General features: G+C 45.7%; 3 protein-coding genes across 3 annotated transcripts; 1 reads left to right on the forward strand and 2 right to left on the reverse strand.

Annotated features, from left to right (window-relative positions):
* The first annotated feature begins 25,012 nt into the window (after positions 1–25,012).
* Positions 25,013–35,325, forward strand: LOC124670027 (cryptochrome-1-like). Its single transcript, XM_047206543.1, has 5 exons — positions 25,013–25,719; positions 31,974–32,192; positions 32,367–33,073; positions 33,177–33,988; positions 34,986–35,325. The coding sequence occupies exons 1-5, from the start codon at positions 25,368–25,370 to the stop codon at positions 35,035–35,037; spliced, it is 2,142 nt and encodes a 713-aa protein (XP_047062499.1). The 5' UTR covers positions 25,013–25,367; the 3' UTR covers positions 35,038–35,325.
* Positions 35,326–37,042: 1,717 nt separating this feature from the next.
* LOC124673614 (ubiquitin carboxyl-terminal hydrolase 4-like) lies at positions 37,043–42,736 on the reverse strand. Its single transcript, XM_047209661.1, has 7 exons — positions 42,632–42,736; positions 42,337–42,559; positions 39,659–39,775; positions 39,146–39,244; positions 38,419–38,604; positions 38,149–38,330; positions 37,043–37,865 (listed from the first exon to the last, which is right to left on the reverse strand). The coding sequence occupies exons 2-7, from the start codon at positions 42,457–42,459 to the stop codon at positions 37,466–37,468; spliced, it is 1,107 nt and encodes a 368-aa protein (XP_047065617.1). The 5' UTR covers positions 42,460–42,559; positions 42,632–42,736; the 3' UTR covers positions 37,043–37,465.
* A 16,834-nt stretch (positions 42,737–59,570) lies between these two features.
* Positions 59,571–60,689, reverse strand: LOC124678255 (senescence-specific cysteine protease SAG39-like). Its single transcript, XM_047214173.1, has 2 exons — positions 60,252–60,689; positions 59,571–60,157 (listed from the first exon to the last, which is right to left on the reverse strand). The coding sequence occupies exons 1-2, from the start codon at positions 60,682–60,684 to the stop codon at positions 59,571–59,573; spliced, it is 1,020 nt and encodes a 339-aa protein (XP_047070129.1). The 5' UTR covers positions 60,685–60,689.
* Between the last annotated feature and the right edge of the window lie 8,568 nt (positions 60,690–69,257).

Consider the following 69,257-nt stretch of genomic DNA (forward strand, 5'->3'; position numbering starts at 1 on the left):
GCGGCAAGATGTACCATTGTACCTCCACGTCGACTGGGAGAAGTTCGCACATCACCACCGCCTCCAAGCCGGCTTCGTGCTCGTGTTCTCCTACTTTGGCGACAGGGACATGAGCGTCAAGGTGTTCGACGATACGCGTAGCCGCCGCCACTACCACGGCGACAGCGCCGAGGAGGACGACGACTGAGTGTTGTTTCTTCGCAGCGAATATCGGCACGCATGTTTTCGGATGTTCTTCGTCGAAAGAACCAACAGGGACACCATCACCAGCTGGATTTTCCAGTTTGGGTGACTGGTTGTGCCCTCGAGTGTTCTTTCTTGACAGCGAACACACGAAACCTGCGATGACCAGCCTAGTTAGGTTTAGTTTTTTTGCAATATTTTTTATTTGTGTCAACCATGGTTCAAACTATGTACTACCTCCATACCGGATTAATGGACAATTGCGCATTTCGAGAAACAAGTTTAACTATAAATTTGATTATCAAAATATGAGATATATGCCACAAAAATTATACCGTTGGATTCGTATTCAAAAAATGTTTTGAATAATATAATTTTTGTGATATATATCTTATATTTTATTGATCAAATTAGTAGTCAAACTTGTTTCTTAAAGTGCGTAATTGCCCATTAATCCGGTATGGAGGTAGTATTAGTTTGTGGAAAATCATGTTCCAAATTATATCTTCATGTAACACGTTCCCAACTAAAACGTTCCCAATTATGTTAACCACCGCCGTTTTGGGAGCGCCGGTATGGGAACAGCTCTCCAAATAGAGAATACCGTGCCGGCGTCGCTCAAACGGAGGTAATGATGTCACTGCCGGCGCTTATATAGGAGCTGCCGGTGGAGATGCCCTAAGATCTTCGGGGCCGAGCCGATGCATTGCCGAAATGCCAATCCGCCATGACTACTATTCCAGAGAACCCAAATATCCACACCGGAGGCTTGCACGTCATGGGGTAGCTGTAGATTAGGGCCGCACCACCAGGTCCACGTCCAACGAGTGACGCCGCCGGCCCCCATCAAGGGCGGAGGGACAAAGCTGCGCTGGACCCCGGCCATGGCGAGATCGGCCACGGAGACGACTCTGCCGTGCGGCCGTGTCCATCGCGCGGCCGAATCCGTCGCCGTCGTCTGCGCCCGCGCGAGTCTCTGCGCGCCCACACCACTGACGTCCCACGCCAAAGCCCACGGGGAGACGACGGCGACGGCGCCCCAATTGCATCGACGCACGCCCACTCCACAACAACCATCTCATTCACAACGCGCCCCAGGAAATTAAATATGCGTCGCCACTCACGTAAGGAAATCGCGACAGACGAAATCATCCCTTCTCATCCGCATCGATCTCGGCTGGTTAGGAGATTGCTGGTTTTTCTCTTCAAATTGTTCTAGCTAAGTACTCCTAAGAAAAAAGTCTAGCACGTACTTGTAGAGCCCGGAGATATGGTAGAGCATCTCCACACACGCATCTTTTTAGCAGTTGTCACCGCTCCAAACAATGTCCGATCGACACCTTATGCCGGATCCGGTATGTGGCGTTGGCATGCACGCCACATGGAAATCGGAAAGGATGACACCACCTGACAACGACCCAACCATTCCTGCCAACCTACCTCATCTTTCCCGCACCCCCACCCGGTGAATCGCCATTGCACCTTCCCTACTTCGACAAGCCCGCTCACTACCTCACGTGCACAGGTTACCGGCACTTTGTTGCCGGCAGTTTAGAAATATGCCTCCAATGCTAGTGATTAGCGGCACTTTCTGACGAGTGCCTTAAACTATGACCTAATTAGCGGCATTTTTAGGAGGAGCCGTCAATGTTTGATTATTGCTGGCATTTTATTGAAGTGCCGGCATTGTTTTCCGAAAAGTGAAGGGCTTAATTGCAAAATAACGAGCTGACCTCCGACCTGACCCGACCCAATTCTTTCCCAGTCCTCGTGCTCCTCTCCTCCTGTCCTCCACCTACCTCTCTCTCGCGAATCGATTCCAGGATGCGCCGCCGGCGTGCGTCCGCCGCCGGCCGCCTCCACCGCCTCTAGTCACTGAGCCAGCTGCGTCTTGCGCCCTCCACCGGATCCCTACCCGCGTCCCACCGCTACGCTCCCGAGAGCGAGGCCGTGGCTAACCCTAGCAGCGGGGTTTGGCATGGTCGCCGCCGCGGTTCCCTCGCCGCCACGCCTCGTGCTTCTCCCGTACGCCATCCGCGGCATGCTTCTCACCCCCGCCCCCGTGCTCCTCGCTCCTCCGTCTTTGTGTCGTGCGGCTTGGCGCCGACCGCGTCGAGCCCTCACACGACGCCATCCACCCCATCCCGCGCGGGGTGGCCGCGCTACACCCCGCCGCGGCCGCCTCGAGGACCGCAACATCGCCATGGACCACGACATTCGGTGGCCTCCTCGTGGACAACCAGCGGTTCGCATGGAGCATCGCCGACCGGACCATGCGCATCGAGGCCGAGGCGCACACCGTCGCCGGCGAGGGTCGAGGTCCAGCAGGGTCCTCGCCGACGTGCGGGTGATGGCTGCGCGTCCTCGGCGAGCAGCTAGGGCGTACCCAGTCCGAGTTGGCCAAGGCTGGCAACATCCGTATGCAGGGAGATCGAGAAGGGCAGGTAAGTCTGTCTGTTTTATTCCTTTGAATCAAAGGGCAGGCTCCTCTCGACTACCCTTGTTCAAATTGAGACCAAAACCCTTCTACGAGTTCATGTCATGACTCAGTTTTAGCACTCCACTAGCAGTGAGTTTGTACTGATAGCAATGCATAATTTGATTGATAGCACCAAAATCAAATGGACATTGTTCAGTATACAGGATTGTTGATGGACACGAAGAGGATCTACTGCACATAGAAGGATTGATAGTTCTACGTGCAAAATGGACATTGTTCAGTATACTGAACTGTGCCAATTGTTGCTTATGTCCTTGTCTCCTGTTCTGATTGTTGTTTGTTTACACAACACTAACAAATCTTATGTGGAAGCCCAAGTAAGAATGGATGACAGGTGCTTTCTAGCATTCAGTCTTCTCAGTTTGACTATACTTATATGCAGAAATACAACTCTAAGTAGTCTTGTAGGTCAAAAACATTATCATAGGATTGATCATTTTCCATTCTGGCCTTCACTATCATCCCCACGTACCTACACTGAATCTAATGTACATACTGTAGAGAGCATGTCCACCATAGGTAAGACTAAAAGGCCTGCTAGGAGCTCGATTATTTCATGAGTGCCGGACTCTTAATATATAAAATAGAATTTTGCCTTCGGTGTGTAGGTCTTTCTTGTGCTATCTTGACTTAATTTTGAAAAAATATGCCATTTCTTGCTCAAAGTTGAAGGGATATATAAAGTTTAAATGCATTTGATCTATAATTTGCAGGCAATAAGTAATTTCTTGCTTTCTTTTTAAATGTGCATCCCTGCTGGGCCACCTGAATGACTTGGGTACTGATGCCATCATGATCCAGAGGTTTCGGGGATGGACCTTGACTGCTCCAACTTGATGTTGTTGCAAGGAAGTAGAACCATCTTCCTTAATTTGGTCCCTTCTTGGTTTCTTATTTCCTGCATATTCCATGTTGTACTGAGTACTAATTGTATATGAGTTCATTCCTCTTTTGGCGATTAGAAATGTCCAATATTGAAATATTTGAAAAATATTGCTCTTCTTGTGCTCTCCTCACACTACCCAATCACAAACTTTTCAATCGGTTCATGTGGGATTACTGCCTCTCAATATGCCCTCAAATATAATGACAGTCTACTTGATGTGTGTGTTTAGGGTTGTTAGGAGCTATTTATTATCTAGCGCAGTACCTGTACCTGATCAAGGTAGATAAAAACTATAGGTTCTGAGCTATGTTTTTGTTTGCTTCTGGTAATGGACTGTCCTTTTTTTTATTTTCAGATCTGTGCTTCTAAAATGAACTTTGGGTAACCTTTTACCGCGGTCGCTACAAGTATTGCAGTTCTTTTAGTCCCAAAGAGAAGCCAAAAATATCCATGGAACGTCTCGCCCTTAGGGTTATTGGAACAACACTGACTAAATTTGAGCACCAACACACTTTAAAATACAATGCGCACTTCCTATCTCATAGCCGTGGAATTCCCTTAGACTGTTACTCTCTAGATACCTAAAAGGAAGTTTGTATTTGAATATGATTTTCGAAAAATGAGATGCTATGAGTAAGTACTACTCCCTCCGTCCCAAAATGGAAAAGCACACTTTATTTTACATCTGGTATTAGCATTGTACTTGTGCAATATGCCAGTTTAGTCCCACTCTGTTTGAAATAAGTTGTTCAATTGTCAGGTAGTTTCTGTCGGTCTCTGAATCTGCCTAACTAGAGCAATCATGTTCTACGTACAACCAGCAGTTTTTAACATCAAAAGAGGAACAAGAGTTGATTGAATTAGTTGCATGAGATGCCGATTAAGCTGAATTAAGATTGATATACAAGTTGTTGCCTGAAACTTGAGTTTCTTTCTTCATTTCGGAGTGTGAAAACTGGGGCATTGTTTTGATGCAGGAGGAGACACCATATCCGAAGAATACAAGGACGTGGACATGGTGAGCACCATGTCAGGATCATTGTCCTCATTAGATACTGGCAGCGGACACCGATCGTGAGACGCCCACTCTATGGGCTCGAGGTTCAGGGTGCCCGAGGAGGACTCGTCTGACTCCGAGAGCGTGGCATCCAACTTTGAGTTCCACAAGGAGCGAGGGGCAACCGCTCGGTCGGCGCCCGCAGCGGCGGTTCCGCCGTTCTCGAAGCACCCGCCCTCGAAGTGGGATGATGCCCAGAAATGGATCGCCAGCCCGACGACGAACCGTCCTGGTAGGGCCAGCAATGGAGCTTTCCCGAGGAAGATGGAGAAGAGTGGTTTTGATGGTGGGAGGCTGCCGACAACAAAGGTTGTGCTTGAGGCAATGGAAGAGATAGATACTAAGAGGATAGACCCGAGCCAAGAGAAGATGGAGATAGTGTGGCAGAAAGCGGTGAACTGGGCCACACCTGATCCCTATCCAGAAGTGGAGCCTTGCGTGAAGTTCGCACGAGAATTAATACCGTGTACTAGTCATTTTTGAGGATTGGCCCATGGTCGTGGGTTATTTAACTTGAGTTATTTGGAACTTGTAGGTGAGCTAGGATTTTTGCCTTGATCCCATGATTTTTGGGTGATGGCAGCAGGTGGCTCGGCGTCGGCGACGGAGGGGATATGGCCAAGGAGCTTGGTGCCCTCGCACTGCTCCTCGCCCACGTCGCGCCCTTCTACCTCGATTATATTGGGGGCACACTCTGCCCTTGGGGCTACAGGTGCACGTCCTTCTGCTTCCTTCATTGAGCTAATTAAGGATAAACAAGAACACCAGGGCCTAGATAGATGAATTAATCCATAAATAATCCCCTATCTCTTCCTTGCCTCCCCTATCTCTTCCTTGCCTCTAATGTGCTTTAAATAAGATGACGATGTGAATGTACTACATGCTGATTACACTCCGTATTCATTTATAAGTTTGCAGAGAAGTAATCAGCTGGAATAGATATTTGGATAAAACAACTATATGTGCATCGTTTGGTAAAACGGAGAAGTGATAAATGCTCATGGAATATCTTTAGTATATTAAATACATGTAATTTGAGCATTTCTGCGGGCCGGCATATCGGCATTATCACTTGATCTGCCACATTATCCATTCATTCGAGCTGCACTTGCATACAGTTGCAGATAAGAGCCATATCACTTGTTTTGTTACATGGATGTTTTGTTCATTCACTTGCATACAGTAGTTGGATAGGTGGCTATCTTGTCAGCAGAAGCTTTGTTTTATTATTGATTAATTTATTTGGCTCCTCTTTAGTGAACTTTCTATTAACCTTGTCCATTTTTATGCCACTGAATTTACAAGTGTTTCCTACCGGTATACACAAATAGTACCAGCTTGTACTTTTATTTACTATACTCAAATGGACTAACTTGTTCAAACTTGACACAACATGTACTTGGTATATTAATTCAGTACAGTTTGAAGAGTGGAATAGACATGGATGTTATTGCAGTCCCCATCAACTGGGTACAGTAATACTGACAGTTTTGTACTAGTTCACCATTCAAATACCTCTGAATGTTCTGTTTATTTTATTGCTTGCTGTTTGCTTACGTAAAATACAGTCAGATTTCTGTCAAACAATTACTGGAGTATTGCTAATTCAAATAACTGCACCAAATTCAAATAACTTCCTGATGCCAATGGTTGCCGATCACAAGCGTGGGAGTATACATGCATTAATGTATTTTCATGTAAGCATGTCTATCTATGCAAGTGCATTCTGCCTTTAACTATGATAATGCTTTCTAAGGAAAATAAAGGAGTATGAGAGTGCTTTTCAGAAGTAGTGTAATGGGGATGCACAACTGAACCTGCACATAGCTGCTCGTCACAATAGAACCATGTCATAACAAAAACCTAGAATGTTTGAATATTCGGTATCTAAGTGTAGCCAAACATTGGTTGCGAAAACACATTATATTGGATCATGCAACATATATTTCTCAACTTTTCAAGTAATAAGTACAATACTCTGTCTTAACTCTTGATTTGCATGCCATCTGATGAACGGAACTGCGTTTTGAAACTGCAGGATGAGCAACAAGTGGATCTTGAGGCTGCAGTGGAGGCAACCGCCTAGTTCTTGAACAAGTAAATCGGGAACAAATGAGGAAAATTGAGAACCCTATTGGTCAGACAAGTAAGATTGAAGCAAGTTAGGTGAACCCTGTTAGATGAACCTTGTGTATTTTACATAATGGTTTGAAACATGTTTCAAACCATGTTGTTCATGATGTGGAGATGAACCCTGTTGGTCATGTAAGTTAGATGCCTGGATTGTGAATCCTTGAATGTTTCAGAATGTTGGTTTCAGACGTAGATTGCTTGGAAATATTGGTTTTAAATATTGTTTAACTTCTTGAGTGTGATGTATGCTTGACTGTTAGATTGCTTATAGTATCTTTGAAAATGCCTAAGAAAATAATCATCGGCACTAGAATTGAAAAAAGTAATCGGAGGCATCTCTGGAAAAGTGCTAGCGAAAAGATATCGCGGCATCTTCGAAAAAGTGCCGGCAAAAAGATTCCGCGGCATCTTCGGAAAAGTGCCGATAAAAAGATTCTGCGGCATCTTTGGAAAAGTGCCGGCAAAAAGATTCCGCGGCATATTCAAGAAGTGCCGGCAAAAGGATTCCACGGCATCTTTAAAAGTGCCTGAAATAGTTAATAGCGGCATTTTTGAAAGTGCCTGAAAACGCAACTGAAGGCGTTTTCTGAAAAGTGCCGGCAAAGACCTACCTCGACTGGAATAAATGCAGCACTTTTTTTGTGCCTTGAAAAAACTTTGCCGCACTTTTGGTACAATTACCGGCACTTTTTTGTGCCGGCAATCTGGGTACGTGACGCAGTGGCTCCGGCCACCGCTGCCTAGCAACACCACGTAGCCACCCTGCCTCACTTCTCACCCTTGTTTGGTCGCCGCTGCTTGTTGGCGTTATTTGGAAGCCGCCTCTTCTCCGGTCAATCCATTTGACGCTGCTGCCATAGGCCCTCAGGTGTTTGCTAGACTTGCTCAAGGCCATGTTCCGGTGGTAATCTATAAAATTTATGGCCACTCATACACCAAAAGGTAATATGTAACATATGGCTTCTATCCATAATGGTAGACATTTGTGAAGATAGTTTGTGACCCTTTCAGGGAGAATAAATCTTGGTTTGCTAATTGGAGGAGAGTTGTATGAAAGATATATATAGAGAAGGCATTTGGTATGCTTCAACCTTGTTTTGCTATTATGCAGTACCCTGGTCTCTCATGATCAACAAACTCGTATGTGGGAATTATAAATGCTCGTGTGATGTTGCACAACATGATCATCAAGAGTGAGCGCATTGCTCTGGTGAATGATGGACATCCATATGATTGCCATTGGGTGTTGTCAGATGTCGGCCCACGTAGTACGTCATACTAGGGGTGGCTCTCCTAGCAACGCTCGCAATATCCCCCCCCCCCCAAAAAAAAATAAATAAGAATAAACATGCAAATCGTGAAATTTCATTCAAAATTCTTGGATGTATTGCAAATTTCATTAGAATTCAAACTAAAATACTAAAAAATCAAACACTAGCTCTAGCCGTGTTGGTCGAACACGTTGTACTCGAGTTTGTGATCGCGCTTGTCGGCGTCGTAGTCGAGTTCGTTGTAGTAGTTGTTGTTGTCTCACACTAACCACGCCTCGACGATCTCACGTGTGCTCGTTGGCATGATGTTCACCAACCTGCATAGGGCAGCGTTGAGTCCCGGAATCTCCTCCGGGCCGGTGGGGCATGCAGGAGTGACAACACCCGCTACTTCTCGAGCCACGTAGGCTCCTCCTCCTTCTCCTTCTTCGTGAGAGGCGGCTCCAGGGCAGCAACGGTGGCTCCTACTTCACCTCTATCTTGACCTCGTAGAAGGAGATGTCGTGTGCCAGCGCAACTGGAGTGCGAATACAATGCCACTTGCGCTCTTCCTCGGTAGTGCACCTGTAAGGGTATATTGCCCCTATGTGTGGTTTTGGTAATCAATGACAACCCCTATGGACTAATGTTTTCATTGAGTTTATATGAAGGAATATTCCATAGGTACTACTTGCTCTCCATGTGTTGGATTCAAGTATGGATGCCATGAAGATAAATATATATACCTTGTGATTTGGCATCAAGATCATCGGTATGAAGATATATATGAGATATGATCAAGAAGAAGAAATGAAGATGGAGTTCTTATGTGGAACTCAATATTTGCCATGCTCTATCTTATGTGAGTATGAGAAGATACAAGGTTGAGTTGGGCAAGTTCAAGATGAGCATATTGAGTGGATCACATGCTTGAAGCTTGCCGTCCATTTGGTGATAGTGGACATGTGAAGATGTGCATCAATGAAGCTTTCCCATCATTGTGTATGGGGGAGCATTTGTGAGTATACACGAAGCGACAATGATCAAGTGATGGGATGCGCAAGGCAAAGGTATGACCTTGATAGGTTTTCCTTCTACCGGTCTCGAGGTGGTTGATGGGAGACCGGATTATAGGATAGATAGCCGCACTATTAAGAGGGGCTTTCGGTTGGGTAACTTGATCACATCGTCTTAGGGAGCTCAATCCTTGCATGCGTTGCATATTCTTATTGCTTCTTGGTATTTCTCGGTGTGAGGTTCTTGAGCTTGTTGCTAGCTTTACAACAAGCCCAAGTTCATCGAAAACGGAGTTCACATGCATCTTCTATTGCGTTTTCGAGGTTGGGTGATTTTACCGGTTATTCATGATATAAGGTTCTACCTTTTATATTCATGATAAAATCCCCTCCTACAGATTCTTGGTTTTTCACTTTCCATAAGATAGCATTTGTTGTTATCTTTCCAACAAAATTGGTTTCATGTCAATCGGAGTTCGGGAGCAATAGTTATTAAAGAAAAAGGAAAGATGAGAAAAGAATAAAAGAGAAAAAGAAAAAAGGGGAGGGGGCCGGCCGGCCGACCGGCCCAGCAACCGGCCCACCCGGTCCGCGACCGGATCTGGCGCTGGTGCCATCCGGCCGGGATCCAGTGGCCTCTTGGCCCATGTCCGGCCTCGGGCCCGGTCCGCGACCGGCCCGCCGCGCGCCCGCCCGCCGACCGGCCTCCTGGCCGGGCCGGGCCGTTCCGCCTCACCGCCGCGCGCTTCTGGGCCGCCGCCGTCCGCGCGGCCTGCCCTCCTGGCCGCTCGCGCGCTTCTGGGTCACCGCCGCCCACGCGGCCTGCTAGCTCGGGCGCTGCTTCACCTAGCTGGGCCGCTCGCCCCCGCGCGCCCCTTGCTCTATGCGTCGCACAGCGCGCGCTGCTGCCGCCCGGTTACTGGGCCGGCTAGACCGGGCTGCCGACCGGGCTCCCCAGTGCCTGGTCCGGTCGGCCGGCCTGGTGACCGGCTGGGCTGCTTTTTCTGCCCGTTTTTCTTCCCTCTTTCCTGTCTTTTTCCTCCCAACGGTTTTATTTGCTCCTAGCTATAAATAGACCTTTCTTCCACCTTGAGCAAATAACTTCTTCCCCATTCTCTCACCTCCATTGTTGCATTTGAAGAAGTTGCTCTCTCTCTTGATTCCCCCCATGATTCTTGCTCATATTTGAGGATTTGAGAGAGGAGATCTAGATCTACACTTCCACCAAACCAATTCTTCTCTGAGTGAGGGAATCTCTTGGGATCTAGATCTTGGAGTCTTTAGTTGACTTTCCCCCTTGTTCTTCCTCTCCAATCTCATCCTAGCATTCGTTGCTTTGGTGGGATTTGAGGGTGAAGGACTTGAACACCTCCGGTGTTCTTGCTTTGCATCATTGCATAGTGTTGAGCTCTCCACCACGATTTGTTCGAGTGAGAGATCGTGAGCTTGTTACTCTTGGAGGGTGACCTCCTAGTTGGCTTGGTGATTGGTGCTCCGGTGATCTCTTCAAGAAGATTGTGAAGAGGCCCGGGCTTCTCCTTCGTGGAGCTTGTGAAGTGGTTGTGGAGCTTGCCATCTCCGGAGCGGAGGAAAAGCTAACCATAAGGAAAGGGCCATTATCCTTCGTGGGTGTGGTTCGGAGAATAGGGTGAGCCTTCGTGGCGCGGGGAATCCTTCGTGGGACCTCCACTCCTCCAAACGTGACGTACCTTGTTGCAAAGCAAGGGAACACGGGAATACATCCTCGTCTCCGCGTGCCTCGGTTATTTCTATACCCGAGCTCTCTTTCCTTGTGATAGCCATCGTGCTTGAAGTACATATATCTTGCTATCACTTGTGCTACATATATCTTGTGCCTATCTTGCTTAGCTCTAGTTGCTATTGTCACACTTAGTTGAGCTTAGCATATTTAGGGTTTGTGCTTGTAAACTAAACGATAGTTTAATTCCGCATTCATACAAGACAAATCCGCAAGAGTTTGTAATTGCCTATTCACCCCCCCCCCCCCTCTAGGCGACATCTCGATCTTTCAATTGGTATCAGAGCAAGGTCTCTCCTTGTTTAAGGCTTCACCGCCTTGAGAGTAAAGATGTCGGCTAGTATAGTGCACAATGACACAATTATCTTTAATGGAACAAATTATCTTTTGTGGCGAAATTGCTTGCTTTGTAATCTTCGGACCTTGTGTCCACATATAGAGCAATTTCTAGATGTCGGTTTTTCTCCTCCGATGGATTCTCAAAATCTATCTTTAGAGGATGAGAAAAACTTACATCTTGAAGCTCAAGTATCTAATGAGCTTTTATTCTCTTTGAGACCCGATTTTCGTAGGTTCTTGATATATATAAGGCGAAAATCGTCTCATGAGATGTGGATCAAGCTTAAGGAAATGTTTGGTGGATCCACTTCTCATTTGGTCGGTGGTAACTCCGAGGAGCTCTCTTCTTCTTCACATCATGAAGAGCTCCAAGTTGCTTCCACCTCCGGCCGTGATGAGTCATCATCTTCTTCCACTTCACCAACGTGTTGCAAGACACAAGGTAATGATATGGTGAGTGGTGAGGGAAATTGCAATGTTGATATTGTGTTCAATAGTGATGACTCTTCATCTCTATCTCATTGCAATGTTTCCTCTTTGGACTTAAACACATCTTGCATTGAAAATAATCTACATGCTTGTGTTGATAATCCTTGCATATCATGTGTAAATTGCTTACATAGATCTCATGAGGATATGCTTGCCTTGTCTTGCTCCCATAATCAAAATGTTTCTATTTCCTCTAGTTGCTTGTTGACTAACATTGTAGAGGAAACCGAACACTCTATGGATCAAGACATGATTTCAAATGAGGATTCAAGAATATCTTCATCTTCATCCTCCGGTATGCACATGTGCCTTATGGCAAATGGACCAAAGGTATCTCCTACTTTGACTCCTAACACATCCTCTAATGATGAGAGTGATGATGATGATAATGATGAAGAACATAATATCTTGGTGCATGATATGGCAATGGTATATGCTTCTCTTCGTGGTAATAAAGAAGCTCGTGCTTATCTCGAACACTCTATGGATACCTTGAATAAATATAGGGAAACCATAGTGGAGTTGGAGTCCCATGTTGAAAATGGGGAAATGAGATTCACTCTCCTCAAGCATGAGCTAAAAGATGAGAAGCATGCTAATTTCATGCTTACACAAAAAATTGAATCCTATATGCATGAAAATGAGAAAACTATTGTTGATGCTTGTGCTACTAACTCTAATTCTTGTGAAGCATCGACCTTAAAGGAGAATGTTGAGCTAAGGGCTCAACTTGAGTTGCTAACTAGCAATTATAGGGAATTGGAAGAAAGTCATAAAAAGCTCTCAAGCTCTCATGATGATCTTCTAATTTCCTATGATGGGCTAAAGTTAGCTCATGAGGCAAGTATCACTAAGGTAACATCTTGTGAGCCTCATATGGATGTTAGCACAATCTATACTACAAATGTTACATTGCCATGTGCTAGTCCTTGTAATCCATCTAGTCAAACTAGTGATACACCTTGTGTTGGATTACTCACTTTGCCTTGTTGCTCTAACAATGAAGCTTCTACTTCCTCTAGTACTTGTATTTCTACTAACCATGTAGAGGAAATAAAAGAGCTCGAGGCTCAAGTCCTTTATTTGAAGAAAGACTTGGAAAAGCGTCATGAAGGGAAATCCGCACTTGACAAGATGCTAAGTGTGCAACAATCCCCCAATGACAAAAGTGGACTTGGATTCAACTCCAATAACAAGAACAAGTCCAAGAGCAAGAGCAACAAGAAGAAGGGCCAAGACAAAGTCAAGGATCCGGCCAAGTTGGTTTGCTTCAAGTGCAAGGTTGAAGGGCATCATGTTAGATCATGCCCATTGAAGAAGAAGAAGCACTTGAGTGAGAAACAACAAGGGAAACGGCCACAAGGTCAAGGTCAAGCTCATGCTCGACCTCAAGTTGAAGATAGGGCACTTCCCAAGAAGAATCAAGATATCGTTCCCCAAGAGAAGAAATCAATAAAGAAGAGAAAGGGGAACACTTGCTACTTATGCCGTGAGAAGGGGCACTTTGCTTCTTCTTGCTTAGGTGGTACCTTATCTAACCCTATAATTGTTGATGATGATTATTCTCTAGGGAAGGATAAGGATGGCAATGTGTTTGCCAAGTTTGTTGGAACTCAAAGTGGTTTCAAGAAAAGAACCATTTGGGTTGCCAAGCCTATTGTGACTAATCTCTTAGGACCCAACTTGGTTGGGGACCAACAATCTCAAACTTGATCAATAGGTACAAGTGGAGGGCATTGGAGACTTGGCTACTTCATGAAGAATTAAGGGATCTTCATATATTATATTTTGACCAAGCCAAGTCATATGGATTATCATCTATATCTTATATCCAATGTTCCTCTTTGCGGTAACTTATACTTCAACTCTTCATATTGTAAGTTACTTGCCCCTTTGCATGTTTGGTTTTGTACCAAATATGTGTATGTATGTGTTGTGTCTTACTTGCCGATCTTGTGTATTCAAGTATGTTTGTTTGACTCATCATATACTTGTGTATTGTTTTGAGCCTAATGCATCTTGATGATATCTTATTTGGCTCTCTTTGAAGTGATTAATGGAACATCCCATTTTGGGGGAGTGATATGCTTTGTGCATCTCTCTTCCTTTAAAATGTGTGTACATGGGTACCACCACTTAGTATTGATATTGCAAGATTATCTAGTCACTATGTGGTGTGCCATACTCATGAGAAATTCAAATTCTAAATATCCATTAATCATCTCTAGTTGAATTTTAGTTGCCTCTTATTTAGAAGAAATGTTTTATCACATTATGGGGGAGTAATATGTTTTGTACATATCACAAGCCTAGAAAATGTGAACATATGAGGTTATGCCACTTAGAGTTGATGCTCTTAATTATCTTGCTCCTAGGTGGCATGTTTGCTCAAACAAGCTCCATTTCTAATAAAAATATTTTATTACTCATCTTGTGGGCTCTTGTTTGAATATGAAATTCTTGGTGCGGTTTTTCCTCAAATACATATCTCTATATCTTATTTGGGACACCGTTTGCTTCAAGTTATTCTAATCATTGCCGTGCGTGATTGTGTGACTAGTTGAAGTTATCAAGAATCTTCATCCGTGCATAGTGCTCAATTCTATATACTTATCCTATGCCTTTTATTGTGAAGTTGATCCTTTCTAACATTGTCAATACTCCACCGGAAATTATTTCCAATATACTCATTGTCTTTGACAATTGATAACCTTGTATGTGGTTGAATTTTTGGATCATCTTCACCTTGGATTGTTTCTTATTGCCTTATTTTACTTCCAACAAATCTTTGTTGCTCCCATGTGTCTTCCTTGTCCCTTTGAAAAATCTTTTGATAAATTCTCTTAATTCATATCAAGTGTTTGTTTTGGAAGACAAACCTTTTCCTTACGGTACATTGTGCCATTGTGAAAAGTGTAGAGGGTTTGGTTTATTTGTTTGAACCTTGCTCTTTTTGGGAGTTTTGCTATCTCATTCCTTCTTCTATGCTTTATTTGTTGAATGAGATAAATCTTTGAGCATGTTTGCTTTATTTCATCCTTTATGCTCAATGGTTTCTTCTTAGTTCATTTGTTGAACTTTGTTGAACAAATCTTTTGTGATTTGCGTCTTTGATATAATTTGGACAACAAATTTGTTTGGTCACACCTTTTATGCCTTATTCAATTCATTTGGTGTTTTGTCCAAAGTATATCTCTCTTGGATCTTTAAAAGTCTTTGTGCGTGCTTATATGTAATTTACTTATATTTATAGCATGCTTTCTTTCTTCGATCCATTATGTAGGATATACTCCATCAAATCCTAAATGGCTAAGATGTGCATGAAATTCAAACTTCATCTAAATATGCACATGTTTATATGGAGTGTGTCCTATATATTGTGGTTAGTCTAACCATGTTGGACCCAATAAGTTTGGGGACCAAGATGTACTTGAATGATGTTTTAGGTACATTGGAGATGCAATGGAGGCTTGTCTCATCTATAAGGAAGGTGTTATCACCATATGAGGATTGGAGTCAAGCTAGGATGATCGATGAACTCTTATCCACTACATCAAGCCATTGCCATCTCGGTAACAAGTATCTTATTCATGCACTCTCATATAGCATCCAACCTCTTGTAGGTTGTATCTTGGCATGAAATTATTTATTTCGAAAATATTGCGGTTCTTGAAAAACCCTTTTAAAGTAAAACTTCTTATTGAACACTTGAGTAATTTGAGAAGATGCATATGATAGGTTATATATATATATATATATCATATTTTATGATTCACCTATCACAAATATGCCCTCTAGCAATTTATTGCATATCAATTCCTCAAAGAGCTCTTGTGTACAATATTGATGAAATTGTGAAATAAATCCGTATTTGTGATACTTGTTGCCTCTCTCAAAACATTCCAACTAGCTTTACTTTCCTTATTGTTAGTTGTGATGTTTTTGAGATTTTCTTGGTTGAAGCTCATTCATATACCACAAGTGTGTAAATTGGAGCCATAGGCTATATATGCTTTTTAAGCAAACATCCTTGGTATATTTTATGACTTCATCTTGGATATCATGTCTTATTTATTTTGTTAACCTCTTGTGTGTGCATGTTTCTTTATGGATCACTATATCCACTTTAGAAACTTATATACATGAGAGCGTTAATCCATCAACTTGATATCCTTGTTCCTTGCCAATCATCTTTTACCCTTTTGCTTTTAGTGGTGTTGGTAAAGAAGATTTATGAGTGCTTGGTTTACTTGTTTTTCTTCATGCACTCATATCTCGTAATTGTTGGACTCAAGTTATTCTTGATAAGCATTTTATTTTTATCTTGGGTATGTTCTAAATAATATAGAGGGAGTGAGGATTCCATGTTTGTGCATATTGTATTCAAATGCAAACATTATAAATTGTGCACGAACCTTGGGAAGCTTTCTTATTTTATTAAGAGCACTATATCTCTCTTATCATGATATCTTTGTTTGTCCAATTGGATCTTTGATTGCTTGCGTTACTTGTTGAAGCTCACTTCACCATGTTATCTTTATGCAATCTTTGGTCCTCAATATAGTTTGATTTCCTTCAAGTATTCATCATTGGATATGTGCACTTGATTCCACTCAAATTATGAGAAGTGCACACTTTGGGGAGGAACTCACATTATATTGGCCTTCTAAATTTTTCACCCATTTTGACAATCGATGCCAATGGGGGAGAAGTTTAGAGGGTTTAAGGGAATGGTTTTATACTTAAGCTTGGTTTGTGCTTAAGTGTTTTGCCTCTCATGCATTCCATATTTATATGTCTTGCATGGTTGTATATATATAGTGGAAACTATCCCAAAGGTTAATCTTGACAATGTATGCAATGAATTCATGTTCATCACACGTGCATACATTGTGGGGGAGTTTTCTCTATATATATTGGTTCTACTCACATCCATTGCATTTGTTGTACTTGTGTGAGTAGAGCCGGTTTTGATATGGGCTAGTAGCTTTGTGTTACTTGACCATATCAAATACAACCTCTTGTATACAACTTATTCTCGGATAAGTTGCGTACTTGTCACTAATATTCATTATATAAACCCTCTTATTGTGGTTGTCATCAATTACCAAAATGGGGGAGATTGTAAGGGTATATTGCCCCTATGTGTGGTTTTGGTAATCAATGACAACCCCTATGGACTAATGTTTTCATTGAGTTTATATGAAGGAATATTCCATAGGTACTACTTGCTCTCCATGTGTTGGATTCAAGTATGGATGCCATGAAGATAAATATATATACCTTGTGATTTGGCATCAAGATCATCGGTATGAAGATATATATGAGATATGATCAAGAAGAAGAAATGAAGATGGAGTTCTTATGTGGAACTCAATATTTGCCATGCTCTATCTTATGTGAGTATGAGAAGATACAAGGTTGAGTTGGGCAAGTTCAAGATGAGCATATTGAGTGGATCACATGCTTGAAGCTTGCCGTCCATTTGGTGATAGTGGACATGTGAAGATGTGCATCAATGAAGCTTTCCCATCATTGTGTATGGGGGAGCATTTGTGAGTATACACGAAGCGACAATGATCAAGTGATGGGATGCGCAAGGCAAAGGTATGACCTTGATAGGTTTTCCTTCTACCGGTCTCGAGGTGGTTGATGGGAGACCGGATTATAGGATAGATAGCCGCACTATTAAGAGGGGCTTTCGGTTGGGTAACTTGATCACATCGTCTTAGGGAGCTCAATCCTTGCATGCGTTGCATATTCTTATTGCTTCTTGGTATTTCTCGGTGTGAGGTTCTTGAGCTTGTTGCTAGCTTTACAACAAGCCCAAGTTCATCGAAAACGGAGTTCACATGCATCTTCTATTGCGTTTTCGAGGTTGGGTGATTTTACCGGTTATTCATGATATAAGGTTCTACCTTTTATATTCATGATAAAATCCCCTCCTACAGATTCTTGGTTTTTCACTTTCCATAAGATAGCATTTGTTGTTATCTTTCCAACAAAATTGGTTTCATGTCAATCGGAGTTCGGGAGCAATAGTTATTAAAGAAAAAGGAAAGATGAGAAAAGAATAAAAAGAGAAAAAGAAAAAAAGGGGGAGGGGGCCGGCCGGCCGACCGGCCCAGCAACCGGCCCACCCGGTCCGCGACCGGATCTGGCGCTGGTGCCATCCGGCCGGGATCCAGTGGCCTCTTGGCCCATGTCCGGCCTCGGGCCCGGTCCGCGACCGGCCCGCTCGGCGCCCCGCCCGGCCGACCGGCCTCTCGGCCGGGCCGGGCCGTTCCGCCTCACCGCGCGCGCTCCGGGCCGCCGCCGTCCGCGCGGCCTGCCCTCCCTGGCCGCTCGCGCGCTCCGGGCTGCCGCCGCCCACGCGGCCTCGCTAGCTCGGGCGCCGCTTCACCTAGGCCGGGCCGCTCGCCCCGCGCGCCCCTTGCTCTATGCGTCGCACAGCCGCGCGGCTGCTGCCGCCCGATTCTCGGGCCGGCTAGACCGGGCTGCCGACCGGGCTCCCCAGTGTCTGGTCCGGTCGGCCGGCCTGGTGACCGGCTGGGCTGCTTTTTCTGCCCGTTTTTCTTCCCTCTTTCCTGTCTTTTTCCTCCCAACGGTTTTATTTGCTCCTAGCTATAAATAGACCTTTCTTCCACCTTGAGCAAATAACTTCTTCCCCATTCTCTCACCTCCATTGTTGCATTTGAAGAAGTTGCTCTCTCTCTTGTTCCTCCCCATGATTCTTGCTCATATTTGAGGATTTGAGAGAGGAGATCTAGATCTACACTTTCACCAAACCAATTCTTCTCTAAGTGAGGGAATCTCTTGGGATCTAGATCTTGGAGTCTTTAGTTGACTTTCCCCCTTGTTCTTCCTCTCCAATCTCATCCTAGCATTCGTTGCTTTGGTGGGATTTGAGGGTGAAGGACTTGAACACCTCCGGTGTTCTTGCTTTGCATCATTGCATAGTGTTGAGCTCTCCACCACGATTTGTTCGAGTGAGAGATCGTGAGCTTGTTACTCTTGGAGGGTGACCTCCTAGTTGGCTTGGTGATTGGTGCTCCGGTGATCTCTTCAAGAAGATTGTGAAGAGGCCCGGGCTTCTCCTTCGTGGAGCTTGTGAAGTGGTTGTGGAGCTTGCCATCTCGGAGCGGAAGAAAAGCTAACCATAAGGAAAGGGCCATTATCCTTCGTGGGTGTGGTTCGGAGAATAGGGTGAGCCTTCGTGGCGCGGGAATCCTTCGTGGGACCTCCACTCCTCCAAACGTGACGTACCTTGTTGCAAAGCAAGGGAACACGGGAATACATCCTCGTCTCCGCGTGCCTCGGTTATTTCTATACCCGAGCTCTCTTTCCTTGTGATAGCCATCGTGCTTGAAGTACATATATCTTGCTATCACTTGTGCTACATATATCTTGTGCCTATCTTGCTTAGCTCTAGTTGCTATTGTCACACTTAGTTGAGCTTAGCATATTTAGGGTTTGTGCTTGTAAACTAAACGATAGTTTAATTCCGCATTCATACAAGACAAATCCGCAAGAGTTTGTAATTGCCTATTCACCCCCCCCCTCTAGGCGACATCTCGATCTTTCAGCACCTTCTCCTTTACCTTTGGCTTTGGGAGGAGGAAGGAGGTCCACTGCACCGAGCGTGACAATGAAAAAGGGGGACGTTGCGCCGCATGTCGCATTAACTAAGTCGATCGACCACCATCACTCGCATTTAATTAAGTTGACTTCCGCTTATGTCACTCCTAGTGCTAGCCCGCCTGTCGTTGACCCTGTTGTGTGAGTGTTGATCAGTTTATTAGGCATCATCGTTGTCTGGTAGTTTATTAGCAGGGCGGCTCGGAGTTTAATTTTTTTTCCAGTGCTCCAATAAAACGGTTGAAAGGGCTATTGAGGGCGTCGCTGAACTGTATGTGAGTGATTGGTTGCTCGCATCATTTATCCGCATGAGGTGGGATCTTCTCGCCGGAGCCTAGTCCAGATCCCTGAATGGCAGATTGTTTGGTTGTTAACAATTTTTTGCGGCTGGTTTAGGCACATTGTTTGGTTGTCAACTCAGATGGAATCTAGGTAGGAACACGAAATTTACGCGTGTTTGGTTGTATACGGTCTTGTGTTCTACTTATCACTACTCCGAAGTGGTGACATTACAGCTCATAACTTAGTACTAACATGCATCATAACATCAAATCAAACAAACAAGCAAGACTAAAATATTAACATCGTTCAGCCTAGATACTTTCAAATAGCATCTATAGACATGTAATTTAGCCATAGGTAATATCAGATGGTAGTTCAACACACAAGTACTAGTTACACACATAAATAGGGTAGTTCATAGTAGACCATGGCATGGAAAATCTTATTCTTCTCATTCAGATTCTGGTGTCACCTTTGTTAGCCCACATAGCGTCTGCACACTCCTGCATCTTGTTCCTCTCGGACACGTTATCGGCGGCACCGACACCATGGTCAGCATCCACCTCATTAGGTGTGACTGCATTCTCCTCTGGAAGAACTCATCCAAAACCCACCCTAAGACCCAATTGTAAAGAATACAACATTCAAGAACTAGCTTAACTTGGATGAAGAAAGTGTGGAACGCCTTTTATCAAGGATCTTAAATATGTTCTTTAGAGCAGCGAATGTCGTCTCGACCGTGACTCTAACACTAGTATGTCTAAGATTGAAAAGTTCCTTGACGTTTTGGGGGTAGAACCATGATGAGAACTCATTGAGATGATACCTTGTTGACCTGAAGGATGTGAGTAATCTAGGGCAGCAAGCATATCTGGCATCAGCTAGGTAGAACTTGCCCATGGGAACTTGGAGGCCGTCATGTCTCTCCAAGTTGTTAGCAAGAATCATTGCATCATGAGCTGAAACTTCCCACCCAACAAGCACATATGTGAACCTCATATCAAAATCAATAGAGGCAAGCACATTCTGGCCGGTGTAGTGTTTTGTCCCCTATAAGCATGAGCCTCTCTTCTGGGGACTCTTGTAGTGATATGAGTACCATCAATCGCTCTAATACAAATCATGACATGAACAAGAACAAATTTTTAGGCGCAGTGCAATACACTTGTCTAATCGACTGCAAGATAGTGATGCTCATCTTGAAATATATATGGAAACCAGCGGTAACTATGTTTCATCTTGGTGAGAGTGCTTGTAGATGGCGGCTTGATCATCTCTCCTTTGAGCTCTCCAGTAGCATACATGAACTCCTTGAAGTATTGAGAAACTGTCTCAGTCGATCTCCTTCATGTGTTGTGAATCACTTGGAATCTTTGGTTATGCCCAAGAACATGAAGGAACATAGCCACTTGATCTTCGATGCAGGTGTGGATATGCTATCTCTGAGCAACTTCCTTGGACTTAATGTCAACACAAGTTGCTTAAAAGCTGTTTTTTTCATCCTAAGCATCCTCACAACTTCTACATCGCTATTGTTGTAGATGTAGTTCAGATTTGTGATCCTCTCTCTATCGCGGTGAAACATTGGTGCATATGTGACATAGCCTTTGATAAAGGAACTCCCAACCAAGAAATTTGGGTCCTAGAGTGTCGATGACTCGCTCTCTTGTGCATCAAAACGATCCAGACCTGAAGCACATCTACGAGGGCACACGCTTGAACAAATAGGCTCTGCAGCTCGGCTTAATTATTTTGATGTGGCATAAGTATGAGCTTAATTGGCATGAAGTTTAAGCAAACGAGCTAAAGCACTAACAGTAGGGGTGGGAGTGGGTTATAGGTGCTTACAGCCTTCTTTGAAAGCGACCTCATGCCGGAGCCGGAGATGATAAGGATCCGAGGTTGATGGAGGCTCAGACGACTCGCCGCTTCTGCAGATCTGCGACAACCACACTTGCGGGACCGCGAGACGGAGAGGGCGACGGAGATTTCGATGGTGTCGCAGATCTAAATCGTTCCCGCCATCACCTTCACTGCTAGAGTGGGTTTCGTTCTTTTTGCAGATTTCGTCCTAAACGCGGATCCTGTTTCCACCTCCCACCATCTCCCCCGTGTTTCCCCGTGCACGCCTTTGGTCAATTTGCGCTCGCCAGCACCTGTCCCAGCAGAAACCGCCGAATCGAGTGTGCCTCCACGGCCAACTTTTGGGCTTTCATTTGTGTGCGCTGCAGAAATTCCGTATGAGCGAGCTAACCAATCGCACGTTTTTTTCCTAACAGGTGCGAGAAACGGGTTTGCGAGCAACCAATCACGCCCTATATATCCTCTCGTTCTCATATAGCAAACTCGGTTCCCTGGTTATCTTATCGAAAATACATGTTTGAAGTTGAGTTCAACGAAACCCAATTTATTGTGCGGGCCAAATATCCATATTTTTAGACCTCTAAAAATTTCAAATAAAACTTTTGCATGTAGAGGATGCACGTGTGTATGTACGTGCCAATTTTCATATCCAAATTCGAAATTATGCAGCCTAGGTAAAAAATCACAAGTTTTAGATGGATAGTCTAAAGGAAACTCTTCACTCCCGAAATTTTTTCAACTTAATGATAGGATAACTATATAACTTACTGGCAGAGTAAGTTTAATCGAGTTTCGTAGTAACCAGTTTGCAAAAAAACTCGCTTATTTATCTTATCATCTACAGATGAATATATTCGTTCGTTGGTCCTAGCTAGAGTGCATGCACCCATGTGAAAGGTTCACAGCTTTTTTCTTCTGCCTCTTGGAGCTAGGTTCAGTGCGCGTCTTTTGATCAACAACTTACTTTCCTACAGTGGATCAAAAGGAGAAACTAATTTACTTTCCAAACAGTGGCTCAAAAGGAGACGCAATCGGTCACACAATGATTCATTTCATGATTTAGTTGACTATTTGAAGGTGTGATGCTTACCGGTAGGCGGTAGCTAACGAAAGGTAGAGAAAAGATTTTTGAATAACTAAACTGTGTAATCGAGCTAGATACGTAAACACGACGGTGAGTGCCCGTGTCTAAATATGCTACTTCATTTGTCTCCTAATATATATTAGATGTTATGACAATCGATATATTACCCTGTTTTAAAAATAAATGTCGCAACTTTATATAAATATGATGTTTTTACAATTAAAACACGTTTAGATAGATTCGTATGTAGATGAAGTTGCTATGCTTATTTTAAATGGAGGTAGTACTTCTATATTAGTTGTAATTCTCCATCTTATCTTAAGGGGCGTCCTTTTGTTTTACCTCATTAGGCCTGCCCTTAATAAGAAAATGTATGCCATGTTTTCCATTTCAGTCCACCTCGGTAAAGGACTTGCACAGTCATGTTGTTCTTTTTTTCAATGGAGCGGGTGCACTGGTTCTAAATTTGCGGTACTTGTCATTGGTCTTGCCTCAGTGTCAAATATACCATTTTGCACGAATTATTTTTCCTTGCAAACTCGTGGAACGGGCTATTTAGCACACCTCGCCAAAGAAGATTTTTCATGTGTCAAAGAAAATACTCCAAAATATATGGCTTTAAAAAAGATAAACTAACAAACTATTCCGTGTCAAAGAAAGTAATGGACTGGCATCCTTTAATGAACATCATGTACATTCTATATTGTTATGCATCAAGACAAGTAACGATCTCAGGATAAATGATGGATCAACAATTTATCTTCATGGTTCTTTATATCTCATGTTTTGATTAAAAATGATAGTGTCGTTAGAAGATTCTAGAGCTTTTAGTTGCCACCACTCTTTATTTAGCAATGTTTTGTTTACTTCATAGAACCTATTGGTTCCTTTTTCTTCTACTACTTTTTATGAGAACTTATTTTATTGGCATAAATGCTCCTTTCATATTACATCAGATGTTGACTATGAGAAATAGAGGCATATTGGTAAACCATCCTACCTAAACTAGCTAATCGTGATAGTACTAAAAAGTGGTTGCCAAAATATTTTATCTCTCTTTCATTGAGAGGTGAGCTTCACATCATCTACTCCACCTTGGCTGACCAATAGGAATTATTTAGGGTTGGCTGATTCATAGGCCTCACTAAACAAATGGCGCATAAGGTATCCACTATGTGCATCCAAGATGATGAAAGAGGACCTCGCTGCAAATCATAGACATTTACAACTAGCACTCCTTTCTTCCACAATCACACAAAGCCACGTGAGAGAAAATTAATAATTGTGTTGTTGTCAAGATGAAGGAGAAAACATAGCAGGATGGCATTTGCGTGTGTTAGTTGTAAGATTGCTAAGGGCGAGAAGATGTATATTTTGTGACCGTCGAATGAATTCATGGTTGAGGAAGAGGATCTGGTTCGACTACATACTCTATTGGTATCAACAAGGTAGGACTCGCTATGCACCCATAGAAAAGGGGTAGGGTGCATAATAAACTAAGTCATTGGCCCATGGTGGAGGCAACCAAGCGGAGAAGAGAATTCATTGTGCCTTGTGAAGACTAGAGAGATAATTAAGTGGTGATCATCTCATAGGAGAGAAAATCTTAGTTTTGTAGCAGTAGGACCCGTATTCAAGTTAAAGTCCAGAGCAGCTGCGTAAATAATTTTTTAGACACTTTGGTTTGTGGTTTGATTGGACTTTGTAAAGCTTATAGCAATTCGAATATCCTTTCAAAACATATCACTATGCAAGGTGACCGCAGAAGCTTGTAGGCCGCATTGATCCAACAGCAGGGACGTGGCTAATAGAGGACACAATGTGTCATGATGGGGAAGACGGATGCTCGCAAGCACGATGGAAGTTCTCTTCCCACCGACTAAATCTTGGTATACATGATCCTCTAAAAAAAGGGTCCAAGCCTTAAAATTTACAACGAAGTTGGAGGTTTTTGGAGAGTCCCCTGCAAGTTGTACGGGTGGGTGACTTTTAAAGTATCTGATGGATTTTTTTTTGTCCTTCCTTGTTAAACAAGTTGTTTTTTTTTTTCTTGGAGAACATGTACTTTGACACAATCAGCAAGAGTTACTTTTACGGCTAAGGGCGAACCCATGTAGAGCTGCCCCGCTCATTTTTTTTTAGCATCAATGTAATCCATTCATGCTTGAAAAGAATTACACTGGGAAAAATCAAATTTATACTAGAATTGCGCCCACTCATCCGAATTGTCCCCGCCGAAATTTAGCTCCACCCATATTTACGGCGATATAGGCGAATCATGTATGGAATAATATGGTATCGACTTGAAAAGCTTAGGATTGGCTGTATCTCGTAGATGTGATGTCCTCCTATCACTATTAGTCCCTAAAACCATCGGAGGGTCGGATTTCGTTTGGAATCTTTGATGCACGGTTGATTTCTGGCAAATAAGATTGGCACAAACCCAAGGAATATTATCCGAGGGGGAGAGGAGAATGGTCACCAGGATAAATGGAGGAGAGGAAAAGTTAGATGAAACCCAGCCAAGCAAAGCAATACCGATATCCACAGGCCACACCATTGGACCACAAGTGCACGGCCAAAACCCGCCGCCCGCAACAACACCAGACGAAAAAACAGTCGAAAAATACTCGCAAAAATACGCAGAAAAATAGTAGGAGGAAAAAATGGCTCCTTGCAGTAGCTAAGCTCTGGCTCCTGCGTCGAAGACGCCAAAGAATCACCTAACCCAATCCAATCCAGCTGCAGCGCAGCTCCACACTGTTCCCGGGAATCTCGAGAGCCTGAGCTCCACACTGTTCATGGTCTCCCCGACGCCCTCTTGATCCGAGGACTCGGGGGTGGTTTCTTGGACGGGCGGGATAGGATAGGATTGGATTTGGCCGGCCATGTCGGTCTCCTCCTCGTCGATGTGCGGCGGGGACGCCGCCGGGATGAAGAGCGTGGTCTGGTTCCGGAGGGACCTCAGGGTGGAGGACAACCCGGCGCTGGCGGCGGCGGCTCGCACCGCCGGCGAGGTGGTGCCGGCGTACGTCTGGTCGCCGGAGGAGGACGGGCCCTACTTCCCGGGCCGCGTGTCGCGGTGGTGGCTCAGCCAGAGCCTCAAGCACCTGGAGGCCTCGCTCCAACGCCTCGGCGCCGGCAAGCTCGTCACGCGGAGGTCCCCCGACGCCGTCGTCGCGCTGCTCCAGCTCGTCCGCGACACCGGCGCCACGCACCTCTTCTTCAACCACCTCTACGGTTTGCTTGCTCCCTTTCGGTTGAAATATGCTTTGTGTTTGCTCTCCTATGCCTGTTCTCTAAACAAGAAAGAAAGCTTTTCTTCTTCTTTGTACCACCTACTAGTATGATGGCTAGCAGGATCTGACGAATTGAACAAGAGAAGGATCTGAACTTGGAAGGGGGGAGAAAAGAGGGAGAGAATTTCGTTCAGTTTCCTTTCTCATTCATCTCATGCCTTGATTCAGTTACAGCAGTTTTGAGATATACCCAACCACACACACGCAGCTGGCACGCAGGCCCACAACACACTTTGCTAAACACCCCTCCACTCTTTCGTCACCAGCCATTGAGTCCCTGGTGACGCCGCGTATGCCTAAGGCATGTTGTCCTGCGTGACAATTCCCCCTTGAGGAGCACTTGCTTGTCCCCAAGCAAGCATCTCTGGAAACTTGGATGTAATTACCTCCCAGTCTTCCCATGTAGCGTAATCTTCAGGTAATGAGGTCCATTTCAGAAGCACTTGGACAACTGCAGCATTACCTTTCTTCACCATGCGTCTGTCCAGAATCTTCTCCGGCACTGTCAGAGTCGTGTCCAAAGATGGAAAAGTGGGTAGGTCTTTGTATACTGGAGTGTAATCTGGACAAAACTCTTTCAGCTGAGAAACATGGAAAACCGGGTGTACCAAACTCCCAGGTGGTAACTGCAGTTTATAAGCCACTTTCCCTATCTTCTCCAGAATCTCATAGGGCCCAAAATATTTGTATGCCAACTTAGGATATATGCGATTAACCACGGATTTCTGCACATATGGCTGAAGTTTGAGCAATACCTTATCTCCAACTGGAAACTCCTTTTCAGTTCTGTTCCTGTCTGCTTTAAGTTTCATGCGATTGCTTGCAGCAGCTAGCTTGGCCTTGAGCACCTCTAGATGGGCAGAGCGATCTACCAACATGGCAGGGGCATCTTGATCTACCTCTATCGTTGGCATAGCGCCCAACTCTGGTTCATGCCCATATAAGGCTTTGAATGGCGACATACCAATGGAAGAGTGATTGCACGAGTTGTACCAGAATTCTGCGAGGGAGAGCCATTGCTTCCAATTCTTCGAGTTTTCTTGAATGCTACAGCGAAGGTACATTTCCAGGCTCTGGTTTACTCGTTCCGTCTGGCCATCCGTCTGCGGGTGATAAGCTGTAGTGAATTTCAACTTAGTCCCGAGTTTCTGAAACAACTGCCGCCAGAAAATGCTTGTGAAGATGGATCCACGATCAGAAACAATTGACTTAGGCATGCCGTGAAGTTTTACCACGGAATCAATGAACACTCGCGCCACTTGCGGAGCTGTAAACGGGTGTTTCATGGGCACAAAGTGCGCGTATTTGGTGAACCTATCAACAATCACCAGAATAGTATTGGCGCCTTCTGAGAGTGGTAAACCCTCCACAAAGTCAATTGTGATGTCTTTCCAAGGGCCCTCTGGCACGGGTAATGGCTGTAACAGTCCTTGGGGATGTTGGTTGAGATGTTTGGCATGTTGACACACATCACACTGCTTCACAAACGCCTGTACTGATGTCTTCATGCCTGACCACGCAAAGAGACGTTTCAGTCTTTGAAAAGTCACCTCCACTCCAGAATGTCCACCAATGGCACTAGCATGGAGAGCTGCAATCAACTTTGTCTGAAGAGCCGAATTTGCCCCCACCCAGACTCTGCCGCGATATCTTATCAAGCCATTTGTCAGCGCATACCCTTGATTATCAGGGCTGATCACTGCTAGCTCAGTAAGACGCCTTTGTGCATCCAAGTCAGTGACGTAAGTATTCAGCACTTCTTGTAGCCAGGCGGGTTTGATCTCCGTGCATGCCTGAATAGACATCAGATGACCCACCCGAGACAAGGCATCCGCTGCTAGATTTTCACTTCCTTTGCGGTATGAAATCCTGAACTGGAGACCCATTAATTTTGCCATAGCCTTACGTTGCAGAGGAGACTGCAACTGTTGATCATCCAAATAGCTAAGACTGTGATGATCTGTTCGTATGATAAACTCCCCGCGTTGCAGATACGGGCGCCAACGTTCTACTGCCATCAACAGAGCAAGAAACTCCTTATCATAGATGGACAGTTGTTGGTGAGAAGCACTGAGTGGCTTACTCAGGAAGGCAATAGGATGATGTTCCTGCATAAGAACAGCTCCAATTCCCAAGTCACATGCGTCGGTTTCCACTACAAACTGAAGCTGGAAATTTGGTAACTGTAGAACTGGTGTCTGTTGCATTGCTTGTTTAAGTGCCAAAAATGCTGCTGTAGCTGCCTCTGTCCAGAGAAATGCTTTCTTCTTCAACAGACAAGTGAGTGGCCTGGCAATAATAGCATAGTTCTTCACAAACTTTCTATAATACCCTGTAAGCCCGAGAAAACCCCTGAGTTCAGTTACAGTAGTGGGCAGTGGCCAGTTTGTCATTGCTTCAGTTTTCTTGGGATCAGTGGAGACACCAGTAGCAGATATAATGTGCCCCAAATATTCCAGACTTGTGCAGGCAAAAGAACACTTACTCTCTTTAACATACAGTTGTTGTTGCTGCAGCAGGTGAAGTACTGTAGTGAGATGTTCTACATGCTCAGCAAGAGAGTGGCTGTAGATCAGTATATCATCCATAAATACCAGCACTGACTTCCTTAAACAAGGCTCGAGAACCTCATTCATGACACACTGAAATGTTGCTGGGGCATTGCATAAGCCAAAAGGCATTACCTTAAATTGATAGTGTCCCATATGTGTTTTGAAAGCTGTTTTATGCTCATCAGCAGGTAGCATTCTAATCTGATGGTAGCCAGCTCTCAAATCCAACTTAGAGAAAATTTTTGCACCACTAAGTTCATCTAGCAATTCATCAATGATTGGCATAGGAAAAATATTTTTGACTGTGAGTTCATTGAGTCTTCTATAGTCCACACAAAATCTCCAGGACCCATCTTTTTTTTGTACAAGCAATACGGGAGATGCATAGGGAGACATACTATGCACTATGATCCCTGCCTGCAGCATTTCCTTCACTTGTCTCTCAATTTCATCTTTATGAGCAGGAGAATATCTGTAAGGCCTGCTATTGAAAGGAGTGGCATCAGGTTTCAGAGGTATGGCATGATCGTATTGCCTTTCTGGTGGTAGAGCATCTGGTGCGGCAAACACATCAGGAAATTGCTGTAGAACTGTGTGAATTTCCTCTGGAACAGATGCTGATTGGACATTCTCATCAGGTTTAACCACGGCCATTGCCCATACCTCGTTTCCTTTGTACCATTTTAATAGCTGCTCCACTGGTAGTTCTTGGATGGTTGTGTTGGTTGGTGCTGCTACTCCCTTCAACTTGATGAACTTGTTGTTATGCTGAAATGCCAGGCAATGGTTCGCCCAATCTGTCACCATTGGGCTGTGTTGCTTGAGCCAATTAATGCCAAGTATAGCATCATATGCTCCAAGCTCCAATACTCGCATGGAAGTGGTGAAAGTCTCGCCCTGACACCACCAAGTGAACTGTTCCACTCTTTTGTCGCATTGCATGAACTCTCCATTTGCCATTTTCACCGGTATGGGGTCTGTTGACTGCGCTACACAATTCACTCTAGACAGCATATTGGCATTGATGAAACAGTCACTACTGCCAGAGTCCACCAATATCAACAGAACTTGATTTCCCACCATGGCTCTCAGTTTCAAAGTTTCGGAGCCTTCAGTTCCCGACATTGCATGAATTGACAAGCTGAGTTGCTCTGCTTGGGCTATATCATGAAGCTCCATCAGATTCAGAATCTCTTCAGACAAAATTTCCGCTTGTGCCTCTGCCTCAAGTGCATGAACTTCAGCGCCTTGCTTCTTGGTGCATTTGTGAGTTGGGTCAAAAGGATCCCCACATCGGAAGCATTGGTTGTTTGCTCGCCTATACTCACGCAACTGGCGGTCTCTCCACAGGTTGTCACCGTTGACCTTCAATGTTGTTTTGGCTGCTTCATATCTAGGAATTGGGGTCTCATGACGGTACCCGCCTTGGCTCTTCTTTTCCCAAGGTTTGGTCTCTGCCAAAACTTCCTCTTGGACTCGAGCCAGTAATATGGCTCGCTCCACTGTGTCAGGTACCTGAGCTTCCACCGCTCCGCGGAGCTCTGTTTTCAGCCCTTTGATGAACTGTGCGACGAAGAATTGCTCATCATAGTGTGGATTCTGAATGGATACCTGGTAAGAGAGGGACTCAAACTGTAGTTGATACTCCTCGACCGATCCACGTTGCTTCAAGGCGAGAAACTGCTTCAGATAGCGTCGATAATCATCTGCTCCGAATTTTTCCATCACTGCTGCCATCAACATCGGCCAAGTGGTGATGTCGTGTCTCAATCGATACGCCTTGAGCCACAAAGCTGCATTACCATCCATATGCAGCGTCGCTGATACCAGCCAGAGCGCAGGATTAACGTTGAAAAGCCTGAAATAATCCAAGCACTTATCCTTCCAAATCCTGGGATTCTCACCATCAAATCGAGGAAATGACATCTTCAGGTTGTGCCGAGCATTTGCGTCTCCTGGAGCGTTTCTACCGCCACCAGCACCTCCGAAATCACCGCCACCAGCGCCACCAAGTCTACCGCCGCCAGCGCCACCTGGTCTACCGCCACCAGCGCCTCCGAAATCACCGCCACCAGCGCCACCAGGTCTACCGCCGCCAGCGCCACCTGGTCTACCGCCACCAGCGCCTCCGAAACCGCCGCCCGCATCATGATTGTTGCCTCCCAACAGCCCGTCCCCATCGCCACGCGGGGACGCCCCTGGGTGATGTGCTGATGACATGCCCGCTCCTGCCGTATCTCCCGTCCATGAGACATGAGCTTTGGTTACCTTGCCGCAGCCGGTGATGATGGCGTCGTCGGGGTCCGCATCGTCCTCCTCCGGTGAAGGTGAGCGCCCATGGAGTCGCGCCAGCGTCGCAATCGCCTCCTCGAGCCTCCTCTCCATCGCCTCGAACTGGCGTGCGTTGGCCGCCTGTGTGAGCGACCCCGCCTGGACGGACTCCGCGATGATACTCAGCTGCGCGACGAGCGACTGCTGCGTCGTGTCGACCACGGCGAGACGCCCGTGGAGCAGATCAACCGCCGAGCGAACCTCCTTGATCTCGGCCGCCGAGGTCGCAGCTGCCTCTCCCATCGCCTCCAGGACGAGCTGCGTCTGTGGAGATGGCTTCGATACCTTGGCCTTCGTCGTCGTGACTCCTCACCGGCAGATCGGGCAGATCAGCGGCGATGAACTCGAAGGAAATCGCGCCGCGTCACTGGACCGCACAGCGAATTGGGAGCACCCCCGGATCCCTTGGCTCGAATTGTGACTACTGATACCAATTGTACCACCTACTAGTATGATGGCTAGCAGGATCTGACGAATTGAACAAGAGAAGGATCTGAACTTGGAAGGGGGGAGAAAAGAGGGAGAGAATTTCGTTCAGTTTCCTTTCTCATTCATCTCATGCCTTGATTCAGTTACAGCAGTTTTGAGATATACCCAACCACACACACGCAGCTGGCACGCAGGCCCACAACACACTTTGCTAAACACCCCTCCACTCTTTCGTCACCAGCCATTGAGTCCCTGGTGACGCCGCGTATGCCTAAGGCATGTTGTCCTGCGTGACATTCTTCGCCAAGATCTCGCTTCTTGCTAAATTCTCAGCTGCTGATGATCCAAATTAACTTCAACTTAGCTTAGCTAGATGTAAAATACAAGTTAATATTTCCATAATAATTTAATAATCCAGCTACCTTTTCCTTATTTCGGCTTCCGGCTGATGTGTTCCAAGCTAAACCAGATCTGTTCTACTAAACTATCATATCGTATCTTAATTTATTGTCCTTCCCAGTATGTGGCAGTCATGCTCTTGAGAGTCTAACAAACCTCTACTGTGCATGTCAATTGTAGTAGCGATTCCCAATTTGGCCATCTGCGATTACGCTTTCCCCATTAAGTAAACTAGCTATGAACATTTCAGGAAACTACATCCTTAATTGCGAGTTTTCTGCTGCCCCCAACTAACCAATTCAATGAGGCACTAACCTTGTTTAGCTATACTCTCCAGTCTCCAGGCACTTGAGCAGTTGCACTTTCAGCTAGTCTCAGTTAACTGATTGTTCCTGACTGTAGAGACCATATGGTCTGTTCCCGTACAGAAGGCATCATGCCCTCATCTAACTCAACAATGACTGTGTCATGGCCATCTTTTCAGATCCGATCTCGCTGGTCAGGGACCACAGGCTCAAGGAGATGCTGGCTGCGGAGGGCATCGTCGTGCAATCTTTCAATGCAGATCTTCTGTATGATCCATGGGAGGTCAACGATGATGAAGGCAATCCGTTCAACATGTTCATGCCGTTCTGGAATAGGTGCCTGAGTATGCCGTATGATCCCCCAGCACCACTGCTGCCCCCTAAGAAGATCAACTCAGGTGATTGCCCGATTTTCAAACGCTATGGTTTATTAATAGTTAAGAACATAAAGTCTAGAAATCTTATGTTCGGTCTTCTTTATTTCTATCATAATATTTTGATTATGACAAGAACTGCATCACCAATTGATATTGGAATGTACTCACTGATTCACTGGCAAAAAAAATCAACAGGTGACTTATCGATGTGCCCATCGGATGATCTGATCTTCGAGGATGACTCCGAGAGGGGAAGCAATGCGCTTCTCGCACGAGCATGGTCACCAGGCTGGCAGAACGCCGATAAGGCGCTAACTGCCTTCCTGAATGGCCCTTTGTTTGACTACTCGGTGAACCGCAAGAAAGCAGATAGCGCAAACACCTCCCTCCTATCACCTTACCTGCATTTTGGTGAGCTGAGTGTGCGCAAGGTCTTCCACCTTGTTCGAATGAAGCAACTCGTATGGAGCAACGAGGGAAACCACGCAGCTGAGGAGAGCTGCACCCTGTTCCTCCGTTCCATTGGTCTCCGGGAGTACTCACGGTATCTTTGCTTCAACCATCCGTGCAGCCATGAGAAGCCCCTCCTTGCCCACCTCAGATTCTTCCCCTGGATCGTTAATGAGTGCACCTTCAAGTTTTGGCGCCAGGGAAGGACTGGTTACCCTCTTGTTGATGCTGGCATGAGGGAGCTGTGGGCGACAGGGTGGTTACATGATCGTATACGTGTGGTGGTGTCAAGCTTTTTCGTCAAGGTCCTTCAACTACCATGGCGATGGGGGATGAAGTACTTTTGGGACACTTTACTGGATGCTGATCTTGAGAGTGACGCACTAGGTTGGCAGTACATCTCTGGCTCTCTCCCTGATAGCCGAGAGCTCGACCACATTGACAACCCTCAGGTACGTGCAACTATTAATTTCTATAGAAAAAGAGACTATTCAGTGATGAAAAATAGTACTGAATACTGATGTTTTCCCTTGTGAATCTATCATACATTATCAGTTCGAAGGCTACAAGTTCGATCCACATGGAGAATATGTCCGACGGTGGCTTCCTGAACTTGCAAGGCTGCCAACAGAATGGATACACCACCCGTGGGATGCACCTGCGTCTGTACTGCAAGCTGCAGGAGTTGAGTTAGGCTCCAACTATCCTCTCCCCATTGTTGAGCTAGATGCAGCCAAAGTCAGGCTACAAGAAGCCCTATCAGAAATGTGGCAGCTGGAGGCAGCATCGAGGGCCGCAATGGACACTGGGATGGAGGAGGGCCTTGGCGACTCCTCGGATGTGCCACTAATCGAATTTCCCCAAGATTTACAGATGGAGGTTCACTGGGAACCAGCCAGGGTAACGGCCAATGTGCCCACAACTGCACAGAGACGCCAGGATCAGATGGTGCCTACCATGACAGCTTCACTGAACAGGGTTGAAACAGAAGTTTCTGCTGATTTAGGGAATAGCCAGGATAGTAGGGCAGAGGTACCATCCCGCATGCATTTTGAGCAACGAACTGAGGGGCAGGAAATGATCCGTAGCACGGGAAATGCTGTTAGAACCAATGGCATTCATCATCACAATAACTTTCAGCAACCGCAGCACCGTATGAGAAACGTTTTCACGACATCTGTGTCAGAAGCGTCAAGTAGCTGGACCGGGCGAGAAGGTGGTGTGGTCCCAGTTTGGTCGCCTCCTGCAGCATCAGGCCATTCTGAAACTTATGCAGCTGATGAAGATGATGTTTCTAGTAGGAGTTATTTGGATAGGCATCCTCAGTCGCACCTGATGATGAACTGGAGTCAGCTATCACAGTCATTGTAAGTCACACACACAGTAACTCATTTTTCTCAGTGAACTGCATTGATGTTGCCATGGCATTGCAATTTAGTTAATTTTCAGGATACCGTCGAAGATTAAATTAGTAGTACCTGATGCTAATAAAGTATATCCCTGGAAAAAGGAACACTAAAAAGTATCTTCAAAAAAAGGATGTTTTATCTGTGAAGCAGTATATGCCTAAAATCGTGCAATCATGCCTACAGACACGATCAATATGCATTTCAAATTTGGTGTCGACCAAAGGTTCTTAAAGCTAAGGAATATAGCCACTAGACCGCCTAGATTAGATCATTATAAAATTTCACTTCCTAAATCAATTGAAATAGGAGACATCATACTTCTTACTTCAGCTTGTGCAAGACCCCTTTTCGTGTTCATAGTATTGGTGGATCTGGAACTTGACAGTTTCTTCTTTTGTACAATTTTTTCAATGCTTAGATCTTATGTTTTGTTTGGTTTGTGTGCAAATCTGCAAATTGTTTGGAAATGTCCAACATTTGGATTCTGTTTGGATGGTTGTGCCAATGTTTTGGCATGAGCATACCCCTTTGCCCTTTCTGACTGCTGGCTCTTGCCAACCTTGCCCAAAGTTTAGGCAACGAAAGCAATGCCACCCAGATTTTTGGTAGCATGTACTGGGGTACCAACCAAACAAACCATTATATGTTTTTTTAGGGAAGGCAACAAACCATTCTATGTTGTTCGAGTACACACCACATATGGATTGACACTACATAAATCCCTTGGATGCCGTTTCAGTATCTGGCAGTGAGTTAGTCATCTGCCTTCAGTTGTTCGGTTGTTCCTTAGCCAACATGATGTTCTCACTATAATGTAACACTGTTGCTGCAACATTGCTGCTTTGCCGTCTGCTATATTGTTACAAACATGCATGGTTCTTATATCCTTGTATGATCTGATTTTTTTTTTCGAGAATGATGATCTGATTGATATATGATGAATTTTGAATTGCAGGACAACAGGCAGGGATGTGGAAAATTCAGTGCAGCCAAATTTCATTGGTTAGGGTTTTCCCAGCGTGGGAATTCATATGTAAATTGCCCAACCCTACTGCGCTCGTGTATAGTCTGAGGAGCGTGCAAGGCAGGCATCTTTGGATCTTCCTGAACTTGGACGTGATAATAGTTGTGTAAATCTAATCCTCTAGAACCTATGGCTGTGTGTTATAGCTTTGTTAGAATTTGCCAAAAAGGATCTGTATTATGGATCACACAATGAGGGTTTTGTAGGGGGCTGATACATGACTATAACTGTAAATCCCCTGTGTGATTGGCGATCTTTGGTTACTCTACTCTGTCAGTTGCATTACTGAAATGGTTTTGTATATGTTGACCTGACCTTCTACAGCTGCAAGACGCGGATTATTTTTGCACGCACCAGTTTTCATGATGTCAAGCTCCAAAGCGGTAAGAGTACCATGATGACATGTGATGAGAGCATCTCTAGTAGAGCCCGAAAAAACGCAAACTGAAAACGCCGAGTTCAGTGCACCGAAAACGCAAGTTCTGTCGAAATTCGCAGTGGCGCGGAATAGAAACCGTATAATGGAACTGAACTCAGGAATTCGAAATGGCGCGGGTAAAATTTAGCGATGATCATAGTTCTAGATGACATAGATGCTCCGATTGAGCGTACATACGTACATAGTTCTTGAAATTAAAAACTTAATTACTGGTACACCGGCAAGCGCAATCTAGCTAAGCAAAATGCGGCCTATATGACCTATGGCGCGCGGCGGTGCCGGTGCTGGCGGAGATGGTCGGCGGTGTGGAAGATCTTCACGCGTCGTCCTTGTCAAGCTCGACTATTTCGAGCTTGACGCGGCGGACGCGGGCTTCCCGGCGGGCCGCCTTGTACTCCCTGACCTAGCGGACGGCGTCGGCTTCCTCCCGGCGGAAGCGGCTGCCGAGCCTCCGCGTCGGCCCGATCGCCTTCGCCCGAGCGAGGACGGCCTCCTCCTCGTCGCTGCCGTGGACGTAGTCCCCGGCGGAGATGGTCGGCGAGCGCGCGGGGATGAGGTCGACCTCCTCCTCGCTCTCCGCCACGGGCAGCCGCGGTGCGCGGCTCGACTGGCCGGAGGAGGAGCCCTCGCCGGCGGGGCCGTAGCGAGCGAGCGAGCTTCCCTGGGGGGCGTGAGCCCCCAGTTCGTCCACCGGCGAGTGCTCCTCTTCCGAGCGCCCTCGCTCTTGTTCCACTTCCGCCGCTCCGCGTCGGTGCGGAAGACAGGCGGATGCGGCGGTGAGTCGCCGCCGCCCAATCCCGCGGCACGGCCGCCGGATCCTCCACGGGAAGCCATCGCGGGGCGGCGGGCTTCGGATCGGTTGCTCGTGCTACGTGGATTGCTTGTCGGAGCTGGCGACTAGCGGCGGCGGAGGGAGAGGAACGGCGGAAGGGAGTAGGGTTTGCGAACCGAACTCCCCTCCGCGAACTCTTTTAATACGGGGCGTCCGCTCGATTTCTCGGGCCCCTGAACTTCGTTTACGGGCCGGCCCATGTATTCGGGCGCTGATCTGCGCGCGTTTCGCCCGAACCCGCAAATCCACCGGAAAAATTCAGTTCCGGCGGAATTTACGGTAGAGATGCTCTGAAGACAGGTGGGCGATGAATACATACGGTCGAGACACAACACACAAGCATCAGTGAGGAGGCTACTAGATCAATATTCTCCACTAAATATTTCTACCTTTGGAATTTGGAAGTTAGGACCGCTGGAAGCCTGGAACTAGCCTGGTGCTGTATCCAGTTAGCTGTGTGCTGCAGAAACAAGTGTGGCGTTCATACTGTCTGACAGGGATGCCATGTCGTTTGTTTTTCCTGCAGAAGGCTGTACTAGCCTCTCAAGCATTGCGAGTACCTCTCAAGTATTGCAAGTATTTACTTTTATCTTAGCGGCAAGTTACTTAATGAAACAAAGGTAGATTTCCTATGATTTTACTTTTGCCTCCAGCGGGCCAATCAATGGGGCAATACATAAGATATCATGGACTCAAAGCAAACTGTAACTATCCACGAAATCAAACATCGTCTAGACAAGTTCAGAATAAACATTCAACACAATTCTAAGTGAGCATATCATTCCCAGGCCCCTCCCATGTAGGCATTGCTACTACATCAGAAGTTAAGAACTAGGAAATGGCTACATCTGTATCAAAAATTCAAAGCTAGAATAAAATATACAGAAGCCAATTATCAATGTTACATTCTTTGGTTGGGGCATACTCGATGGCTTGCGCCTTATTTCAAGGATGGGAGCAAAGTTCCAATTTCCGCTGTACACTAAAACCACCAAAAATCTGGCCTCCTCAGGTTCATACTCAAGTCTCTGAGATCAACAATTTTCCATGGAGGTAATGAAATAGCTGTGTACATACAACAGTTGAACTCGCATGCTCCAAAGAAAAAGAAGAGGAAGAGGGAAGGCGAAGAAAATCAACCTAACTCTTCCCACCAAGGCCCTCGTAAAACAAGATGTATCCATGATCTGTGTTGCCTGAGTACTCGTGCGAGGAACCGAAGAATGTTTGCAGGGTCGACTCTTCAACCATCTCCACGTTTTCATCATCGAAGAACAACCAGTGGTTGTGGCTTTTAACAAGGCTGACGTAATGGCCATGGTTGGGACCGCTCCCAACATGGACAACGACAGCAAAGAGAGAGTACTCAGTATCTACATCATCAGATGTACTACCTATCTTCAGCTCCATGGGGAATACAACCCGATATGAAAGCTTCTTATACCGGCCAAGCTGCTCAATATACTTAAAGCGCTTTAGGTGGATCACCAATATTTGGGGAGCCTTCTTGATCTTCATTCTCTTCTGTGCTTCTTGCAAACTGGAACAATCAAGTTCAGTAAATTAAGTTAAGCTGATGTTTCCTCCCATGGTAGCTACGAAATTCTTCTTTTCTGTTTCTGTTAAACTAGGTTTTCACACGGATGAAGGAAAAGAGTCATCTCAGGCCTTTATGATGTAGCCCACATATACCAGAAAAAAGCATACTCGAGGAATAAAATGGTAGAAACACAAATCGATATATCAAAGCAAGCCATATTACCATAAGTCATGCCTCCATTCTGCCGATAAGAAAAGCAGTAGAAAAGAAATATAGTATATACCTGCAGCATTTGTCACAGAAGAATTTGTCCTCAGCATTTAAAGTCTCTGTGGAGCTGAAATTTTTCAGGCAGCTTGTAATGGAACTATTCTGCTCAATGTCAACACTCAGATCAAAAAATGTTTCGTCCCTCGCAGTTACTGTCTCACATCTCAAGCATCTAGTTTCATTGGTCAGTATGCCCTGTGTAGGTTGTCATAAGTACATAAAGATAACAAATATATTGGATGCTGAAGGGAGGTATACATAATTTCTGGGTTGATTCAGTCACCTGAAAATTCTTATGGACCAAGGTAACCGGTGGCTCTTTCTTAACTCCATTGGCCAGAGGGTGAACTACACCATTTGGAACTTTTTCAGGAGATGAGGACTGGGGTGATTCCTTCGCAGCACTAGACTCTTTCTCCAGAATATCAACAAGCTCATTCAACAGAAAATTTAAGAACTCATGTGCATCCTACAGAACAATCGTGGACAAATATGTTACTCAAGTGAGCAGCCAGGATATTATCAGGTTTTGTGCAAAACTGGAGGGGTTTTTTAGACTAATGCAAAATTGGAAGTTAGCCACAAAGAGAAGGCTATGAATCAATTCTATCTAGTTTATCACCTTGCCTACACATGTGTCTTAAGGTTGATCCATCGAATTCATTCCAAAATATTGCTTGGTTATGTATTCTTCAATACTACCAAATGTCAGGTTCGAAGATTTTTTCTAAGAAACTGTTTTGGAAGCTAGCACGGTTACACTAAAGCAACACAGCAGATAAATGCATGGACATGAGAGGACAAACACTACTACACTCTATGAAATGGCTGAAGTTGCTGTCACGAAATAACAAAAATTATTATACAGAAACTGCTCTCACTTGGATACAATAACTGGTTTTAACACTGAATATATATTACAAAGGTTGCCTTATGTTGCATCAATCAGGTCACAGTGAGGATATCATGGCTCAACCAAAAACATGTACTGTTATGATGTGTCAAGTTACCTGGTGCATGTAGCTTCGAAACAACTCGTTCTGTTTCTTCACTCTTTGGACAAAACGTTTTGGAGCAATAACACCTGTCTTTTTCTTGGATTGGCTTACCTACATGATATATTATAAGCTAGCATTTCTTTAGTGAAATATAACAAACTGTCATTAATTTATTACCAACGGAAATATCCTGCTATATATTCATGTTACATAAACATTGCGGTAAAACTAACATTGATGTGCGGGGATTCAGTGTAATAATGAAGTAATGGCTAAGACACCCTGCGATGTTTGATTTACAACTTCATAGGAAGGATCTTAGCCCCTATAGGTGTTCATTACTCCAAGGAACACAGTCAAGTAACTAGAGAGCGGGAAGCCAAAATAAGCAATATAGATTGCATAAGACTGAATATGCAGATTCAATTTTCAAACTTTCATTCATTCCAAGTCAAAGTCGTTGCATGCTCAAACACAACTACATATCAGATACTAATAGGTCAAATTATCTCTTTCCAACTTTACCTGCATGAAAAGATCCGCCAAGCAAGTCAAAAGATTTTCCTCTGCATCTCCAGGATTTTTATTGTTCGTATAATACTCCAGTAATTGTTCCCTGAATGGAGTGCAAAAATAAAGTGCCTGAAACAAAAGTATAGGAAGGTTTATGTAAACAATGCACTTACAGATGTGTTAGAACAATCAACTGCACAGGCATGACAAACAAATTCATGTGATAAGAGCAGGACATAATAAACCATCTATCACAAAAAGAAACAGAACTAAACCAGGCTTTGGTATGTCATAAGAAAGATAACATTATTAGATTATAATTTACAAACAGTTCAAACCTACCTGAAAAGCTAAAGTAACACATTGTCAAAGTTGATCCTAGCCAGACACCATTACATTTAAATTACAGCATTCTGCACTAACAGCATCATGGATACGCGGCTCATGCTAAGCTGGTATATGTATGAATAGACGAATATACAAAAGAAATTTCTTTCCAAGCACGAAAAAGCATTAAACAAGACTAGTTTTACTCCTGGATCTACTCTATGTCATGGAGAATGGGGATAATAATAGATGAAAAAATATAGTCCAGCCTACCTCACACCTGCAATATCAGAAGTACCTATCTATTTTATGCTGAACATGGCTAGAAAATTCTCCAGTGATGAAAAGTGACTTTAAGTGTATTCATGGTGGAATAGCAGTATATAAACAAAAGGCAAGTGCACCTCATTGCTGAACAACAGGACTGCTAGGCGTGTCACATATAATAAAAATTGGAATAATAATCTGCGGCCTAGAGAAACATCTCTTGTGCGAAGTTAAAACTAAATGTAGATAGCTAATTCTTGCAATAGTGTACCATGGTATAACAGGCCCTCGCCATTTCAGGGAGTCAACCGATATTTACTACACATGACACTAAATTATTGCAATATATTCTATCATGATACAACACAGCTTCACCAGTTTATTGTGCCCTCTGTTTCCTACGATACAGTACATGATATAAGACAATAACAGGCCCTCTCTGTATCAATGGGCTGGTGGCGGAGCTTGAAAGAAATATCAGGACGGGCCAACTAAAAGAGATCACAGATTTTTTTTTTGGTTGACTAGGAATTTTGGGAAATTTGAGTGAAAAAAATCATGCTATCAAATCACCAACAAAATTTTAGGAGAAAGGAAAAAAAATGCACCTGCTAGCCTAGCGATACAGGATCTTTTCAACTGACCAACAAAGCTACCTATTACTAGTTATTGAGAAAAAAAAAATTGGAGAAAGAAAAAAAATCACCTGCTAGCCTAGAGTAGCTACCTAGAAAAACCAATGAAGCGGTCAGAGCTACATGCTGTTCTCTTGTCTATTTTCCTTCTTACTTATTGGGCTTCTCCCCATTACCCAGGAGCTCTCAGTGCTGTTGCCAGTCTCTAGTCTGGGTCACCGCTGCTCGCCCTGTTTGCATGGTGGCTACCCTGGGCTTGCTAATGCTATTAGATTGGGCCAGCGATTCATGGTATACAGCGTATTTCTGTGAAAATCCTGGGTGGGCCACAGCCCAGTTCGACCCTAACGTAGCTCCGCCAGTGCTGGCCGCTATTTACTTCACAAGACAGTGAACTAGTGCAATATCATCTCAAACTACAATACGGCTTCAATAGTTCACTAGTCTGCCATTTCTTAGTTAATAATTACAATGCAAAACAGCACGATTAGAAATTTCAATGACAGACAAAATGACAAACCTTGAATTATATAACACAAACATTCTGAAGTGCATAAACAGCCGCGAACATTATAAAATGAGTTGTGGTTTCTGTTTTCACTGCCAACTCCTAAGGACACAATGTTTTCACTCAGGGAGAACCATAAAATATATTTTTGTCTTTGTACAATCGCTGGTTTCAGCCGGCGGATGCAACATCTAGTGACCGAAATGAACTAAAATGAAAAACAAATGAACCAAAATGGAAAACTGAGAGAGGTACATATCGCTTGACTAGATACTCAAAACTTTCTTCCAGAATGACAGAGCTGGTGTTGGTGACCTGAGCTCTATTAGGAGTTTTGGAGTACAAAATAGACAGGTTATCGGGGCGAATCATCGAATTGGAAATGACAGACAAACAAGTTGATGCTCCGAATTTGAACAAATAAAGAGGCATAATGACAGACCGCTAAATTACAGTTAATCTTGCTGCGAGGCTTTAATCGTTCAGAAAAAGTCTTTAAGATAAACTGATAAAGGCATCAATTTCCAATATTAAGCTGCCATGTCTAAATTTATTGTGCAACAAGCATATTAATATACTACAAAACAAATGTTTGATTAGGTAGATGTTGGAAGTATCGATGTATCATATGCAAGGGAACGTGACAGTGTGATCCTAACCAAACATCTAACCTGCATAACGAAAAATGCATCCATGTGTTGCATAGCTCAGAACAGTTTGTATAATTGCATCATATGTATGCCACAGTATACCAACACAACCTTGAATCTAGTGGGCATTCTACTATATACAAACATAACAAAGAGCATATTCACGTCAACCGCAAGCAAACAAAGGTGTCTCTAAGGCTAGCAAGCATGCCACCTAATCGAACCACTTACATATGTACACTTTGCAGATAACAGCATGCAAGGCGCAACAAACTACATGTTTCCGGGACAGGGTATGCAGACCTGTAGTACACTGTTGCAGTAACAGGTGTTGCCGAAGTTCTCGAGTCCGAAGTATCGCTCGCCTTCCGGGAACTGGTCGCCGAGTGCCTTCTCGAGCTTGGAGCCGCTGGCTCCCATGACCATCCACCGGTCCCACCACCCGGTGGCGGCTCCGGTGAGGTACCGGAAACCCGACCCGAGCCCGGAGCGGCTCCTCTCGGCCGCCGAGGAGGCCAGGGCGGATCTAGATGGTGCCCGCGCCCAAAATTTTAGTATGGGTTAAGTAATCAGCGGATGGAAGGAAGCTCGTGCGTACCTCAAGAACCGATGTTCCGATGTGCGGGCGGGGTAGAGTCAGCAGGGACGGGATGAGGCAGAACGGGGGAGGCGATGGCGGCGAAGCGCGTGAGAGGCGAAGGGGTTTGGGGCGTGAGGTGTCGGCGGCGACGGCGACGCTAAGCTCCGGCCGGGGGGGCAAGCTCTAGGGCACGGCGGCGGTGGCGTATCGGAGAGATTGTGGAGACTGGTTGGGTTTGGATTGGAGCTTGGGTAGGTCAGAGCGTGAGAGCAGCGTGGGAGAGGACTGGATCGGGGAAGAAGAAGAGGAAAGGTACGGGATGGTGGTGGAGAGAAAAAGTCCGGCTGCGGGATGTGTTTGGATGGCTCGGATCGGTCGCTGCCATCATTGGTGGTAGATGAGGGGCGTGCACAAACACCATAGATTTGACCCTACACCCGAGTATATACATCCTCAAACAAGTGTATTTCTAGTTATTTGTCTTAAGTTGAAGTTTTAAAAATTGATCAGCTTTATAATTACGATTAATAACAACATATGCATGTTATTTTTCGATAAAGGGAATATATTAATATCAAAAGATACCAATTACACTCAGCCTCTGCAACAACGCACCAGTCTAATGGCAGTACGGATGCACACAGCTAAAAAGGAGAAAAGAAAACTAAGAAATAAAAGTCCCGCCACAGTACTCAGGCCCAAAGAACAGCAGTACATCCACCACCAAGACAACACCTGAAATACAGACTCCAAAAGCGACACCTCCAAAAAGGGAACAAAGGCACCAGCGCCATCGTTGTCCGATCAAAGATCTTAGGTTTTCACCCTGAAGATAGTCCCCGCTCTCAAAACAATGCCTCCAACAAGGTCATTGCCAGGCACAACCAGTTCAGGCCAGACCTTGGGTTTTCACCCTGAAAGGTAGGACTCTGAACTTCACATGTGTTGTCGCCCCCACTTTCATACCACTGTTGCGAATCCCGGAACACCAAGCAAGCTCCTCAACATCGCGAAGACTTTAACCTTCTTTAGCTAATCCCCCAATCCCGCCTTCATGATATTCTCTGCTTCTGACTTCACCATGGACCAAAAGTCTATTGATGCCAACACAGAACAGAGCTTCATGCCGCTCCCTCCGGAACCAAACGGTCGGAATAAAAGCATGGGTGCGTGTGAGCGAATACCACCCAATCATGTGAACTCCAGGCAAAAGATGCACTGTTACATTCGCGAATACCACCCAATCATGTGAACTCCAGGCAAAAGATGCACTGTTACATTCGCTGTCGAAGCCTTCCGGAACTCATCACTCCGGCTAGATGAAGAAAGATCGGCATCCGGAACGTCTTCATCTTCGCGAAAAAAGAACCCTAGGACCACCACCATGGAAGCCGGAACGGCCGGCCCCCACGCCGCCGCCATGGCTGGGAACCACGGTCCATCTTCCTCCTCCAACCCGGCCGGTGGAGGCCAGCAGCCATCGGGATAGCGACTACGCACGCCCACGACACGGAGACGGCCGGCTGCTTCCCGCCAGGAAAGCCTGGCCGAGCCTCAATGCCGCCGCCTCGCGACCATGTACCTTGCCACCGCTGCCCGATCCCGCTGCCGCCCTTCCTCCCCGCCAAGATCCGCCACACCACCGCTTCCCCGCCATGATCCGGGTGATGTATCCAAAGCCACCACCACCAGACCCGCCGCCCACCTTCGCCGCCCATGAAGGACCTCGCCTGTCGTCGTGGTGAACGAGCAGATGCCATAGGATGGCTTAAGTTGGGGCCGAATGGACGTATGAGGATTCGGGGGAGGGTTTGCGATTAGATGGGAAGAACTTCCGGATGCTCTCCTCAAGAACACAACCAAAGGCAGGTATGCAAGAAGAGAGACAAGAGGAAGAACTCTTTACTAGATCGCTAGCTTCGTTGATCTCAACATGGTTACAAGTTTTTCAGTACACAGATCTCTCTACGGTCTCGCTACGTGCCCGTGAAGAAGGGCTGCCCCCTCTCCTTATATAGGGGAGAGGGTGGCTTACAAGGCAAGAAACCCTAATGGCATCTTTGACTGGACAAACTACTTTACAAAGCTACTTTAATCATAGCCGACACCGGATTCCTCTTTAATCAGGGGCGCTGACGTCCTCCGGCTTCTTTGACCGTCACTCTTCTCTTTATCGTCAGCCCTTCGTCAAAAGCTACTTTGCTTAGCTCATCTTTGTCTTCTAGCTCGGGAGAGAATCTTTGACCGGTCCCGCCGACAAGCCCTTCCTTCCGGTGGCCCGGCACCTTTTCTACTCGGTTCCGGTATCCCCTTATGAGGATACCGGCTTAGCCTGTTCAGCCAAACGCCTATCTTAGACTCCGGTATGAATATCTAACCGGTATCCTGATGGCTCAAACCATCCGGCTTGGCATGCCTTTGGCATACCGGGGGTCATCCCCCCAACATTAGTCCCCGAAGCTGGTATAGTCTGACGGATCCTATCCAACAGACCATGCCAGGTTCTTATGTCTGTGATACCGGTTTGATTCATCCGGCTGTCACGCTCGGATCCCGGCATCTTTGCCCGGATCCTCCTCATCTTTTCTTTGCAAGTCATACCTCGGTATCTTATCTTCCGGTATCTTAACCATTAAACGCTTCCTCGGCGAAGTCGAGAATATCTCGGCCCCACGCCCGACGGAGACATGCGCACCGTGATCGACGCGCCGTTGTCGCTTGTCATTTCGCTTCGACTCCCGCGCGCTCATTTAATGCACCGCAGCGGATCCCACTAGCCGTTCCAGCATCTCTGTGTGCCCCCGTGTGGCCTTATGTTTTTTCGCGTGTATCCCTTCGACACGTGGCGGCCCATGGTGCAAACCGCCTTGGGCCGCGAGGCGAACCGCCGCGGCCCAGCGGTTTCCAGCCCACTTCCCTCCTTCTTTATAAGCGCAACCGCCGTTCCTCTTTCATCTTCTTCGCATTCTCCACTTCCCCGCGCGCGAGTTCATCGCCTCCGTGCCTTTGCCATTCTCCGTCGCCGCCGCTTGTTCGAGCCCGTCGCCCGGCGAACTTACTTCCTTCGTTCCGCCGGACCTCGCCGCGCAGAGATCCTTTGCTGCAACTTCACCGCGCCCGCAGCATTTGTGTTTCCTCAAGCTGTTCTTCGCCTCGCCGTCGCCGGACTTCCTCGCCGGCCCCAGGCTCGCCGCTCCTACCGCGCCGGATGCTTCCGCGCCGGTCTTTATTCCTCCTCCTGAGGCCACGCCGACACCGCCGCCCAGCCAAGGATCTTCCGTGGCCAAGCAGCCGGTGCCGTCCAAGACCCCCAAGATCACCACTTATCTAAAGCCCGGGCTTCCCGCGGCAAGGCCGTGGAGGGCGGCACCTCTCGGTGGTTCGTGAGATGTGGTGCCGCACGTCAGCCCCGCCGCGCTCGCCGCACAGACAAGCCCACCGGCCTCCTAGGTCGGATCGTTGAACCGAAGCGCGCGGGCAAGGACCTGGGGCATCTCCTCCCCTATGCCCGGAGTGGAACGAGGCGGATATCTCTCGCCTCAACCCGCGGCCTCGGGGAAGGACCGCCTTCCTCGCGCCGGATCCCGCCGGGGCTCGGTCCACGAAGAACACTTCACGCGTGTTAAACGCGCCGTGAAAGAGTTCGACAGTTGCTTGGTACGATGCTACCAACAATGTGGTGGTAAGTTCTCGCTAAACCTCTTTCATAATTTCTGTTGATGCCGGTTTCCTTCTCTTTCCAGATCTTATCTATTCTCCCAGTCCCCGAGTTTTGTGGTGAGAGCGCAGCTCTTGGCGCAAAACTTTAACTTAAACCTTAGCGTGAAACCGGCACTGCCAGTCCCCGAGTTTCGGGTTAAGAACCTTGTTCTCTAGCGTAAAACTTAGCTCAAAAACTTAGCGCAAAACCGGCACTGCCAGTCCCCGAGTTTCGGGTTAAGAACCTTGTTCTTAGCGCAAAACTTAGCTAAAAACTTAGCGCAAAACCGGCACTCGCCGCTCCCGAGTTTCGGGTTAAGAACTTTGTTTTCTTTCTCACAACTACTTTCCTTTGAACAGAGCACTGCTGACACCCGGAAGCAACTCTTCTTGGAGCTTTTGTGGGAGCATCGGGAGCTTGCTGAGGCTCATAGCCACTGCCAAGGTTCGTTTCTTTTTCCCTCCGGCATCTTTTCTCCGGAATGTTTCTTTCCTTGATATTTATGCACTTTCTGTTTAACAGCTTGTTCCGAAGCTAGCCTCGAGGCCCCGAAGGCCCAGGTTGCCAAGCTTCAAGGTACCATTCTTTCTTTTTCTCGCCGACCTTTCCTTTTTTCATTCGATTTAGTGTTTCTTGCTAAGACTTTTCTTTCCGGTACCTAGGCGAGAAGGAGCAGCTTCTCAAGGAGCACAACGAGCGCCGGAGGCCCGAAGACCGCCTTGGGGAGCTCAAGGAGCAGGCCATACAAGCCGCGCTTCAAGATGAGCAAGCTTTGAAGGATGCCCGGGTTGCAGCACGGAGGCCGGTCGGCGGAGGTTGTGGAGGACTCCACGAACGCCAACACCGTCTTGACGGCAGAACCGGAGGAGGAAAGGAAGGCGCGGAAAGCAGCGGAGCGCCTTATTGATACCATGACCACCGATCACCGGGAGTACGATCGGTTGGTTATGAAAATAGATGCGCTAGCTCTCCGTAAGTCTTGCCTTGTCCCTCCTTTTGTCTACAAGCTTTTTTCCTTTTGAAGATATATCTTTGTTCCTTTCTTTTCCGACATACTCTTTTCCGGTGTCTTGTGTTTATGTTTTTTCTTTCTTCCTGTAGAGCACTTTCCGGAATCCCGTGCCTATGCCGTGAAGAAGGTGAGGGAGGATCGGATTGCGCGGGAGTTTCCCAACATGGATGCGCACCGGGACGGGTACGACTATCTTGTCGCCCTCTCGCCGCGGGTTCAACATATGCGCCGCGTCGACCGGCTCCTTGTCGACCCGCCAACCGCCGCCATCCGCATCTTCAAGGTGTTATGGCCTCGAGGAGGAGCTGCCGGAGAACATGACGCTCACCGCCGACCGGCTCAAAGATGCCGGCACCGGATCCGCGAGTGGCAATGCTCGCGGCTCGTGCCGGAGCCGACACGGCGCCGCGCTCCGCGTGCTCATGGTACCCCGCTCTTGACCTCGGACGCTCTTCGTGGCGTGCGCGCGGATGCTCCCACGGACACGCACCCGCGCTCATCGCGAAGCGGCAGGACCGTGCATACCGGCTTGCTGAGTATGCCGAGGTCCGCACCTTCATCCCACCCCCTCCCGGTGTCAAAGACTACCTCGCCGATGAGGAAGAAGAAGACGAGGGAGATGAAGGTGAAGCCGCCGGGACGTGCCGCCGAAGCTCCCGAGCCGGCGCCGGGTCCTCCCGAAGATGCCGGGCCGGTGACGCTCCACCCGACGCCCCGCTGCCCGATGACCTCTTATCAACTATTTGCCCGAGACTTATCCGTTTGCCCCGCTTGCCTTAAAAACAATGTTTGTTAAATTTCGCCTCCGAATGCCGGGGTCTATGATGTAAAACTTAAGTTTGCTTGTGGTTGTGGTACAACATTTTCTCGCTCGTAGGTTATACCGGTAGCTAATTATCTTGAGTTTGCTTTAGCACATTTGCTTTTGGTTTTGCTTTTTATCCCGTACCGCAAAGATTTCCCAATTGTTTCCGCATCCAATTTGATGCATACTTGGTTCTTTTGCCTTGGCTCGCCCGCCTTCTCCGGGCATTCTTTGGCGTATGAGCACAAGGTTCTTTCACCAAACAAACATCTCTTTGAACTTAGAAATAACTTTGAAATTTTTGCAAAAACCGGTTTGGCCGGGTTAGTTAAATTTTTCGTGATTGTTCTTTCCTCGCTCTCCTCTCCGCAGCTCATGTGCTTATCCCCTACCGGTTTATCTTGCTTGCCATGAAGCCGGTTTATGACAGACAGTACAGAGTCGAAGACTCCGGTAGGATTTAGCTACACTACTAAACCGGAAAGAAAACATTCAATAAGCAACCGTAAACCGAAAAATAGACAAGTTACATGCAACTTAAGTTGGGGTAGTCCCCGAGACTCATTTGGGGTTCCGACATCTTTTATTCATAGCATATAAGGTACAAAAAGGAACTTCTTACACCACCACTTCAAGAGTAGAAAGGACGCAACTGAGCTATGTTCCATGGACGCTTGCTCTCCTCTCCGACTTGTCCGCCTTTCCTTTTTTCCACTCCCGTGCATCAATTAGGTAGTATGCATCATTGTGAAGCACCTTGCTTACAATGAAGGGACCTTCCCAAGGTGGCAAGAGCTTATGCCGGCCTTCTGCTGCGCCGCACTAGGCGAAGCACAAGATCTCCTTCCCGAAAACTCTTGGATTGACTTTCCTGGTCATGATAGCGTCTTAGGTTTTGCCGATAAATGGCTCGTTCTTGCCAACGCTAGCTCTCTTGCTTCTTCTAGCAAGTCCACATCATTTTCTCCGGCCTCTTTGACCTCTTGCTCGAGATAGAGTCAGTACTCTTGGTGAGTCATGGATGATGTCGGTTGGTATCACCGCTTCGCTCCATAAACCATGAAGAAGGGAGTGTATCCGGTAGACCGGTTTGGGGTTGTTCTTATGCTCCACAACACTGATGGTATCTCATCAAGCCAACACCCCGGTGCTCTTTCCACTGCGTCAATGAGTCTGGGTTTGATACCGGAGAGTACTAAAGCATTCATTCTTTCCACTTGGCCGTTGCCTTGTGGGTGTGCCACTGAGCACAAATCCAACCGGATATTCTTATCCTCACGTAACCTTTTGAACTCCCCTTGAGCAAAGTTGGTTCCATTGTCGTTGATGATGTCGTGCGGGTATCCATACCGCAAGATGATATCCTTCAAGAATTTCACAGCTCGTATGCCCATCACACTTTGCGATAGGTTTTACTTCTAGCCATTTGGTGAACTTATCCACCATGACCAAGATGTGAGTCATGTCGCTCCTTGCAGCCTTGAATGGGCCAACCATGTCCAGGCACCAAACAGCGAATGGCCATGTCAGCGGTATTGTCTTTAAACCGGATGCTGGGGTATGATTTTGCTTGGCGTACCTCTGGCACCCGTTGCATTTTCTTACCAAATCCTCCGCGTTCTCCAAAGCAGTGGGCCAATAGAACCCATGCCGGAATACTTTTGCTACTAGCGCCCTTGACGAAGCATGATGCCCACATTCTCCTTGGTGAATTTCCTCAAGCATTTCTTTCCCTTCCTCCGGTTCCACACATCTTTGAAGGACACCGGTAACGCTTCTCTTGTACACCTCACCATTGATGAATGTGTAAGCTTTGGACCTTCTCTCGTATCCTCCTTGATTCATTTTCGTCACCCGGCAAGGTGCCGCTGATCAGGAATTCCTTAATAGGTTTAACCCATGTTGGTATCTCTCGAACCAAAAACACCGGTGCATCTATCTCCATGCTATCCACCAAGCATCGTTTCTTCCGAGATAGGCACTGCAGGCCTCCCGAGCTTGTCGGAATCAGGCTCCCTGGTTCGCCGGAGCGAGCCCCCGGTTCCCTCCATCGATATCCATTGGCACAATGTGTGACTCGGAACAAAAATTGATTCCGACTCGGGACTTGGCTTGATTGATGGTACTCTCAGTGCGCGTAGCTATTCCGGGAGGAATTTCTTGTCTGGATGAGCCTATCTTGGACAAAGCATCCGCAGCTTCATTTTCTGCACGCGGTACATGGTGAAACTCACAACCTTCGAAGAATCCGGCAATCTTTTGCACGTGAAACCGGTACGAGGCCATGTTGGCATCTTTCGCATCCCAATCTCCGGAACACTGCTGTACCACAAGATCCGAATCTCCATAGCAAATGATCCGGTGAGCACCGATTTCTTTTGCGACCTTGAGCCCATGGATCAAAGCTTCATATTCAGCGACATTGTTCGATGCCCTGAAATGTACTTGCAAAACATACCGGAGGTGATCTCCTTTTGGTGAAGTAAGCACCACACCGGCACCTAGACCCTCCTTGAGCTTGGATCCATCAAAGTGCATTTTCCAAAGACTCTCATCTTCCGATCCGGCGGTTTGTATTGCATCTCCGCCCAATCAACAAGGAAATCAGCCGTAGCCTCGTGATTTTATGGCATCTCTTCTTTCGTACACCGAGTACGTATGGTGATATCTCGAATCGCCCATTTCGCAATCCGACGCCGGCGTCTTTGTTGCACATGATGTCTGAGATGGGTGCTTCACTCACCACCTTCATAGGATGTTCCTCGAAGTAGTGCTTGAGCTTTGTGGCGGCCATAAACACGCCATAGGTCATTTTCCGGAAGTGCGGGTAGTTTTGCTTTGAGAGGGAGAGCACCTCGCTCGTGTAGTATCCGGCCTCTGGACGGTTTTTCCTTCCTCTTCTCTTTCTACTACCACAACAACACTCACGACCCGGTTGGTTGCTGCTATGTATAACAACATGGGCTCTCTTTCCAACGGCGAAGCCAATATTGGCGCGGTAGCTAACATTGTTTTCAGCTCTTTGAACGCTGCGTCTGCCTGAGGGGTCCAGACGAATTTATCGCATTTTCTCATTAAGGCATACAATGGTAAGGCCTTTTCTCCCAACCTGCTTATGAACCGGCTTAGCGATGCCAAGCTTCCGGTAAACTTTTGTATGTCCTTCAAATCCTGTGGTATTGTCATTCTTTCGATTGCCCGGATTTTTACCGGATTGACCTCAATGCCTCGGCCTGAGACAAGGAAACCCAGCAGCTTGCCTACAGGACACCGAAAGTACATTTTGCCGGATTGAGTTTCATCCGGAACCTCCTTAGGTTATCAAATGTTTGCCGGAGATCATCGATCAGGGTATCTTTTACCTTAGTTTTTATCACGATGTCATCCACGTACACTTGCACATTCTTTCCGATTTGATCAAACAAGCATTTTTGCATACGCATCGGTACGCTGCACCGCATGCAGCAAACCAAAAGGCATAGTGATATAGCAGTAAGCCCCGTGCAGGGGTAATGAACGCAGTTTTTATTTGATCTTCCTTTTTCAAGGGAATTCGGTGGAAACCGGAATAGGCATCCAGGAAGGACAACAACTCACACTCAACGGTTGAATCAATCACTTGATCGATTCGTGGCAAAGGGAAAGGGTCTCTGGGCAAGCTTTGTTGAGGTTGGTGTAGTCGATGCACATGCGCCACACCTTGGGAGCTTTTGCCTCCGTGTTCTCATCTTTCTTCTTTTCAACCATCACCGGATTGGCCGCCCACTCGTGTGCGTGACCTCCACAATGAATTTGGCAACAAGCAAGCTTGCTACCTCTTCTCCTATTATCTTTTCTTCTATCTTCGCCGAATCCGCGCAAGGGTTGTCGCACCGGCTTGGCATCTTTTCGAACGTTCAAGGAGTGCTCAGCTCGAGCCTCCTCTGAACACCTACCAAATCTTCAGCTTGACTGTGGCAAAGATATTCCGATTCTCACGGAGGAAGCCGACGAGCGCGCTTTCCTATGCTTGATCGAGGCCTGCACCGATACGAACGGTGCGCTTCCGGGTAGGCTCGGATCCAAGACAATGTCCTTTGTTTCATTTGTTGGCTTGAATGCCGGAGCGCTCGCACTTGCACTCATTGCCGCTAAGCTCAGCCGTGAGGATCGAGCTGGCCGCAATGACCGTTTGCATCCTTTTCTTTTCCTCCGCGATCACCGCGATTCCGCTAGGGTTCGATCCGGCAGACGTCAAGCTTCCAACGAGACCTTGTAGTTTCCCACCACAGCTTAGTGGTCCACGAGGTCCCGCATCTTCATCTTGAGGTAAGCCGTATGGGTTGAGGCCATGAAAGCTCGCCAATGCCGGTCTTCCCAACAATGCATGGTAGGGACCTGCCTAGATCCACCACCTCAAACTCCAGCATTTTCCACCCGGCAATTGTCACGTCCTCCAAATGCCACGTCCACCCGGACTTTTCCAACCGGTGCGCAGGACAAACCCGGGACGATTCCATGGAACGCTGTGCGCGTTCGGCCGAAGCATGTTTTCTCGTTATGCCCAGCCGTATGCATGGTATGCTTGTACATGATGTTGATGCTACTGCCATTGTCTATCAGACACTTTGCTCGAACTTCACTCGAGTTCGTGGCCCTTTCATGATTGGGTCCACAACAAGAGCATATCCACCCGATTCGGCATGATCTTGGGGTGATCCTTGATCGACCAAGCAATTTCCCGGTTGGACCACAGAGCATGTATTTGGGCACCGCTCGGCATCACGGCATTTACTTCCATGGAGCGGCGATGTAGACTTTGCCCTGTCCGTCGGCTCGGTGACAAAAACAACACAGATACATGTGGGTCTTCGTAAACATTCCGGCCTAAAGGTGGCGGTGGAGGTAGCTGGTTACCATCTTGTTCCACCCGGCTAACTTGCCGGTACCGCCGCTCGGCTTGGCCGCACCCCAGAGAGCATTTGGCCCGGTAAGCGGCGGTGGTGGCGTATCCGCTGCCGCCGCGGCATGTCCGGTGGTGGCATCATTGCATTGCCTCCTCGCCCTTGGGCATCTTTTACCGCCCCTTTTTCCATCAAGTACTTGGTCCAGGTACAATCCTTCGTCGGATGGTTTGACCGGTGTGCCGGGATTCGGTGTGTGCCACCGTGCAGGTTGGTCCATGGCGGCTTCCATGGTGTATTTTGCGGGTTCTTGCCGCTTTCTTTTCCGGACCCAGTGGTTTCTTTTCCACCCATTGTTTCTTTGGACCCGCCCATGGCCGCGATCCGGCTTCTTTGCCTCCTGGCTGCCGCCGGCATCGCCTTCTCTCCGTACAGAGACAGCAACTTGCCGGCGGGCCATACCTTCGATCCGGGAAATCTTCCCTCCTTCTTGTTGTTCCGGTTGTCCCGTGTTGCTCTTGGCGTAGCCGTTCCGGTTCAGAGTTGCATTGCCGTCGCGTTGGGTCTCCCAACGCATAGTTATCCGCCACACGTATCATCTCCCGCTAACGTTGCTCTGCATGTTCAGTCGCAGTACCTTTGCCACAACGCGAACCTCTTTTGCACCCACCGCTGAACCAAGCAATGGCTCGCGCCTCGATTACTCCTTCGCAAGAGTTCCTTATGGTGTTCCACTCGGGCCGATAACCCCGGCCTGCTTTCGCTCGGGCGCCGCAGCACAGAGCAAGTTGCCGCGGCCCGTTTGGCCTCCGATAGGTACCTGCCGAAATTGCTCACAAAAGCCTCCCTCAAAATCCAGCCAGCCATTTATGCTTCCTCGCCGCAAGTTGTTTAGCCGCATTCTTGCCGGTCCAACCGTAAACGACGGTGATGATCCTCACGGCCCAACGCCGGCTTCTCCTCCCGTTATCGTTCCTCCGCCTCCGCGACGTATACCGCGGTCACGTAATCCGCGAGCCAATCTTCCGCCTCGTTGTGCCATCGTATGTTTTTGTGTCACGTGGGCAACGTGAAGTTGCGAATCGGTGGTTTTTCTCTCATGATTCTTGGGCCAAAGCACTTTGGACCAGGAGGACCTTCCTCCTCGATCATTTCCCGACAAGTATACTCTATCCAGCACGGTGCCTCGCATCCCGCTCCGGTAAGTATCTCTCTCCCAAGCGTTCTCCCAAAGGGTTCCGTATGCCGTCTGGCCTGTTAGAATCGGCCTCATCGTAACGCTCCGAGCCGCGGCCCTTGCCTGCCGTGCACTTCTGGTGGAGGCATCTCTTCCTCATCTTCATCATACGCTGCCCTTGCAGCCGGATAGTTTTGCCCGGTTTCATGTTTACCGGCATGTTTGTTTCCGGCATACCCTTCTTCTCGGCGTAGCCTCGCTTCCGCCCCTTGGCTTTTTCTACCGCATCGTGTTGCCCGGCTTTTGTTTACCGGCAAGGACCGGATCATACATGCTCATCTGCCGTGCGTTCACTTCTTTTTCTTTTCTTCTCGTCCGGATGGGGGACGAGGCCTCGCCCTCGGGACTTGCTTCCGGCATTCTTTGTTGAACGCTGCGGATTTCGAGGCTACAGCTTCTTGTTCAGCCTTAGCTGAGCCGCTCGACGTTCCGTCGCTTCTACAAGCATCTAGCAGCTCTCTCCGACACGCTCTTGTTGCTTTGCCGCAGCCTCTCCGGTAAGCGTAATCACACGCATCTACAGCAGCCTTAGCAGCTTTTATTGTTTTATCCGGATCGCCGTACTTAGGTTTCTCTACAATGCTAACGTATGCGCAGGTACTCTTGCCGGTAAGAACTTCCTTACGCAAATCCCGATCTAGATTGCGAGCCTTAAGCCGTTTTTCCGAGTATCCTAGCAAAGCATGAGCGCTACCGTAAGCAAAGCCATGGGCAGCGTTATACTCACGTACGGCTAGGTTCAGCTCGCGCCGCGCCCTTGACGACGTCTTTGCCGCCCTCGAGCATCCTCGGCGCCTGCGCTCCAGCCTCCGCTTGAGCCGCCGCCGGTCGATGCTCCGCGCGATGGGGGTCGCCGCCGCGTTCATCGCCGTTTGGAGAGGCGTTGCCGGTGGCGCGGATGATGCTCCCGCCGCGCCCGCGTCGCGCTCCGGCGGCGGGCTTAGCCGCACGGGTCGAAACCGCGCGACCAGCACCCTCGCCCTCAACCTCCTTCCCGCACCAGCCACACCAGCCATCATTACCTCGACGCCGCCGGCGCGCGACCGGCAGCAGCCATCTTGGCGGGTCCCGGTGCCACCAAGCACCGGCGAGAGGCGCCGGCGCACGTGGACGGTGCCGGAGCAGATGCGGTGGCTGCCGAACCCGATGACGCGGCCGTTCTTGGGGAAGATGCCGCCGTTGGCGAAGCAGCCCGCGTTGTCGTTGATGAAATCGATGGAGTAGAAGCCTCGCACAAGCGCGTACACCGTCCGCTCGCCGGCGAACTCCAAGGAGGCCCGCCCGAATGTGAACTCCAGAGATGCGCCACTTCATGCCCCACGTGTGGGCGCCAACCGTCGTCGTGGTGAACGATGCAGCATGCCATAGGATGGCTTAAGTTGGGGCCGAATGGACGTATGAGGATTCTGGGGAGGGTTTGCGATTAGATGGGAAGAACTTCCGGATGCTCTCCTCAAGAACACAACCAAAGGCAGTATGCAAGAAGAGAGACAAGAGGAAGAACTCTTTACTAGATCGCTAGCTTCGTTGATCTCAACATGGTTACAAGTTTTTCAAGACATTGCATTAATGGTTCTCGTGAGGTCTCGAATGATCCCATAAGTGTTCGAATGGTCCCGGGAGTGTCCGGAACGGTTTTGGTCATATATGGAAGGTTTTGGAAGGACCCGAAGGGTCCGGAATATCATCGGAAGGTTCCGAAGTGTACGAGATAGAACGAGCTGTCTAAGGAAGTCTGCAGGGTTCCATAATAGATGTATCCATGTTTCCTTGAGGGGCAAGGAGTTTCCTCCTAAGGCAAATTTGAAATTTGCAAAAGAGTCCTAATTCTAATAGGTTTTAGTGGACGACATCCTACCGGAACTCCCTCAAACTTGGGGAAGGTCTTTGGCCGACCCAACGGCCTTTTACACCTATAAAATGAGGACAAGGGGAGCCCCAAGGACATCCAAGTCGCATCCCTTGCTCCCCTCCTTGGCCGACACTTCCTGCACCAAAAACCCTAGTCGCATCGCCGCCTTGTGCGCCACCACCATCACCCTTGTGCCGTCGTCGCCTCCTCAATGTCGACCACAACCCTAGGGCATGACAACCCTAGGTTCTCCTAGTTTCAGAAAAACCGTAGGTGCTCCTCTCTCTCTCTCTCTCTCTCTCTCTCTCTCTCTCTCTCTCTCTCTCTCTCTCTCTGGACGCAGAATTGCTGCCAGGATCTCTACCCACCATCTAGATCCAATCTAGGTGGTGATTGCAGAAGCGTTGGCGGATCTTCATTGACACGTTTCCCGCTTCGACGGTGTGCTTGATCAAACGCCAAAGCGGTGAAGCTTCTCCCGTACATGTGGATACCATGGAGGTCTTCATCAACCTTTGTCATCGACAACTTCCACTAGTTCGATCTACGAGGGTATGATCTGTTACATCCCTCTCGCATATGATCTTTATTTTTTCGTAGGAATTTTCTTGTTTTCTATATGTGTTCCCCAACACATGATCCATCCAGGAATAATGTGATCGCATGCTAGCCACTTTCTGCACTGAAAGTGACATGTGGAGCATCTTAACCGAGCGCTCCCGTCCTGGTAAGTCTACTCCCCCTCCCCCGAAAATAGACTCATACACGCCCCCAATCTACGTCGGAAGTTAGTGCGGTGATACATTGAAAATGTATCCATGAACTTTGGTGATATTGTTATGATATTATATAATATTTGATGCTATGTGAGATTCCTTAATTGTTTTACATTGATTTATGGGGATTTGCAACAAAATTTCCTTTCATTCATTCTTTACCCTATCATACACAGGAAAACATGTTTTTCTTATTTTGACTTTCGGGGACTCCGTGAGACATCAAACGGAGCTAGCACTTTTTCCACGTCGGGTTTTTAAAGATTTAGCAATATATGAGTGAACGAGATGAACCATGAGGCACGTTGGCCAGGATATAGGGCGCATGGCCCACCCCTGGCCGCGCCATGGGACCACCTTGACCCTTGTGCAATCTTTTGCCTCAGTTTCAACACCATACGATTAGTTTTGCCCTAAAGCTGACTATAAATATGACTACGATAGTGAAGTTGGGAGGAGGCAATCATCAATAGATAAATACACATCCACCTTCATCAACACCATCACCGCCACCACCATGATTAAGAGGGAGTAGCCTACCCCTAGACTATGGGTTTGTGGAAGTAACTTGTATCAAATCTCCCCCTATGATATTCACTAATAAGAATCACATGAGCTGCCTACATGATTGTGATCACATATGTAATGTTGGTGGATCTTTTGTTATGAGAGGAGTAATGAGGTGCAATGATTTTTTTGTGCTTGATGAATTGATAGATGCATGTATTGCAACCTCGTTCATGGATGATATGTGTGTGTGTGTGTGTGTGTGTGTGTGTGTGTGTGTGTGTGTGTGTGTGTGTGTGTGTGCGCGCGCGTGTGCGTGTGCGTGTGTGTGTGTGTGGAGTAACTTGGTAATATGCGTGTGTAAGTGAATGCTATTAAGGTTTTTACCTTTACATTGGTTAACTCAATATGGATAAAAGATTATGTAGACAATCTAGGTGGCCTTGTTCATTCAAGATGGCAATATGTAATCCACTTCATTTCAAAGTTCTTAAGGCAATAGTCTGTTAATTCTTAATCTTGGTTTGAAAAGTTTTCCTATAAAGGGAGTATTAGTGAGATGTTTTTGCATCATCTCTATGATAGGATGTGACCCTCATATAAATGTTTGAGAATGTTTATCAAAAACACATTATTGCTTTCTATCACTTGTTGCTTGTTATTGAGTGCTTTATTCATACAACCATGTTTATGAGAGATCAAGTGAAACCATAAACCTCTGTCCATTTTAAACTATAAACTTGGTCTACTTGCACTTTTATTTTCAGTACTTATTAAATACGAAAATACAAAAATACTTTACATACTTGTTATATTTTACTTTGTTTCGTATTGCTTCACATAGTTGTGCATGACAAATACTTTGCTGGAGTTGAGGACACAAACCTTAACCTTTTTCTTTTACATTACAGGTTGCTAGAAAGGGATAGGAAGATGGAACCACTTCATTCCCTGAGTTCGATATAAACCCTCGAGTAACCCTCGTGTGGAAAATCACCCTTACTGCATCACCTTGCACTTTGAGTGCCAACTAGGTGGAAAACACGTGTAATTTTGTTGCGTATTTTCTCGTGCCGTTGCCGGAGAAAATTGTGCCAAAAACTTACACCATCTAAATTCGATGATATCTACATCTCTATCTTGACTTGGTTATGAGATCTCTCGATCCTTTAGACTTGTTTTGGATAAGACAAATAAAAATTTAAAAGAAAATCATTACCGAAGATCGTCATTAGATCAACATCTTGATAGATATAAACAAACATTAGAATGGAATTGACATTTATTAACCTTGCATGTTAAACCACTTTTAGAATTGAAGCGGACGAGGCTAAATGCGCTGCCTAAATATGCCTCATTTTACCCTTGCATTTTGTACACTTTTTTTGTCAACTTTAAGTGCTTGACCCTTTTAATTTATCACCGATAAATATGTTGGCTCAAATTTCTAATCAATAACAAGTGAATAATCAGATGGTGGTTCGATCACAGTGACCAATTTAGCGATTGTCAGGTTACCTGTGTCATTACACATTCCTTTTCTAAACATAAAAGGTTGGATCTTACTTGAGAGTAGGAATCCATAGTTTGAACTTAAGTAATAACAATATGAATGTATAACTTTTGGATAAAGAAGCATACCGCCCTCTACAATTGTGTTGATTGGGCTAGTTGTATACTTGTTACTGAACAAAATATAATGTATATCATGTATACTTGATATTTAATTATGGTTTTATATTTAAGATAGTCTTTCCGATAATTTTCTCTCTCGACAAGCAAATAACTTTATGAACCACCAGAGAACTAACATTTTTTAGGAATTGTCTCGTAGCTATTTATCTATGTTTCCAATCATTTGTGTGTAAGATACTACTTCTGGTAACACAAGTTTTTCCAGAAGTTCCTTATGCATACAAGGATAACAAGATTTACTTCATAATGTTTACATCCAACAAATACTTTTTTTGGAATTTCTCATCTACCACAAATATATCTTTCATCTACTACATTCAACATAACATGACTCATCAGTTGTATATAAAAAGTGTAGATACATATAATAAGTTCGCGTAAAACAATTTACAAGCATTTACATATGGACATATATACAACACTAGAAGAAAAGACATGCATTTATTCAATCTCATGTATGTGTGTGAATATGTAGCATTTTGTGGTCTCACTAAGCTGTAGGGTAGGAGGGCTCCATGGCAAGGCCGCACATGCCCTTCTTGTCAGCAATGTCCTTTTCCATTCTTAAAAATCCATTCTCGCCCCATGTTGTGCCCCAAGAATTTTTCAGCAACCAATACTTTGTACCATCGGTTGTCGTTCCATACCCTATGGCTGCAATCCCATGGTCCAAATCAGTACCACAAGAACCAGTCATCACGCCACCGGAGTAGAATTGGAATGTCATGTCGCCTCCATCCACGGCTACTGACACGGGTTGGCTTGCCACTGCCTTCATGAGGGCACCCTCATCATTGGTAGGCACATCCTCATAGCTCTTAATAGTTGCAGCACTGCTAGATCCACTCTTGCACTTGCCATCTGCTGCGGAATATGGATAGCTGGACTCCTTAGTGAGGCCACCATTCTTGATAATGAACTTGAATGCATCATCCATGAGACCACCCTCGCAGCCCTGGTCCTCCCCGTGGACATCACAATCCACCAATTCTTGCTCCGAGAGCGAGATAAGAGTGCCGGTACTTATCTTGACAATGCCCTCAGTTGCAGCAACAGCGGAAAAAGCCCAGCAACAACCTGCAAATAATTTTGTTGTGATATATACAATTATTAACACCATTCTCATGTAGAAGATTCATATCTAACTCACTTGTAGCCTAAATGTACTTACCACACTGGCCTTGATCTTTGACGGGAGTTACTGCACCCTTTGTCCTCCAGTCCACCGTTGTTGGCAGTGCATCAAGGCTCATATTTTCATACCTAAACCCTGTAGGAACCTTCCCCTTGTTTGAAATAAACCCCTTGTTAGTCTTGGTTGCCTTAAACTCATCATTGCTAAGGTCCGCAAATTGGTTGATGTTGAGCCAGAACTTGCGGCCCTCAGCGTTGAACGATTCGATGAATCGAGTATTAGCCTTGAATATCTCGAACCTCTGTGCCTTCTCAGCAGCATCCTTGTACACGCGGCCGTACTGCACCATCCAACTCTCGTGCCTTGCGACCATGGACAAGTCATCGTTAAGCTCTCGAGCTCCGAGGACAGGACTAAAGAAGCAGAGGCAGCCGAGGATGGCAAGGAGCGAAGCCCTCGGGATGCCCATCTTTGATCAGGCTCTCCTCGAATTGCTTTCGCTTGTAATAGTGAGTACGTTTTGGTTTGCATTGCTCAGTGGAACTAGGTGATATATATAGTACTCACGTGGTGCTTTATTTATTTAAGCAGACGGGTACAAAGGTACGGTGCGTGCACGAAGCTGTACTGTGTGGAATGGGGCTAGCTCCTGCGTAGCCGTGAAGGAGTATTTCATCTCACTAGATGACCCGGTGCGCCCCGGCGCACAGGCAAATGCAAGACAGTACTGTAACCATATGTTTTATGTTGCTGATGTTTCTTTAGTTCTCCAAGAATTCGGTAGGTCTTTGAGAGCCCTTAAACCTATATAGGCAATCTTTTTTGAAGAAAATAAAAACATAAGTTTTAGTCGGCTGATGTCTGTTTAGTTTTCCAAGAATTCATATGTCTTTGAGGGCCCTTAAGCCTATATAGGCAATCCTTTTAAAAGAAAATAAAAACTTTTAAGCAATTGTCTAACACATGTACAACACAGGAGCAACATTTGTTGCATCCAACCATTTGTTCATAGCAAAGAGAAATAAATGTGTATAAATATCATATTTTTTAGGGTGCCATCAACACATACATTAAGTACAATTGAAGTAGTGTCATTTCCTTCAATAAGAATCAAAGAACAAATGGGCACAGAGCCAGACCAAGTGGTCTTGATCATACTTGCATACCAAGATCACTATACATCATCATGCCATGTCTATTAAAATATAGAGACTCTTAGTATATACTATGTTAAATGAACATAGGAGTAATTTGTATTTTCCAATGAATGTTGATAACTTGTGAAACATGCTGCTATGTGTCTGCTTTGAATTGCCTGCATATTTACATATGTGCATTCTTTGGTGGCACCGTATCTCCTTTGATTTATCTAATGCATCAAGAATTCCGGTAACCTCACTAAAAGTCCTTTAGAACTTTCCAGCACATCTAAGAAAGGATCACGTAAGAGAATTCGCCCGGCGCCGAGGCAAAAGCGAAACAGGTCGGTAATCATAAATTTTAATAGTCCGATGTTTATTTAATTGTCTAAGAATTTAGTCGGCCTCTCGCAAGCCCTTAGTGCCGTATAAGCATCATTTTTTAAGGAAAAGTCAACATTTCAAGTAATAATATATAAAGATAATATAAAAATAATACATGTATAATGCAACAATTATTTTTTGTGCATCCAACCATTTGTTCATAGCAATTAGAAATAAATTGTATAATAAAGCAGCCTGATTTTTTTCTAGGTCAACACACTAAATAAGTACATATGTAGTGCTATTTATTTCAATGAAAATACACAAGGATCATCACTAAGAAGCAGAGAACAAATTGTACAATCGATTCTCTAGGTTAGTCCATGATGCTTCTTTTCCATCTCATCTTTCTTGGAAGAATCATTCAGCCGAATTACAACAAAAAAATAGACCGATGAATTTTTCTTATGCATAATCACATATTAAAAAAAATGGGGAAGCCCCATCCTCTACACCAATGACCCTTTATTAAATACATATTTAACTTGTAGATTATTGAAAAGTCTTATTATCACCTACTACCCTAATATCAATTCTTTGAACCGCCAAATGGCAAGAAAATGTCGGCAATATCTAATAGTCTCGATTGTATTATTACACAACAATTACATTACTCATCAAGTAATTATCGTACACAACATGGATCATCGAAACCATGTGTTGAATCCCTTATAGATTGTAACTCGCAAAACTCTTTGACAACAAAACTCTGCCTCAGGTTACTAACAAATCTTTATACTATCGGGAGACCACTTAATCACCTCTGCCTCAATGATGCAATCAACCACCATATCCAACGAAGTTCGAACACCACCCAAAAAATATACGATCTAGCCTAGCACACAACTTATAGCAGAGTGGACAATGGATATGCTCAAGTTCTGTTGTAACATACTTGATGGCGTAATGATGAAATTTAGTATCATCAAGGTCTATTGCCTTCCCTTCGAGCCTCCTAAAGAAGCTAGTCAACCAAACTGAAATGCGAATGTTCTTTTTGTCAAGACATAACAAGTGCTCTACAAAATATTTTGATTGATTCCTACACAAAGTAAAAAAAAACATAAGAGAGGACACATTTCCGGTGATGAAAGCTTCAGTTCGCTAAAGAGATAGAAAACAGGTAATGCCTTAGTGAAAGTATCGAAGTGTAGACTTTAGACGGTAGTGCAGATTTGCTATAAGTACCTGAAACAGTAACATGTGCAACCTCTTCAAATCCTTGTTCGAAATGTACATAACCAGATCAGCTAAATCTTCTACAACACAGCATTCATTGTAATGCAGTGGATTATCATCAATACCACAAAATGATACCTTCAAAGCCCTACACAGTAGGAAATTAGAAGTATCATTCTAATTTCAGACATTAGCAAAAGAAGCTTTCTTAGATGGATAATTTGCCGATACGCCGTAACAAGCATTGAATCCAGAAAGAGTTCCATAAAAAGTGGTGGATTATATTAGGACATGCATGAAAGGATGTTATTACACAAATTTGTATAATAGGACAAAATAAAGAGCAGTTGCGGAGCAAATTAAATAGGAGGACAGTAATAGCGGAAAGTTAATACAATTGTAAGAAGAATCCTATATCACCTTATAAGTAGCTCATGGGTGCACAAAAGAATTAGTTTTTGACTTCATAACTAACTCACATAGACATGGGTACTACAAATTCAAGAACACATATCTCTCGTAAGAGGGAGGGGCACAAAGAAAGCGAGACAATGACAATCAAGCCATACCTATCCTCTTGAATCCGGAGATGCTTAATCAGTAGTTGTAGAGCTAATGAGCTGGAACAGTAGTTTTCTTTTCATTAATTCTCGCTGCCTTCAGATCCTATATACAGAGAGCAGTTGCAGAATTGCATGTGAAATGCATTAAATCCTATGATCCAATGAGTTGGTTATAGTAATAACACAAACCATTTTTGAGATCAAATACTCAAACCAGAGATGACTCGAACCAGAACATGTATACTGCTTTATTTTTGTTATCAAATACTGCAACTTTATTTAAACACTGACACCCTCATGAACACATATTACTGCTACATCAGGAGAAATACAGGGCTGAACTAAATTATGTTATATATAAAAGCTAAAAAGAATTCTTCTGCAATTCCATTTCCAAAACAAATGATTAGTCATACCTAATATTACATCTTTTTTACTTTGGTACGATCACACTTTATATATCAGCAGTATAAAACACAACACTATCTGAAGGACAACAGTATAAAACACGGGAGTATAAAACATGGATGATTAATATTACCTTGGTGTCTTGATACTTCTTCTCTTCTTCCTCGGACCTGCACACATCATGTTCAAAAATCACATCAGGTAGCTAGCAGAGAGAATAGGAGCAATGTTTGGGGAAAAGATTCACCTGGCACCACGGCCAGGGTCAGCCGCTCTCCGCGCCGTAGAGCGTGTGCACGAAATTTGCGTCTCGTGCACCGCGAATGGTGGCGGCGCTCACGGCAGCTACAGTGGGCGGCGGCGGGCCGCCCCCGGGCCGCATTGGCGGCGGGTGGCTGGCGCTGACCATCTGCTCTCCTTCTGCTGCGGCGCCCATGCCGGGCCACCTCGCCAAGGTGTCTCGCTTCTCCAAGATGACCGGCCGCAGCTTCCTGTCGCGCCACTGCAGGGGCAACCTGTTGTACGTGTCCGACATGCCGCCGCCGGTGTGCTAGGTCGAGAAGGAGAGGCGCGACGACGCGGCGGTTCTCCGTCCGGCGGCACCAGTTCCGAGGCTGCGACCAAGCTGCAGCCTACTGCCGAGGGATCGGCGGAGGCTGGCCACGACGGCGACTTCTCCCCGGCCGCGGCCGGCCATTTCTTCTCTATGGCGGACGACTGCCGTTTCTTCTCCACGGCGGACAGCGGCCCTTTTTTCTCCTTGAACGGCAGGTTTCTTCTCCTCGGCGGCGGCCGGCCGTATCTTCTCCACAGCGGACCATTCTTCTCCTCGAACGGCAAGTTTCTTCCTCGGTACGGCCGGCCGTTTCTTCTCCGTGGCGGACGATGGCTGTTTCTTCTCCACGGCGGACGACGACCGTTTCTTCTCCTCGAATGGCAGCTTTCTTCTAAGTGGCAGATGATAGCCGTTTCTTCTCCATGGCGGACGACGGTGTGAGGAGAAGCGGGGCTTCATGTTCCTGGTGGTGTGGCCGCGGATCGCCAATTTTGTCCGGAGTAGTGTCATTTCCTTCATTAAGAATACACCAGGATCATCACTGAGAAGCAAAGAACAAATGCATGAAGGCCACACCACGTGGTCCTAATCATACTTGCTAACTTGCATACCAAGATCACTATACATTGAACTGATGCAAACAGGATTATTTAGTCCACTTACTGTCCATTCGTAGGCATGGAGTGCCCTGCAAACACAACATCAACTTTGTACTTCACGAACCATGGCTCATACATCACCCGCATGCTTTCACCTTCCATGTAGTGGTAGTTGTAGCTTTTGTACCATGGAGCATGCATCAGAACGATCAACCATGGTGTTTCGCTCCTGTTTACCTGGGGGGACTCCGCTTCAAGCCACCTGTACTGAGGAGTATATTTTCCTGGCAAACAATTAGCAAACCCTGTCAAGTTACCTTCAATTTTGATACCAGCTATCAACAAATATGGTGCAGAGAAGTATATATGTTTCTTCTTTGCCCAAAGCCAACATAACTTAATTATTCTTTCCTTCAGAATTGATCTTATGGTGCATAACAATTAAGTGTAGCAAACATCGAGCTCCCGGCAACCCAGACCTGAACACATCACATCACAGGCTCAGGCTCACCATTAACCACACTACTTAAACCAGAACAAATCAAGTATAATGGGAGTAGCCTATCATGGGGTTTAACCAAATCCCAATGTGAAATATCTGCATGTTTAAATTCTGAACTATATATTCTTGAAAGTAGCATGAATCGTGAGATAAAGAACTATAAGAAATAGTGAAATGCAAATGAGTTCAAACATTCATGTTACTGCCAACACAAATCTTCAACAGAACCAGATCTGGAAACTTGAGCCACACAGTAGGCATATTGACTAAGTAGGGATTGGTAGAGCACCCCTCCCTTCTACTAAACGAACTGATTTCTGTTCAAGTATAGGCTAAAGGTGAAACGCGAGGCACCAAATCCTTTTTTGTAGCGCACACATCTGCTTGCAACCATATGAAAACGAAACAAATTTTAACGAGAAGCACCCAATAAAAGAGAACTGCTACGAGACGGAAAAAAACAAATCAGAAATCTTCAACTGACCGTGCTTTGCCCCTTGCATGCTACTGGGCGCCTAGGAACTGGGATCATGGTCAGCGGCAGCCTTTTTGCTTTTGAGCGGAGTCGTCCACCCATTGCAAATGGGGCCGCCAGCATCGTCAACCGGTCGCCCGAGGCCACGCGCGGCCGGCTTACCTGCACTCCCGCCCCAAAAAAAACCTGAGGAATGGATTAAGTATTGCTGAGATCATCCAGAATTGTAGCCAAATCTGCATACAGAAGCAGGTCATATAGCCCCGAAGAAATGTCAACACACATGGCAGGCTCAAGCAACACATTAATCTTTGCAATACTTGTACCAGCAGCCTCGAGCAGGCAGTGAGCCAGTGACCCAGCCAGCAGGGCAGAGGCACACCAAATCCTCTCATCCAACTTCACTTTACTCACTCGTAAGACCACCCAGTGTAATTTACTTTCATCAAACTATACTTCACAAGCATCATTTCAAAACTCAAAATCTCAATAGAAAATTCTGGAGAAATACAAGTATGGAGATGGCATTAAAAATTTCAGAAGCATATTCGATATAAAAGCTGATTTTCTAGTATGCAACAAATAAAATATAGTACCTAGTCGTGATATTTATGCAGTGATTTCAGTATTTAACCAGACACAAAGCAGCCATCTGACTTTGGGTTTGCTAGCCCAACCGTCCAAAAATTTAAAAGAGTGCAGAGGTTTCAATATTTAACACCGTGCACAAAGCAGCTAGCTGATTGTGATTTGGTTAGCACAACTGTCCCAAAATGTAAAATAGTGGATACCAACACGCTTAACTAATTAGAATCACCAAAAGAATGTGCTTACGAAGAAATAAATGATAAGGTATGGAGAGAATACCTTCTCCCTCCCGCATCCGTAAAAGTATATTTACATCGCCGGCGTACTGTTTGATTCATATGGTTGCCCTGCACGGAAGTATAGCACAGTCCTAAATAATCTCAATGATAGTTGAGAGAGACGACCAAATAGAAAAAAATAATTAACAATATGTAACATCAAAAGACAGAAGGGAGTAGATGCAAACCAGAAAATAAAAGATTTCACTTTCAAATTTTTTATGTATGTTAATATTCAGATTGACTACATCAAAGCCTGAGAAGATGCATCTGGAAATATATCGGAAAGCGGCAAAAAGAAGTATGTAGCAGCAGAATCGTGAATATGAAGCTACCAACAAATCTTACTGGGTTTGGCAGCCTTAGTAATGACCATGAATACGTAGCATATTTTATAATAGCTTGTATCTACCACTCGAAAGAAATCAAGTACCTATCAGTCTATCACAAGAAAAAATAGTTGCATCATATCTCGTAGCTGGCCTAATAACTAACTATCACTCGTCCAACAATACTATAGGATATGATATGGTATACACTGATGTTTTTAGCATGCATGAAACTAAAAAGCGTCACTAAAAGCTGGAGAAGAGATGGAGAAGGCAGAAGTGGCCGAAACATAATAAAAATTGCTTAACCCTAGTCCTAAAATTCCTACAACACAAAATGAAACATAACTGCATTTCAGGCTCTTGTGGGACAAGCTGGCACAAACATCATCCAAGTTATTTTTCTCCATCCCTAAATCGGCCAACTGCAGACCTCTGCCAGATTGTAAATAAATGAAAGAATCATCACATTCTTGTATAGTTGTATTCCAAAAATAGTTTAGTACTGTAAAATCACGTGTAAAGTAATCAACATCAACTCATGTAGCTTGTTGCGGCAGTTTCAGAAACTGCTATTCTTTGTCCTTGCTCTATATAAAACAAATAGTTTAAGCTTGGATTCGTACTTGAGAAATAACCTAAGCAGTGATATATCAAATGAAAAATCAAAGAGACGTATGCTACTATTCACATCACTTTCTTCTTATGTCTTCATTTTTCCATTGTGGAATATATCGTAACTAAAGAGGCATGCGGCCATCATCATCGCGTTGAACAATGTTCACTTCTGTAATCAAGTGCCATTGCGTATCCCGTCTTATTCCATGTTACTAATAAAGGAATCAAAGAGCTAACAGTTTCATATATTGCTCCTCATGCCGGGAATTAACTGTTCCATAATTTGCAGAGCTGATAAAGCATATCCATGTTGCATATATTTCCTGAATTTTAAAAAGGGGAAGAAAAACACCTGATTGTTGTAATTGGAACATTAATATTCAGTAACTTCAGTGTGGCCATGTTCAGTGCTTCCATTATAGTTCTTTCCCCGCCATACTACGGGAAATGAATATAAAGTCAAAATGGAATGAGACCAGTAGCGTAAGCACACTTCTTCCAGCTTAACAAATTGTAATCAAGAATTTTCAGAACGCCTCCAAAATGAAAATGCCGTATCAGTAAGCCAAAACTGTTCCAACGGAAATTGTGGTCACCGGCTCTAATGCTTGTTAGTTTTCTTTATCCCGCTAGCTGGAGGCCATTACAGCTGAACGCTGCAAAAGAAAGGAATAGATCGGACAGGATCTCGACAAAGGATGAGTCTCAAGCTCAATAGTTCCATCTCGACAGCCTCCATTAGGCTGTAACAAAACAAAAGAATGCTTTAATCGAGCAATATTAAGGAGACCGAGAGAAAGGAAAATGTTTGAGAATAAAGGAAATGTTATACTCTCAACACCAGTAAAATGATCTGAATTCTGTACTTGGCATACGTGAGTGAACACTATAAGTTCCTCTTGTACATGAAATACTTCTGTAAATGAAAAATCAGACAGACATTTTTTATTCTGAAAACAAAATATAGGATATGCATCAGGCTGTTATGGTACTCAGATTTATACGTGGAAACACTTTTTTAGTCCAGCTTCCATATTTAAGAATGGAAATACATGATGCCCAAAACTATTTAAGAATATATATATATTCAAAAAAGAATTTTTTATATCAATATTTGTAGATTGTAGAGAACAAAGAAAGCAATGCAGAGGGATATGGTGCAGGTAAAAGAAAATGTCAGGAACCTAGGATGCCCCGAGTTCTTTAGATTAAACGATTGGGAGGTGAACAAAATCAATTCAAATACTCACACAGTAGTGTGAAGTGGCACGACTCACTCGCAAAGAAGCAAGATATGTAAAGAAACTAATGACAGAGCCTCGCATAACTTTTTTTCGAGAATGGAGCCTGCATTACTGAATAACTATCATAACCATCAGCCCCTATGCAAATGAAACAACATTGCAAGCGACTGAAAACTAATG

Source organism: Lolium rigidum, chromosome 7, assembly GCF_022539505.1.
Source record: "Lolium rigidum isolate FL_2022 chromosome 7, APGP_CSIRO_Lrig_0.1, whole genome shotgun sequence".
In the NCBI taxonomy this organism is placed as follows: Eukaryota; Viridiplantae; Streptophyta; class Magnoliopsida; order Poales; family Poaceae; genus Lolium; species Lolium rigidum.

Bases quoted from the DNA above. Each gene is read 5' to 3' on its own strand.
- LOC124673614 (XM_047209661.1), bottom strand. From the start codon at position 42,459: ATGGTCATGGGAGCCAGCGGCTCCAAGCTCGAGAAGGCACTCGGCGAC. The intron at 39,245-39,658 runs GTAAAGTTGGAA...TATATCATGTAG, and splicing joins TGGCGGATCTTTTCATGCAG to GTAAGCCAATCCAAGAAAAA. The intron at 37,866-38,148 runs GTATATACTATA...TGATTGTTCCAG, and splicing joins TTCTGTGACAAATGCTGCAG to TTTGCAAGAAGCACAGAAGA.
- LOC124678255 (XM_047214173.1), bottom strand. From the start codon at position 60,684: ATGGGCATCCCGAGGGCTTCGCTCCTTGCCATCCTCGGCTGCCTCTGC. The intron at 60,158-60,251 runs GTAAGTACATTT...AATTATTTGCAG, and splicing joins CAAAGATCAAGGCCAGTGTG to GTTGTTGCTGGGCTTTTTCC.
- LOC124670027 (XM_047206543.1), top strand. From the start codon at position 25,368: ATGTCGGTCTCCTCCTCGTCGATGTGCGGCGGGGACGCCGCCGGGATG. The intron at 25,720-31,973 runs GTTTGCTTGCTC...CCATCTTTTCAG, and splicing joins CTTCTTCAACCACCTCTACG to ATCCGATCTCGCTGGTCAGG. The intron at 32,193-32,366 runs GTGATTGCCCGA...AAAAATCAACAG, and splicing joins CCCTAAGAAGATCAACTCAG to GTGACTTATCGATGTGCCCA.